The sequence below is a fragment of the Amblyomma americanum genome, chromosome 8, assembly GCF_052857255.1.
Source record: "Amblyomma americanum isolate KBUSLIRL-KWMA chromosome 8, ASM5285725v1, whole genome shotgun sequence".
Lineage (NCBI taxonomy): Eukaryota > Metazoa > Arthropoda > Arachnida > Ixodida > Ixodidae > Amblyomma > Amblyomma americanum.
The window spans coordinates 42,792,925-42,865,013 of record NC_135504.1 but is presented as its reverse complement, the minus strand read 5'-3'; the positions used below and the strand labels follow the sequence as shown (position 1 = coordinate 42,865,013).

The 72,089-nt window shown below is 45.9% G+C and overlaps 2 protein-coding genes across 2 annotated transcripts; both read left to right on the top strand.

Moving 5' to 3' along the window:
• The first annotated feature begins 29,075 nt into the window (after positions 1 to 29,075).
• Positions 29,076 to 38,419, top strand: LOC144102342 (uncharacterized). Its single transcript, XM_077635636.1, has 4 exons — positions 29,076 to 29,280; positions 33,984 to 34,092; positions 36,488 to 36,594; positions 38,337 to 38,419. The coding sequence occupies exons 1-4, from the start codon at positions 29,241 to 29,243 to the stop codon at positions 38,417 to 38,419; spliced, it is 339 nt and encodes a 112-aa protein (XP_077491762.1). The 5' UTR covers positions 29,076 to 29,240.
• A 5,732-nt stretch (positions 38,420 to 44,151) lies between these two features.
• Positions 44,152 to 50,574, top strand: LOC144100256 (uncharacterized). The gene is made up of 3 exons (XM_077633262.1): positions 44,152 to 44,230; positions 49,142 to 49,278; positions 50,148 to 50,574. The coding sequence occupies exons 1-3, from the start codon at positions 44,164 to 44,166 to the stop codon at positions 50,337 to 50,339; spliced, it is 396 nt and encodes a 131-aa protein (XP_077489388.1). The 5' UTR covers positions 44,152 to 44,163; the 3' UTR covers positions 50,340 to 50,574.
• Positions 50,575 to 72,089: the final 21,515 nt, after the last annotated feature.

Here is a 72,089-nt window from a genome sequence, read left to right as displayed (position 1 = left end):
TGCCCCAACTCAGGTGCTTCAGTACCGATGGCAGATGCCAGGGCTAGCAAGAATCTTTTCCTTACTTTTTACTATTATTTTTAATAAAACCACTACCACCACCACCTCGCAGTCCCGCCTTTATCTCTTCCCTTACGGCGTGGTTCACGTTCCCAAAAAACCAATTAGTATTATTATGTTCGGGTGTCCACCAAGATTTTTGAGAGAGTTACTGCGTCATTTCCTTTCCTCAAAACCAATTTTTAAATTTTCCTCTATTCTAAGCTAATGGAAATTTCCCTGTGCTTTCGCTGCCAACACAGAAGCGCACGTGCGAGAGATCACGAGACAGCTAAGAGGAAGTTGTAGAGCACGTGAGCACGATCTTATCTGCTGCCGTGGCATTCCACCGAATCGCACGGGCCTACGATATCAGTGTAGGATGACGCCGCTGCTCAGATCATGTCGCAGGCGAGTGCTCCTGGTAAGCCTTCTTTGGAATGCACAGAAGAGGGCCTTTGAGGGTGCCGGCAGCAATCCGGATGATTTTGGCAATTACGTGCAGGGATATCTAACGGCACAATCTTTCCACGACATCTGCTTCGGCGCTGGATCTGCACTTCGTCGTACAAGGTGAGGACTACCGTGCCTTTCTTGCAACGCGAAGACATGCCATGTTGTGAAACAGCGAGCGCGGGCAGGCAGATTCTTGACTATTTAGGATATCTGTCAGGGAATCTAAAAGAATAATTTGCCTGGTAACTGGTCTCCAGGCCATCACCGCGTAATCTGCCCCATTTTCTCGTTTTCATCGGCGATCGAAGCGTATACTGTGCACTCGACGCGCGTCGCAGCTGGCTTCCTCGACGTGCTCTTTGTGTTCAAAAGCTTCACGTTACATAACGAGTGGGGAAGCCGGTCATTGCGTGTTCGGCTTCCTTTGTGCTACGCGCGTCGGCTCCGACATATTTCATCGAGTGTCCCCGACTATCATATAGCGCAACGGCTTTTTTCGTTCCATGTGCTGAAGCAACATTCGAACGATGGAACGGTGTGCATTCGAACGATGCTGTCCACCTGATAGCCACTCCAGCCTCATGGACTAGCATCCGTGACTAGGCCTAGTACTGAAATCTGTTTAGTCTACCTTGAAAAATTTTAAAAACTTCACATTTTTACAATGAACCCAGGGTCGGCAGGCCGTTTGTGGCGCGATTCCTTGCGGCTGTTCGAGTGCAGGTGGTCTGAATTTCCGTAGCCCTTCACTTCCACGTCCCTTATAGCCTGAGTCGCTTTGGCACGCTTAACCCCCATAAACCATACAGCTTTGTACCTTTTCGAAGAAGACGTTCGCATTCATGTGAAAGAACAATGAAACGTCCGCAGCATCGCGTCAGGAAACCGGCGACGCCGACGTGCGAATATTCTCAACATCATTGAAGCGTATAGTTTGGAAAGTTTGTATCGTATCTGTAAATTCAATATTACTAGGAGAACACGAGACCACAAGAAATAAAACTAGGAGAACACGAGACCACTACAATGAAAACTTGAGAACACACCAGAGGTTTAGCTTTACCGTGTCGGCGTCTTTTATTTCGCTCATGTGCTGGACGACAGCGTATACACCTCGTTCGGTGGAAAAGCCGTAGGCGTCGTAGTAGGTGTGCGCAGTGCGCGTCAGAAATATTCAGGGGCTACGTAAAAATCCGCGCACACTCAGAAAAAAGAAAGCGTCTAGCCAGAAATAGAACCAGTGCCTTTGGCGTTCGCAACAGGGACGATTCCAATGTGTCACGAGGGCTGAACGTTCCACGTGAACGGCTGTCTAGTGAATGTACGGGTTTCATAAAAACGTATCTTCGTGATCTGTAGTGAGGCGTACATGAGTAATTATGAGAATGTAAATTACAGATCCTGGAATTAAGCGTGTGTTATGCGTTTCCGGCGGATTGCCTCAGTGCTTGGCAAGCAGCCGTAGCGCCATTGTATGGCAACCACTGAAACCCCCCTTCGCCATGCATGAGTAGGAGACCTCTCTATGTTGTAGTAGTGTCATTCTGAGCAGCTCTGATGGAACCTCAGAGTGCCGCAGCGTCCGTGTTGTTTTCGGACGCCTCCCAGATACTCCGAACGATTTGCCGAACGGTCAAGGCGATGGGGTTCCTTGGACTCCCTGGCAGCACTGCAGCCTGGTGTCACGTTTCACTGTTAAAGGCGAAACATAAGTGTTCTCCAATTTTCGAAATGATCTCGACATCGCCTGTTTTTAAGCGGAAAGCTTCAACACACTATGTGAAGCAGTCGTCATCGCGTAGGCTGGGGAATGACCTTCAACGATCTTCAGACCAACCTTCTGCCCAGATTTAACAGTAGTTGAACCGCAGCTATTTTTTTTTATTCGCTGCCGTTAAAATACTGTTGAACTTGGTTAGAGAGCGAAAGCTGTGGTCGATCGGCCAACTACACGCGGCTTGGCGTCTGCAACGTTGACTGCGTTCCGGACACTGGGTAGGAAGCGCGTTCACTGAGCCACCCGACAGGTGGCAGTTAAATTAATATTTAAGGGTTGGTTACGAGGGGTTGCATATTCAACGAATGCCGCGGCCTAATGATGCAGCTCCGCGTGTCTGCCACAAGGTTGCAGCGCTACCGCATGGAGTCCACATCTCTTACCACCGCCACGTGCTTCAAAGCGTGATTGAGACGTCCACTGAACTAGGGTGCTAGTTATACGCCCTTCCTTTCGTCAAAGTCATCGGAGCCTAGAACGTTGTCGACGTCAATGCCAATGAACACAATGAACGCCGATGGCCTATAGCTCAAGTGCCGCGTTTCTGCCACGTTATGAATGCAAACGCATGCAGCGCACATCTGTGACTACCTCCACGTAGCTTACCGCGAGACCGAGATGCCCGCGGTCCCATGGGGCCAGTTATGCGCCTTTCCTTTCATTTCAAACCTCCCGCTCGGTTTCGGTGCAGCTCCGAACCAGCTGAAGGTCGCTGAAGGTCAGGGCGACAGAGTCGGCGAAACTTCCTGAACATGGCGTAGTAAAGCTTCCGCTTTAAAAAGAACACCTGTGCCATCCGAGGCGGCAAGAACAATCACGAAGTTTGGTAACTTCTTTTTGGGACGTTCCTCTTATGCGCAAATTCGTGCCTTAATCAACTGCTCAAGCAGATCACCAAAGTAACTTCATCTAGAATGTTCCGCGAGCGACTGGCGCTGGTAAAGGTTTGCAACTTGATTTGCAGAGCCATTCGCATAGGACTGCCGCGCGAGCCTTTGAGTGCATGGGCAAAAGTCGCCGCATGAACCAGTCAAGGCCTCCGAATTCACGAGTTCACGCCGCTCGAAAAATAGGTGCTCGGCTGCTGACCCGAAAGCCTCGGGTTCCATCCCGGCCAAGGCGGTTGAATTTCTATGCAGGCGGAATTGTAGACGTTTGACGTTTAGTGGTTTGTGCGGGTTTAACGTCGCAAAGCGACTCAGGCTATGAGGGACGCTGTAGTGGAGGGCTCCGGAAATTTCGGCCACCTGGGGATCTTTAACGTGCACTGACATCGCACTGTACACGGGCGCCTTTTGCGTTTCGCATGCCATTGAAAGGCGACCTCTGCGCCAGGTTTCGAACCTGGGAATTCAACCTCAGCAGCCGAGTGCTCTGACCACTTATCCGCGGAATCAGGCGTACCAACGTAGCGGTCTAGCGGTTAAAAGTGAAATTTCAGTTTCAAGAAATCAGGGCCACAGAAATTGTCTCAATTCTCGGTATATACCTCAACCGCGCCAAGGGAAGTGGTTAAGCTGAGAGTTAAGTTTAGAGAAAGCTGCTTTCGTTGAGCGTTCGGAAAAATGTTGACCAACTTTGGTTTACGTGGGATGACATCGCCCAGACACTGGCGCGTTTTGCATGTCTTCTCCATCTAGCCGCTGCCATAAATCTGTGTCTTCTAGATTAGCAACAGTGTCCTTAACATTGCTACCGTGGAGGGTGCGTAATTCAGTCGATGAAGAATGAATACAAAATCAGCTGCGGTTCACCTAGTGCTAAACCTGGTTAGAGAGCAAGCTGTGGTGGATTGGGCAAGAAGACGCCGCTTGGCGTCAGTAACGTTGAGTGCGTTCAGCCCACTGGATAGGCAGCGCGCCTACCCTGCCTCCGTGACAAGTGGAAGTTCAATTAATGGTTGATGGTGGCCACCCAATGAGGGCTGCGGCCTATGGCTGCAGTGCCGCGTATCTGCCACAACGTTGGCAGCGCTAATGCATGCAGTCCACATCTCTCCCACCACCTTCACGTACCTCAAAGCGCAGTTGAGGCATCCACTCTCTTGCCCCCGCCGCGGTGGCTCAGTGTTTAGGGCGCTCGACTACTGATCCGGAGTTCCCGGGTTCGAACCCGACCGCGGCGGCTGCGTTTTTATGGAGGAAAAACGCTAAGGCGCCCGTGTGCTGTGCGATGTCAGTGCACGTTAAAGATCCCCAGGTGGTCGAAATTATTCCGGAGCCCTCAATTACGGCACCTCTCTCTTTCTTTCTTTCTTTTACTCCCTCCTTTACCCTTCCCTTAAGGCACGGTTCAGGTGTCCAACGATATATGAGACAGATACTGCGCCATTTCCTTTCACCATAAAACCAATTATTATTATTATTATTATTCATCCACTCTCAGGAAGCCAGTTATGCGCCTTCCTAACCTAAAAATTATCGGAGTCTAGAACATTGTCAACGTCAACGGCAACGAACACAATGAACGCCGACGGTCTATAACTTCAGTGCCGCGTTTCTGCTACAACGTTGAGAATGCTAACGCATGCAGCGCACGTCTGTCACTAATAATAATAATAATATTAATAATAATTGGTTTTTGGGGAAAGGAAATGGCGCAGTATATGTCTCATATATCGTTGGACACCTGAACCGCGCCGCAAGGGAAGCGATAAAGGAGGGAGTGAAAGAAGGATGAAAGAGGTGCCGTAGTGGAGGGCTCTGGAATAATTTTGACCACCTGGGGATCAATAACATGCACTGGCATCGCACAGCACACGGGCGTCTTAGCATTTTTCAGCTATAAAAACGCAGCCGCCGCGGTCGGGTTCGAACCCGGGAACTCCGGATCAGTAGTCGAATACCACAAAAGTACCTTAAAGCACGACTGAGTTGTTCACTGTCACAGGGGCCCAGTTATGCGCCACCTTTTCTTTGCTTGCGAAGAAAATTGGATTGGTTTTGAAAATTGATTTTTTTTAGCACAGGAAATGGCGCACTAATTGTCTCGCACGCATTGGTGGACACCGAACGGCGCCGTAAGGGAAGGGAGGAGAAATGGGAGTGGAAGAAGAAAGGAAGAAAGAGGTGCCGTAGTGGAGGGTTCCGGAATAATGTCCACCACCTGGGGATCTTTAACCTGCTCTGACATCGCACAGCACTCGGGCGCCTTTACGTTTTACCTCCATCGAAACGCGGCTGCCGCGGTCCGGATCGAACCCTGGTACTCCGGCTGAATTTTGAAAATTGGTTTTGAAGAAAGGAGATGGCGCAGTAACTGTTTCACATAAAATCGTGGACACCCGAACCGCGCCGTAAGCAAGGGGTAAATGTGGTTGGGGTGAAGGTTATTCAAGGTAATTCTCCGGCGTACCCTTCAAAGCTTTCCCTTCAAAATTTTATTATGGGCAAATCTAAGCTAATATAACGGGTCGAGAGGTTGCCCGGACAGCTTCAACGTTTTCTTCTTTGTCTCCTTATGGCGCCTTACAAAATTACGGCGTCTCGAGATTACGGTGTTCGCCCCTCCCCACTGCCCCAAGGTAGACTGGCTAGCGTTCCCGCCTTGTTTTAGCGTTACGCTCATTATGGTGCAGAAAAAAAGAAATTTTGCCGCATGTTCTAACCGGCTTCCCAATTTACGACGCACCCGCAGGTGTGTCAAAAGGACGCAGTTTCTTCGCTGTCATGGAAACACCCTGTTTCCTGGTCGTCCAGCTGTCTACGCGTGATTTGCGCGGCTCAGTGCGGTGAACATGTCCAGGCTGACGAGGAGCGAGAGCCAAGCTCCAGTAGATCAAATGACCGAAGGTAAGCACCTGAAACTTTCCTGACACACCAAGAGTAAGCGCTATATGGGTTTCTTGGTACAGAAGACATTCGTTGTCTGCGTAATGTGGCTGAGAATTATAATGGTCGCCCGAAGAAATAAGAATATATGAAAATTGGTTTGTGTGGAATGGAAATGACGGAGTAACTGTCTCATTTATCTCGGTGGACACCCGAACCGCGCCGTCAGGGAAGAGATACAGGAGGAAATGAGAGAATGAAGGGAGAACCATGCGCCTTAGTGGAGCTCTCTGGAATAATTTTGACCACCTGGGAGTCTAATAACAGGCACTGACTGCACGCACCACACGTTCGCGTTTCGCCTCCATCGAAATGCGGCCGCCGCAGTAGCGTTCGCACCCGGGTACACCGGCTCAGTAGACGAGGGCCTTAACCACTGAGCCACCGCGGTGGGCTAGGCGAAATAAGGCCGTGCTTGAATTGCACCTTAAGAAATGGATCAAAAAAAAAGACAGTTCATCACTATTGTCACCGTCAAAGAAAGCACGAGAGCTGAATCGCGAAAACAGTAACAAAAAAAAAACTGCCGATGATTAGCTGCAGCAAGCTGTGTTAACACTTGCTGATATCTTTTCGCGCCAAGAAATTTTGCGTAACTGCTCAAGAATTCCGTCTCCTCCTGCTAAGATTTTTTATGGTTCAATAGTACAGTTCACATTCCCTTTCATGGTGATAGGAATTTATCATTTTCTTGTTATTCCATGTTAATGGTGACGTACAACCTTTTAAATAGCGGCAGAACGTTTCCTGAAGCCTGTGAGAAGTATCCCGCTAGAATGAACGCAACTAAGTTCATACTATACTATACAACTGCGCATGGGAGCCATTTTTAAACTTTCATTGAAAATACAAGTGTGTTTAAAACTGATTTTAATGGTACGTTAACCGAAGCGCAGACCGTTGTAAACTCCAGACAACGTGCGAGGGGGTAGCACTCTTGCAGTTCGGGTGTCAGCACCGCGCTTGAAATAACAGCCGTATGAAAAAGAGCGTGTTTTTTCAGGGGGGTGTCAAAGGTACGTTCTCCGTACATTTCCCGTAAGTGAACTATTACCTAAGTGCTGGCCGCTTTGCGCATATTTATTGCTGACTTTTCGCATTCACTCATGCTTGCTGAATACCGCGTGTGTCAGGCCTCAAGCTACACAGGCAACGATGTCAGCTATAAAAGTCTGAAGCTCACAAAAGGAGGGAGCGTGGAGGGTGGGGGGAAGGGAGGGTGGGGGGTGGGGGGCAGATCAAAGCGCCACATGCCACGGCCAAAGCGGTGGGATGAAAAGTCTGAAGGTAGCTGCCACGGGAAGATCCCAAATGGTTTGAAATGTAAAATATACGTAGAGAGCTGGGCTTGAACTTCGCGTTACCCACCGCCGTATTGTTGTCAGTGGCTTTTTAATAATAAAATGACAATAGAAGGAAAATATATTGCTAGCCGCGGCATCTGCCATCGAAAGCTGAAGGACATGAGTGGCGACTAGCGGGAATAAAAGGACAGGGAGAGGAAAAGAAAAGGGGGAGCGATGGTAAGAATTGATGGGCGGGCGTAATCCAAGTTCCATGAAAATGTAAAAAAAATATGTGCAATTCTAAGAATGGTTTCTTTATTAGTTCCCACTCTTTATGTAATAACCCATTCATGGAGCCCTTTAGGGAAATAAAATGAAATGAAATTAATGAAATAAATATGCGGTGCTGTGCTGCGCATGATAGGAGTACTCGTTTGTCAATTTTTTTACTGCACCTATTCGGCGCGGCGTAAAGGAATGAAATCAAAGCTCCACAGCGCAGTGCGCCGGGATTTGCAGCTTAGCACTTTACACAAATTTAGGTGTTAACCAACGACGTTTACCACGGCCCTTTTTGAATGCTTGACTTCCTGATTAAAGCTCATCGTGCGCCTTTCAGGTGCAAGGTAACACAGACGGAAGCCAGGCAACTACGGGTGGTCCCAGCTTCGCTGCCGCTGGGTCTTCCAATTTCCCAGATAAGGCGACAACGAGGTAAGGAAGTGCCGTGTCTAACTGGCACGCCTCCTCCTTTTTTAAGTTTTTTTTCGGCGGAAAGGAAATGGCGCAGTATGTCTCATATATCGTTGAACACCTGAACTTCAACTTCGCGTTCGGGTTGTTTCACGGGGTTCGATATTTACGGCCATCCCTTTCGTGAAAAGATTCTCAGTGCACTTAGGTCTGCTTACGTGCTGGAATCCGAAAGCATGGAACTTCCCACAACGCAGGGTTCTTCCACGGTGCCTGCAGGCATTGCATTTTTCTGTTGTTTTTTATTTTCGTTAGTTTCTCCAATTTTTCATTTATCATTTAGTATTTATTACCTTTATATTTATTTTTTAGCTTTCTTGTTTAGGTTTCATTGTCCTTTTTCTTTGTTTCTTAATTGTTGTTTTGTTTTTAATAATTAGTCATTAATGAATAATTACCGAATCACATATCATAAATTACTTAGAAATTCCTAAGAGTATAGGGGTTATAGCATGTGTACCATTGATGACGTCTTAGTGTGACAGATTTCGTGGACGGACGGACGGACAACGATGAGCCATTAGAGGCTCTCGCCTGAACACAGGCCTCTCTGCTGTGGGTGGCAGTAACTCATCGGGACAAGGGACTGGGTTCTCTAAAAACATGAACGACGGTTGACACTTGTGGTTCGCACTGATGTAATATCGCGTATTTAGTTTAATGTTCACAAGGCTGATGCCATTGACACTTGATTGTGAACCCCATCTCGGCATCACCTGTTACTACCGTCGCCCGACTTCAGGTCGTGCTCAGCGACTTATATAAACTGGATACGAAAACGTGTGTTGTCTGTGAATTATTTTTTCTAAATACTGAACCACGCTTTTCACCTAACTTTTTACTCCTATCTCTCTCTCCTTCTCACGTGTATCTTGGTGAGGTTGGTGGTGAATCTTCTACAAATAATATTTGCTCTTAGTAAATCCGCCTCAATCGGAGCCAAGATAGCGAGTTTTCTCACTGCGCTCCCTAACCTCCGAGAGTGACAAATAGGTGGTCGCCTTCTGTAGTATCAATGCCTGTCGGATCACCGCAGGTTGGCAATTCAATCTGCTTCTTGCCCCTGTACCTGTATTTCCCCACTGCCTAGTTTCTCCGCCTATACTACTTTGGTCAAGCAGAGAGGCGCTGCACTGAGACCAGTTGTAGAGGTTGTGATACGCGCCTCCTGGTGCCGCAACCCGGGTGACATAACTTGGTGCTCAAACCAGAGCACGCCCTCCCGTAGATAACCGGGCAGCAAGGCATCTGCGCTCCTCCCAGTGGGAAGCTGATTATCTCAATGGCTGCAGCGCCACGTCGTGCTTTCTATGGACCCCGCCCCTGCAGCACGGCAACCTGAGTGCCCCAAGCAGCACAGGTAGTGAAGCCAAGATTGGAAAGGGATGGTTTCACATTGGTGTTTTGAAAGACTTTGGATACATTCCCAATAATGAGCCGATTACCTGTGCTGCTTGGGACCTACTGCGCTCCCACGCGGGACCTTGTCACATCCTTTGTATGACTTGACCGCGCAATTTGGTCGCATCGGAAAGTGGATAGTCTGACAGGCTTTTATAATGCAGGAAGCAATGCTTGCAGTAAACGTGCATTTGTGACTGGGCCGTAATGGGCCGCGCCCTCTTAAACTCTGCATAACGATGCAGGCGTGAGCACCACGGGGTTGTTCCCGCGGTCGATGCCCATTGGGTCGTGTGGAATACGTGCATCGCGTCCAAGGACGACTTTCCGGCGGCAGCGAGTCCTATAGTCTTTGTCACACTTCGCTGAACAGGTGAGTTCTTTCCCACATCCAGCTCTTTCCTTATTCCGACGAGACCCATGACGCGTCGGAATGTAACTTGCATACCGGGTTTGACTGCGATGGTGTGGGTGCGTGTAGGGGTCTGAAGCTAAGGCATTTTTGCGGGGCTGCACTTGCGTACACTCTCATTATCCACTTGTGCCCTCCATGTCGCATATCACGAAGAGAGTGAGCAAAAGAAGAGAGCGCGCCTTTTTGGTAGGCGCTGTTTTATCCAAGAACAGGTTCGCGTGTATCAGGGCATTTTTTCTCCTCTTAAAGTTTACAGAACGAACCACCAGCTTAAGTGTAACGTGTTCTTTATCAAACCCACCCTTGTAAGACGGAACCCTCCAACAGGTTGAGTGACAGCTTATCGGGTGTACAAACGGAACTGGCTAGAAATTTTGAAGCAATGCGGGGTATCTAAATGCAAGAAAATCGCCTAAAGTGACTGCACGGTACTGTTGATTGATCTCATATTTTAGATGACTCAGGCTGGACGGCGACGCCAGAGGCTCGCCTCAGCCATATAACAGCCTAGAAGCAATTGTGCACATTTATAGTTGACGAAAGCACAAACACTGCGTGACTGTGATAATAGAAAAAAATTCACGCCCTCTTCTGCATTGAAGGGGCCTTGAAACGCGCCAGACATCGATGCTTCTAGCTTGGCGAGCGTTGCAGAAATTTAGGGCAAGTTGGCACAAACTGAACAGCACAGGAGATACAATGGCAAGCAGCGATGGTAGGAATGGCCCCAGATGCAAAGCGTCTTAGTGTAACCGGGAACCATAGATCAGGGAAAAAAACCGCAATGCACATCAGAAAACTCTCAGTAGACAATACGATTTCGCCGTCAAAAAGCCCCGAGCATCATAATGGTGGTATTTACGCTGAAACTGACGCCTAGCAAAACTAGTCCCGTGTCGCACCGTGTCACCTCCCGCACACAAGGCAATTTCTTGGTGATAACTTTCGTTTTATCTTTTCTATGAAACACAGTTGTGTTGATTGTTCTTTTTTATTTTTTAGGGGTTCCAGGTAAAGTATTCACCGTCCTTCGATCATGAAACGAAGTGAACTTTCAGACACCCTTTGTTCGGTATATGCGCTATTTGCCAGCGCATTCTTCTCCCTACGGAACTTAACCTTGAAGTGAGATCGTCATACGATAACGTAGGCACGAGCTCATGGCAGATCAGTCATTCGGGTCTTAGGGAACTCTCATTCTTTCGGTATCAGTGTCTGGTGCTACACTACGAACTCAAAGGTACATATCATTTCGCCCTCTTGAAACGACCGCCAAGTTATTTCGATAGTGTCAAGTAATCTTAACATCTTATTGCCATAGCTCTTCCTTACTAGGCACAAGTTGTTAGCAACAAATGCAGTTTTCTGTTGTGGCGACGAAAACCTGGTTTCCCTTCCTGCAGATGGACCAGCCACTCGCCAGCCCAAGACTGCAGTCACACTGATGCATACTGGGTCGTCTGAAACGTGTGCGTCGCGTGTGCCACAGCAGCGGTCAAAATAAATGCAAGAATTTGGTGAGGGTGAGTTGTAGTGTCCTAGTTACAAATGAGCATTTAAAAAATGCGGAAAAGCGAAGAACGTGTGTGCCACAAAGCGCACAACCATCGTATGGCAGCTAAATTTTTATTACTTTTCACTGGTACACTTTTTTTTTCTAATACCCACACAGCTCACCTTGTGAAGATGTCTGGGTGGCTGGCTAAGCCCCAATGGCCAAGTTTAAGATTTTCTGAAGCAGGAGTTTGCTTTAATCCAGTTGGCGTGCTGGCCAAAAGTAAAATATTATGAAAATGCTTCATACGCGATGCGCTATCTCCCCTCAGATGGCATCGAAGATTGAATGTTAGTCAAGTTGTTGCGCTCAAACATCCACTATTTTGCTCGCCTCCTAGAGCGCGCTGTCTTCTAGTCAGTGCGACGTTTCATACGGAGCGCAAAACACCTCTAAAACGTCCGAACTGTGTGCTCTGCAGCGGTCAAAGCTTCTGCGGCCAGAAAGGCAAAATATGATGATGAAAACCTATTAGTTAACTGCGCCTGCTTGCATGCAGACAATTGTTAACCAAATGCTATCCCTAGTTGTCACGTGTTAAGCCCGAAACGTGCCCAGAACCTTTTCTAGACAAGCTTTTTTCTCTCTCTACTATAAACCTATCATTTTCAAAAACTTATGACCGGTAGTAGGTCTCAGTAGTGTATCTCCAATTCCGGTGGACACTTGTCAAGTTAAACAGTCTACTGAAGGGAAACCACGGTACCGGTTTAATCACGAAATAAATACCCAGTATACCAACGTACACAATTAAGAATTCAAATTGATCAAACTATTGAGCGCTGTTCTAGGCTATGCCCTCAATTATACCATTGATTTCCCTCCAAAAGGTCATGGTTTATCCATTATTATCTTATCAGTCAAGAAGCAGTATGTTTCTTCCAAAAAAAAAAAATGCCAAAGGGCTACCGAATAGACTTTACTTGTCATTTTCCCTCTCGCTGTCCGTAGTAAAATGAAATTGGGTCAAAGAGATGCCATATTTTCAAGCATGCAAGTTAAAAATATATGATCATTTATCATAACCTCAATGATTTGCACGTGTTTGAGCAAGGCATCAAACACATAATTTTGTTGTGCGGAGTTTCTGATAACTGTCGCACAATTTACTAATTGCATAGTTTTGCCACGTGGCCACTCGGACAAACACTGCATTTTCTAGTGCCTAGATAAAAACAACGGCTATTTTCAAAGGTTCAAAACATGTAAATTTTTCAGTAAACAATGCATAGTTTGTTAGTGTTAGAACTCAAAACTGCTTCCTAACTGCCCACGTCTGCGGAGTAAACCCGCCGGCGTCGTAGGCCTAGTTGTCAGCGGCGGGAGCAAAAATTCTCCAGAAACTGTGGGGCTTGTTAGGCCCAGGTTGCTCTTTCTGAGCAATCCAGCCAAGTAGGTCACGTGACTTTGCGACGTCAAAACATGCCCACCGCGGCAGACGGCAACATCCCCACTAGATTCCTAGCGATCTGCCCATCTGGGCAAGTGTAAATTACTTTCATCATTTGTCGCAAAACGCTGCTCGTGAAGTGAAAAACGGGATATCGCAAACTGCATTGGTGGCTGTGTTTGAAGCAGTCACCTGCCGTGGCTGTTAGGCATTACTTGACCACTGCACCACTCGCCACGGGTCATCTGAGAATCCGGGCCAGCTATGAAAGCAGGCAATGGCCAATGGTCCACCCCTCTTGTTGCCTCTCACAACTCCTGTTTTGGCGGCTATGGATGCCCTGCAGTCTGGCTATTTCTTTTTACGCGGTTTGATCGCTTCCACTGCTTACCAATAGCGCGAAATTGCTTGAAAAGTGCGTGGTGCAGGCTCATGATTCTCGCCTGAAATAGAGCACCATATGTTCACGCGATAGCGTTAAAGGCTCCGTTGCCCAGAAAATCCGACATTGGCGTTGTGAGCGGTAAATAGGTTAGCTTAGCGTGGCCCAGGAAGCCACCGCAGAGAAGCAACGTAAGTGGCTGTCTAGGTCACGTGATCTTGCAGGGTTATCACAACATACCCTCCGGATTGTGAGCATAAAACCAGACTGGCAGGTTGCAGTGAAATTAACTGTTGATTGCGAGAGGTTGCTCGAGAAGGGCATCTTTGGTCGCACAAGTCCCACCGGGGGCAGCACCTGCCATCGCATGGTAATGTCACGTCCGTCAACCGCTGCACGATTGCTCAAGAAATGGCATGACGATTCCTATGGACATGTGAGTGTTAAGTTGAGTATAACCAATTCTTCCTATATGGGCGTTAACTCATTAACGCCATATCGTCACACCCTTAACGCCGAGCTTGTGCGTCCCATCCAACTTATTGTTGTTGCTTAACCACTGTTTTTAGTGAAAGAAGGAAGATATTTGGCGAGGTAAATTTTTGACGTTTGCGCATTGTACTTTACTCACAGGAGTCGGACTCAAGCCAGGTCCCTGAAGGACGGGCAGTCGTGGCCAGCTACACTGCCTGAAGTGCATCTGTCTCGTGGGTGCCTGAAGTCTGCCTACCAGCCACACTCGATCAGCAGGGGTGAGGATGGATTTTATTCGAAATTATGTCGGAACATTGCCTCTAACCATATTTGTGCTTAAAAAAATTGCAGTAACCCTATGCAGGATATGGAGACAATGAGGGCAAAACTAGAGTCAACCTGTATTGATCGTTTACCTCATCTTAATTAGAATTAATTGATCATTGAAACTAATCTATTCGATCATTCACATTCAGTGCTACACTGCGACCACATGATCCTTTTCGGTCGTGATTTCATGAGTTCGTATCAGTAGTTCTAAAGATTGTTTGCCGGCAATAATTTTACATTCGATGCCACAACGAAAGAAAGCAAGAAAAATAAAGAAGAAAAAAAATGAAATAGAGTATTGCTTCTGCTGCAGTGTGCGTATCCTTATAGCTGACTCTGTGGGGTGCGACTTCGAGTATTCTCAATGTCTGAGCGTGCTCATGAATAACGATAGCCTACTAAACAGCAGTCATTTCAAAGGCATGTTCAGAGTGGTGAATTGCGAACACTGCCCGACCTGCGATAATAAGGCAGTATGTGAAATCCTGCAAGCCGCTTGAAAGCCAGCTGTCACTGGGGCATTAGCGCATTGAAATCTATAATGTTACATGGAGGTGGTTACCAGCAACTAATTGGACGAGCCTCGCACCACTTATGTAGCGTATTAAATGTCCGGTCATTCAGTGGCACTGCCCCAAGCGGAGAGCTATCACTTGTTTGCTGTTTTCCACCGTGCGACGATTTGGCAAAAGATGTCACGGGATAGGCATGACTGGACGGTGTTAGCGCGCATTTTGGGTTTTAAGTTCGGTTTTCGTTTTAGTTTGGGGCTCGGTTTTTAAGATCAAGCAGGCTTCAGACAAAGTGGGTGGGTTGCCACCTGTCAATCGTGGCAGGTGGTGCACCTTTCATACTCAAGTAAGCTTTAGACAAACATCACCGAAATCGGTAAGTAGGGGCCATATTCCGATTGTGCTCAACAAAAAACAAGCCACTTGCCCTCCGTTTACACAGAGCCGATTACAGAAATGATTTAACGCAATGCTGACGCCCCACGCAGCAGCTGCTGCGACTGAACACCGGAATGATTCGCCTCTGCCACTCGAATGCAGCTGAACAAACACAAATACCCCGGCAGCGCAGCTAATTGGCCCAATATTGGGAAAGTGTTGGCAAAGAACGGTCAAAGTACCGGAGTGAAAGCAGCCATTTCCGATATTTGGCCAATGTTTGCGTAATGTGCTACCATAACGCTTCCTTAAGAACGCAAACGAACACAGCATTCATATCAATACAGCGGCGGGGTGAGTTACTACAGCTAAGTAATGATAGCAGCGGGCTATTCGACAGGCAAAATCTCCGGTTTGCCAATGTTCTGCTCAATTCAGATTTAATTTCTCTCCTGGAAGAGTATTGAAACCATGTTTTGAGTGCTGTCAAAAGCGGCCCTAAAAAATTAATTTTCCGTCGCTTCAATACAGCGCATTTTTATTTCCAAGAAAGAACAGGATTGTCTCTTTGGCAAAAATCTGGAGATAAGCTTGACGGAGCCCAAAGGAACATTACAAGCAATGGCCCAGGAAAAAAAAAAGCAGTGGCAGTTTAAAAAGGAAAACAAAAGGAGAAAAAGTATTGACACAATTCACATTAATGCTAATAAATATACCATTACCAAGAAATAAAATGAAAAACACAAAAATAGAACCAAAACAGTATTCATACATCACAAACGCACCAACTATAAGCGCAGTTCTTTTCAGTAAAAGCCCTCAGTGTGTATTTATTTTTAAATACCTTTGGGACGTTGTGTGTGTCAATGAGGCATATTTTTTGCCTTCCCTTTCCTAGGTGGCCTGCCCTTTCCTTCTTCCTTTCTGTAATCCCTTTCCTCTCTCTCGTACCTTTCTATATGATCTTTTTTTTTCCTCTCTTCCTCGCCTGGAATCCACCGGCCCATCCTGCAATGAGTGTTGAAGAGAGCAGAAAAAAAGCGATAGTAGATGTTTCAGGTGCAGGTGGGTTTCGAAGGGAATATTTCTGTTATTGCGAAGTTAAGTAGGTACCCTAAATCGACTGGTAAACAACCAAAGGTAGCGGTGCTCTTTCTTTCTTCGAAAGTGCGTGATCCCGTGCGAACTTACGACTCAGTGTGACTGCATAACTGCAGTCGAGGTTCCTGCTTTACTAAAACTACACGTTCTTTTTTCACACGTAGCACCCCGTCAGCGGGTCTCGTCGCACACCCTATGGTGGCTTTTGCCCTGATGGCTTCTGCCGTGTACCGAGACAGAGGGCCTGGTCCCCAATCCAGTCAGCGGGTAAGTAGTTTTAAGCAAGCAGCAGCCTTATTTGGGTTGCCAGGAGAGTCGAGCATCAATTTTCTGTATTTCCGAATCAGTGGCTGCTCTAAATGCTTCTTAAATGCGAGGGCTCCATTCTGACTTAGTTATGGCGAACCACACTTGTCCCATCTGCATGCTTCTTTGAGCAAAATGTGCAGGCAATGCATAGAGAGCAATGTCATTATTTGTACAGATTTCCTAGGTTTTACCTCTGTTCATTCGTTGTGAAGCACAGCAAAATTACTGCGTTTAGAACAATACAATGAAAATTCCACCATGGCCTCAGTCTTTCGATACGTTCTCATCTCATATTTGGTTTTGGCTGTCCGAAACCTCCGGTGAGGAAGAGAGCAGAATTAAATTTTGTATTTTCAGTATGGTTATATACAAACGAAAGCCTTGCTTCTACTGCAGCTTTGCCCCATATATCGAAGCAAAAAGCATTGTGAAAATGGAACACATAACATGCATGACTATTCTTCATTAAATCGTTAAACTTATAGAATCAAACGGTGGCGTACACCTCTCGATGAACGTGCTGACTAGTGGATAGTGCTGTCACTAGAGGACACATCAAATGCACTCCTTAGGGGTGCGGTTGTGGTGTCCCCCGAGATGTCGTCATGAGAAGTTGAAGGCTAGCTTGCGGCACGGGTTGGGATCGACGACAAATGCACCTTCAGTTGCGTGCATTAAGGTTATGTTGAGGTGTCCATCGATATGTCTACATTTGAGAGCTAATGCGCCCGTTTCTTAACCTTTCTATGCCTGAAAACACATATTTCGTATTACTCCACGTTAGCAGATTTAAACGCCCTCAGAATTTTTTGTGCTTCATCATGCAAATAAGTGTTGCTTGACCTTCGCAGGGTACCTCTGGTGTCTTGGGATATGGTAACCCGCTGCGGGCGGTGAATGTCGCCTTGTCTACCCTGAGCTTGGCGATCTGCTCTATTGCTTCATCTCAAGTCGGCATGCTGTAAGTGAAAGAAGTGTCATCTTTCACTAACGTTGGAGTTTTTCATTCAGGCAGCTACATAAGAGGCAGTTGAGGATGGTGTGATTCAGTGCTCGTGAGAACTGACCACTTCATTCAGAAATAATGCGTCATCCGGATATCACAGGCTGCCGTAATACCATGCTGAAACAAGTGGCGTTAAATAATTTGCTCATTCAGTAAAGTAAAAACTGAAGTATTGTGTAAGTAGAAAATGCAGATGGGGGGGGGGGGGGGGGCACAGTGGGTGGGGTTCTCAAGTCTCAACTTAAGAACGACCTCGGTCACTGAAGGACACTAGAAATACCATCGCCATGTGCAGTATGATGTCGGTCCATAGGGATTCTGTTGCCGCCAGAAAGGTGGGGAGAAATTCAGGACAGTACTCCCCAGTTAAAAAAAATCCCGCTTCCCTACAACAACTCCGGAAGAAAACGAAAAATTTAATCTAAGCCACCTGGAGAGCACTGATCAGATATTGGACCAACTCACCTTTAATTATTATTTCGTAGGGACATTGTCGTTCGGACTGCTACAGGAAGTATATACGTGCTAAATGCACATTGGCGTGTGTGCAAAAAAAAACTTTTTGCGTGGTCGTACTATCTGAAAGGCGCGGGAAAGTGCAAATGTGTACCTATATTCCTAGAGCGGGGTCCACTACAGCGGTCTTTTAGCCTAAAACGAAAAATTAATGATAGAAATAACTGGCGCTAGCAATAGTCGAACTGATTTGTTCTTGGTGTGTTACTTCTCAGCTCTGATGCGTTTTGATTTATGTGGCAGCTAGAGCGTTTGCTGATCAACGAAATCCGAAACCGAGAAGGCAGTTTTTCTAACGCGTTTTCTGCCGAGAGTGTCAATGCCAGATAGGATCGTAAAATTTAACGGCATACGCACTAACTAACAGCTGAATTTCTCAGACGTCCGGTTTCTACCTTGGGATTTCCGACTCAGCAGCCGAGTAGGCTAACCACTTATCGGTCACGGCGGGTCCGCGGAATCAGGCGTAGCGACGTAGTGGTCTATCGGTAAAAAGTGAAAATTCAGTGCAGAAAGCAGTAGCGCAGAACTTGTCACAATTCTCGGTTTATACTTCAACTGCGCCGAGTTGAAGTGACAATGCTCTGAGTTAAATATAGAGAAAGCTGCTTCCGTTGAGCGTTCGGAGAAATTCTTCATCTAGCTGCTGCCAGAAACCTGTCTGAGTCTTCTAGCTTGACAACAGTATCCTTACCATTTAGCTACCGTGGAGGCTCCGTAAATCGGTCGATGAAGAATGGTAAAAAATTCCGCTGCGGTTCAACTACTGCTCAACCTGTATAGAGAGCGGAAACTGTGGTGTATCTGGCAACTAGACGCCGCTTGGCGTCTGTAACGTTGAGTGCGTTCCGCACGCTGGAAAGGCAGTGCGCCCACTCAGCCACCATGGCAGATGGCCGTTAATTGTAGATCGCGAGAGGTTGGTCATCCAATGAACGATGCGGCCTATTGGAGCTGTGCCGCGTGTCTGCCACAACCTTGTCAGCGCTCATGAATGCATCCCACATATCTCACACAACTGTCAAGTACCTCAAAGCGCAACTGAGGCATGCAGTGTCGCAGGGAGCTAGTTATGTTGCCTCCTTTCCTCAATATCACCGGAGTCAACTTAACGTCAACAACAATGACCGCAGTCAACGCGGACGGTCTATAGATTCATTGCCGCGTTTCCGCTGCAATTTTGTGACTGCGAACACATGCAGCGCACATCTGTCACTACGACAACGTTGGTTAATGCGCGACTGAGGTGTTCACTGTCTCAGGGGGCCAGTTATGGGCCTTTGGTTTGCTTTTGAAGAAATTTGGATTGGTTTTCAAAATTAATTTTCGAGGAAAGGAAATGGCGCAGTAATTGTCTCACATATCTAGGTGGACACTCGAACGGCGCCGTAAGGAAAGGGAACAATATGAGAGTGAACGAAAGAAGAGAGGTGCCGTATTGGAGGGCTAGGGAATAATTTTGACCACCTGGGGATATTAAACGTTTATTGACATCGCACAGCACACGGCCGCCTTAGCATTTCGCCTCCATCGAAACGCCGCCGCCGCGGTCGGGTTCAAACCCGCGTAAGCCGGCTAAGTTTGTAAAATAGTTTTGAAGAACAGCAATTGGCGCAGTAATTAAGTCTCACATATATCGGCAGACACCAGGACCGTGCCGTAAGGAAGTGGTAAACGGGGTTGGGCTGAAGGTTGTTCAAGGCCATTCTCCGGCCTACGCCGGCTGCTTTACTTACGATGGCTGTTTTACATACCGCAGTGAACCTTTTCGATTCAATTGGTTTTGAGGAAAGGAAATGGAGCCGTAGGTGTCTGACATATATCGGTGGACGCCTGAACCGCGCCGTAAGAAAGCAATAGACGTGGTCAGCTCAAGGCCAAACTCCGGTGTACGCGGAACGCGCCGCAGCTAGCCCAGTAAAGCCTTCGCTTCAAAAGTTTATGAGCAAATTAAAGTCGATACAACAGTTCGAGCGGTTGCCCAGGCAAATTCAGTCTCTTTTTTTGCCTCCTTACGGTGTCTTACGAAATTGCGGTTGTCTGCAGACTGGATTACGGTGTCTGCTCCTACCCATGCACTGTGTCAAGATCGATTGGCTAGGGTTCCCGCCTTTTTTAACTCAAAAGCTTTTAATGGCTCATACTTGCGACACAGACCTTGTCCAGTCTCCGGTCATGCCCGGTCGCAAGTCATGTCACACCGATGACTAAATTAACTCGATAAGAAAAAATCCTTATCGTAAGTTGGATGATGGAAACGTAGGCACGGCGCAAAACCGCGTCCACCAAAGCGCCGACGTTGATTTGCGGGACAGATAACGGAAGTGCACATCAAATCCCAGCGATATCATCACTGGTTGGCCTCAATGTGGTTGCAGTATTCCCGAATACATTCACCAAAATCTTTAGCAACCGTTAGTTTACTTTATTCTGAGTAGTGCCCTAGCATTTCTCTTTGCATATAGCTACGTGTTTTAGTCTAGTTGGAGGCTAGCATGCGACAGTTGTTCGGACTAATGACATATCCACCTTCGGATGCATGCTTTAAGGTGCGGTTCATGTGTCCACCAAGATATCGAGATCTTACAGCTACTGTGTCCTTTGCTTTACTGAAATCCTTTCCTTTCCTCAAAACACATGCTTTCGAATTTCTCCACGTAAGCAAATGCAGCTGCGCTTCAGACTACTTCACATGCGTGTGACGTCATGGAGTGGCGCCACCGTCGTTCGAAAACAACGCTCCCCAGGCAATCTTGCCAGACACCTGCTGAACTCCGATTAGGAAGGATGCCGCCTAAACGTTTTCCTGTGTCTCTAACAACGAAGCGTTGAATGATGAGTGAAATACAGCGATACAAGCAGCAACACCGCGCTAAAGGCTATCGTCTCACTGCACTTTAGGCCAACAAAGTGCGCCCCTGAATTTTGTTTAGGGTTACGCTCGCCATGGTACAGAAAAAAGAAATTTCGCCGCATGTTCTAACCGGCTTCCCAATTTCCGACGCACCCGCAGGTGTGTCAAAGTGGCGCAGTTTCTTCGCTGTCATGGAAACAACATGTTTCCTGGTCGTCCAGCTGTCTACGCGTGATCTGCGAGGCCCAGTAAGGTGACCGTTTCCTGACAGGCGAGGATCGAATGTCAAGCACAGTTAGATCAAATGACCGAAGGTAAGCACCTGAAACATTCCTGACAAACCCAATAGGCGGTGTGTACTGTATGGGTTTCTTGGCAAATAAGACATTCGTTGTCGGCGTAAGGTGGCTGATAAGGATAATGGTCCCCCGGCGAAATAAGAAAATTGGGAAAATTGGTTTTCGAGGAAAGGTGATGACGCAGCAACTGTCTCATTTATCTCGGTACACACACACCCGAACCGCACCGTGTGGGAAGGGATACAGGAGGGAATGAGAGAATGAAGGGAGAACTAGGTGCAGTAGTGGAGGTCTCTGGAATAATTTCGACCACCAGGGGTTCTTTAAATGGCACTGACATCTCACAGTACACGGGCGCGTTTTGCGTTTGGCGTCCATGGAAACGCGGGTACTCCGGCTCGGTATACGACCGCCTTAACCACTGAGCCACCGCGGCGGGCTGGGCGAAACCGACGTGATTGTATTGCGCCTTATGAAAGACATCAAAATTCATCAAGACTGGTCATCACTTCTGTCACCGTCAAAGAAAGCACGAGAACTTAATCGCGAAAACGGTAAAAAAAACTGCTGGCAAACAGCTGCAGCAAGGTGCGTTAAGCTATGCTTAATACATATTCGCGCCATGAAGGTTTGAGCAACTGCTCAAGAATTCCGTCTCCTCCTGCAAAGATTTTTATGGTGCAATAGTACAGTTCACATTTCCTTTCTTGGTGATAAGAATTTATAATTTTCTTGTTATTGCATGTTAGTGGTTGCGTACAACCTTTTAAGTCGCGGCAGAACGTGCCATGAAGCCTCTGAGAAGTTTTCCGCTAGAATGAACACTTCTAAATTAACATTACTACAGCTGGGCATGTGAGACATCTTTAAACTGTCATTTAAAATCCTAGTGTGTTTAAAACTGACTTTAATGGTACGTTAACCGAAGCGCAGACCGTTGTAAACTGCAGACACGGTGCGAGGGGGGTAGCACTCTTGCAGTTCGGGTGTCAGCACCGCCCTTGAAATAACAGCCGTATGAAAAACAGCGCGTGTTTTTCAGAGGGGTGTCAAAGGGACGTTCTCCGTACATTTCCCGTGAGTGAACTACTACCTAAGTACCGGCCGCATTCTGCATTTTTAATGCCGACTTTTCGCATTCCCTTATGCTTGATGAATACCACGTGTGTCAAGCCGCAAGATACACAGGCAACAATGTCAGCCATAAACGTCTCGGAAGCTCACAAAAAGAGGGAGCGAGGAGGACGGGGAGAAAGGGGGGGGCAGAGCTAAGCGCCACATGCCACAGCCAAAACGGTGGAATGAAATGTGTGAAGGTAGCTGCCACGGGAAGATCCCAAAGGGTTTGTAATGTAAAGAATACCTAGAGAGCTGCGCTTGAACTTCGCATTACCGACCGTCGTATTGTTTTTTTTGATAGCGTTGTTTATTGCCTCAGGGCATCGTCGTATTGTTGTCAGTGGCTATTTAACAAAATGACAATGAAAGGAAAATATATTGCCAGCCGCGAAATCTGCCATCGAAGGCTGAAGCACATGAGCGGCGACTTGCGGGAATAAAAGGACAGGGAGAGGAAAACAAAAGGGGGAGGGATGGTAAGAATGGATAGGCGTAGGGCATAATCCAAGTTCAATGAAAATGTAAACAAATATGTACAATTGTAAGAATGGCTTCTTTATTAGTTCCCACGTGCCTCGCGTTCCTTTCGGCGTCTTTAGGCGGGAGGGCCGCTACAGGAAGAGGTTGGGGAGGGGCGACCAGGGTGCGTAACCACACCCTCACTCAGCCTCCCTCTCACTTAATGCAGTCATTGCCGTCATCGGATGGGATGCATGGCTGTGAGAGGCCCAAACCCTTCGGCACGCCTCTCAGGTGCCACACGTCGCCGGGTTGTGAAAGCCCGTAGACATGCTGTGGGTCGAACTTAAATAACGTAAGCTTCTGACGCTACCCGGCAGCTCTGCGCCCCAAAAGCTCCGCAGATCTGCGCTCCACCGAATCTGTAGAATGGTTTCTTTATTAGTTCCCACGTGCCTCGCGTTGCTTTCGGCGTCTTTAGGCGGGAGGGCCGCTACAGGAAGAGGTGGGGGGGGGGGGGGGGGGCGACCAGGGTGCGTCCACACCCTCATTCAGCCTCCCTCTCACTGAATGCAGTCATTGCCGTTATCGGATGGGAAGCATGGCTGTGAGAGGCCCAAACCCTTCGGCACGCCTCTCAGGTGCCACATGTCGCCGGGTTGTGAAAGCCCGTAGACATGCTGTGGGTCGAACTTAAATAACGTAAGCTTCTGACGCTACCCAGCAGCTCTGTGCCCCAAAAGCTCCGCAGATCTGTGCTCTGCAGAATGTGTGAGCACAGATCTGTGGAGAGCGGGACACACGTTTACTGCAAGGGGCATAATTTGGGAGACTCTGAGGTACGTACATAGCTTGCATTTGGATTTTGCTACTTCCAAACGCCATTGTCCCAAAAATAGAGCATTTGCATAAAACTCACTGCCAGGGAAAGACATAGAGGCTTACTTTAGCTTTTTTTTTCTTTTAGGATATCAACTATTTCTCATTACGTTTGTTGTGCTTCGTTCATATCCGAGATTATTTTATGCCCAGAAATTCTGCACAAAATCGTTTTGCCAAGAGGAGAGTGGTCATGAACACATTTTTTAAGTTTTATTTGCAAGATTTCACTGTAACAATGATTGTATCCGCTGATATTCTGTCGGCATGGCTTTCATTTTTTGCTATTATGTTATTGTTACCGCAAGAAACCATTCTCTATTGGTTTACTAAGGTAGTATTAGCTACTCGATGCCAGCATTGGAAAAACGTTTAATTACTTTGCTAAATATGTTCGGCGTAAATATTTTCTCTCCACATTTTCTCTAAATAAGTTACTAATACATATGATTGCAACAATGTTTTCTACATTCATAATACAGCATGCAAAACAAGAAATTTCGAACAAGAGTGTATTGTGAAGGAAAATAAAACATTGCAAATCAGTGTTTAACAAATCGCGAGGATTAAAACAAAGAAACACAGGAACTGATAAAGGAAAGCTTCTGTGCACACTGAATGGCAGCAACAAGGAAGTTGGATCAATCTTTGAGGACTCAGATGGCATTTTCCTGCAAGTATATTTATTTTTAATATTATGGTGTTGTACGGAGCACAAAGTGGTTATCCTTTTCATCTCAATCAATCACTGATATATATTTTTTCCTCGCATCCTCACGTCTGAACTCCATCGCCCTTCCCTGCACTGACTGTTGGAAAAGAGTACAAAGATATGGCTAGGTAGATGTTTCAAGTGGAGGTTGGGTTTTGAAGGAAACATATCCATTCTTGCAAAGTTGATTAGGCACCCTATATCGACAGGTAAACAAGCAATGATAGCGATGCCCTTTCTTACTTCGAAAGCGCGTGAATGCGTGAGAACATAGGACTCAGTGTGATTGCATAACTGCAGTATAGGTTCCTGTTATCCTAAATCTACTCCTTTTCTTTTCACAGTCAGCACCTCTTCGGCAGGTCTCGTCGCACGCGCTGTGATGGCTTTTGCGCTCATGGCTACAGCCGCGTACAGAGACAGAGGGCCTGGTCCCCAATCCAGTCTCCAGGTGAGTAGATTTAAGTAAGCAGCAGGCTTATTTGGGTTGCCGGGAGAGTCTAGAATCAAATTTCTGTCTCCGATTCACTGGCTGCTCTAAATTCTCCCTAAATGTGAGGGTTTCATTTTGGCTCAGTTCTGGCGACCCTCACTTGTTCCATCTGCACGTTTCTTGGCCAATGTGGCGCTGTTTCCTATGAGCAAAATTTTCTGGCAATGCATAGATGGCTATGACAATATTTCTAGAGATTTCCTGGGTTCCACCCCAGTTCCCTCGTTATGGAGAACTGCGAGCTTACGGAGTTTAGTACAATATATTAGAGGTTCCAGCAAGACTTCCGCCTTTCGATACACTCTCGACTCGTTTTCTGTTGTGGTTGCCCGGCATTTTCTGCAGGCAAGAGAGCAAAGGTATTTTTGGTGTTTCAGCAGGGGGATACATAAACGAAAGTCTTACTCGTAATGCAGCTTTTCCCCATATATCTAAACTCCAAGCGTTATGAAAATGAAACATCTGACATGCATATTCCTTCTTCGTTAAACTGATAGGAGGATTACCATGGTGACTAATGCATAGCGCTGTTGGCATCAAACGCGCCACTTGTGAAGCGTGGTTACGTGGTTACCACCACCACGGCGCTAGGATTCGCATTTGTGTTCTCAATACTGCATGAATGGTTAGCGAAAATACATCTAAGTTCAAACCAGCGTAGCACGCAGTCAGCTTATTATGCAAAAAAAGCCGTCGCCTCCCCCACTGGGTGTGAAATGGGGCTATGCACATCAAGCCGCATCACTGGCTTTTTGCCGGCGCACCCAACATCCTGATGATGTTGAATAAAGTATTGAAGTATTGAAGTAACTACTTTACTCAGGCACAACTACTCGCATACGATTTTGGAGCAGCCAGTCTTACACAGACTCGTGGAGGCAATTCGAAAACTGTTACGCCACTGGCGTAGAGCATGCTGGCGGGTTCACTGCAATGCAGAGCCCGCATTGGATGGAGCAGAAATTACCTGGCACTAGTGGGCGGACAGCTTCTCAGCGTGTCAGAAAGGCCTAGTCGATGAGAGGCGTGCACGGCTAACTACTATGCAGAGCTAGTGAACGCGAAGTGTCTCAAATAAATGTCACTGGACACTCGAGAACAAACTTCTTATCCGAAAAGACGCTTATAATGCTATCTGGGAGTAGCTAGAAAGAGTAGCTCACGTTCACTTTTTCATCAGCTTGATTTTAGAAAGTTCGGCAAATGTTGTCGGGCCCAGTTTGGTCTTGTACGCCGGCTACCCAACCATTGATACAATGGGTACAAAGTTTCCCCTGCCTGGTGCTCGGCTTGTTTAGGACAAAATACTTGGCAAAAGAAAAGCCTTGTTCCCGAGAGGCCTTTGGCCACAGATGCTCTTGCGCAATGAAAATTCATTATCGCTATAAATACAAAGTACAGCTTTCATGCGCAACGCCCACTTGTGTGGTATGTCGGCGTCAGCAGCAAATGCCCCGTCACTCAGCAGCTATTAATGAGCTTACATATGCGGTGCAATATCAACTAGTTTCTACCGTGCTCGCTGCAGCTAACCCTTTTTTTCATATAAATTCAGTGAAACGAACCCAGCATTCTAAATCACCGCACAAATATCGATAGGATGCGTTGGCAGCCTCTGCTATTAAATGGTTTTTCTGAATTTTTACGCTTCTGTGCGCACACTGTACAAACATACTTTCCGTGTGTAAATGCCTATGCGCCACTCAATGCAGAACTTTGTGCGTCTCGTACATTTAGACATCAAGCTCCAATCATACGTAACCTTCGAGACCCGGAGACTTGGTGGAATCAAAAGATGCTTGTGCTGCGCAGGCGGCCACGACCCTCTGTGCCTGACGCTGCATGCAGCCATCGAGCACAGGCATCTCATCGCCCACAGAAGGAGCAGGTGGATGCTGCTACTAGCAACATCGCGAACGAGCCTTGTACGCCGCCATCGACCTGCGCGACCGCCTCGTCATCGACGGCATCGATCGCACCTGCCGGTGAGCTCACCAAGCCTGCACTCTGGAGCTTTGCTCAGATTCAGAGAGTGGGACAGCCTATATTTGTCCACGTGATAGTAGCCTGTGACAACAGTAAAGAAAAACCAAGATGCAGCTTTTCCAGCTGGCGTGCTCTTTTTAAGCCAGCTCGTCTTAATCCTGGTACGCATGGAGCGTTTTTTGCAAAGGGAAATGCGCCGAATAGTCAAACGCGATCGTGCCGCCGAATTTTCACAGTCACGGGCGTTTATCGCGCCCGCTTCTTACACACGTGATGGTGCAGGTGTGGCAGCACAACCGCAAGCGGTCCGAGTGCGGCGCAATTTTCCGTGCAAAAAGTGCTTCATGCGAGCCAGCGAGTCCTTGTGCATTTCATTCTTCGCTTCTTCAAACGCACTATGAGCAAACCAGATTGAATGGCGCTCTGCAAGAAACCGTAACCCTTATTTTCATGGGGAATCCACGCTGCATTATTGGGTAGAAAATAAAAGCTGAGCGGCTCTTGCATGTAGAGATATGCATCGCTCAGATATCCAGCTTCTCAGCAATCTTTTCTATCGTGTGCAGTTTGGCAAATGAAAGACGAATAAAAATTCCTTGACACTTAAGCTACCTCTGGAAAGGTCTGTATGGAATTATTAATTGCGATCAGCTACTATCTGCACAGCAGATATTTGCTTTACGAAAAAAATAAAGCAAGCATCAGCCTCCAGCAAAAAATGAATTTCTTCAAGACAGTGCTAATAATAAACATGGTAGTTCCCACTGAAAGCTCTCGGTAAGTGTTTTAGGTGCCATTGCTTCTCTTGGCGCCAGTCTCGTACACTCCTCTGAAGTTCCGCGCACAGGTCCGCGCTTATGTCTTACTAGTGCGCTTGTTACGGCTCTAGAGACGTATTGAATTAACAGTAAATTATCTTCGATTATGGTACATATCGAGCAATAACCAGGTCAAAACCAATTCAATTTTTTTGTCAATATTTGATGCCCAGAACATAGCACTATTTTGCTGTTTGTTTATATTGTGAAAACTTGAAGACGTTTGCATTGGAGTAAATTCTAGACATTTTGGTAAAGAGAAAGCATTAGACTAAGTCGAAACTTCTGCTGTTATGCTGGCAATGAGGAATCGGGGTGTAGGACAGCCTGATGTAAAAATACTTGAAGATAGTTATAACGGATGGAGCAAATAATAGCGCAAAAACTACACAGACAAAAATGCCGATAAAGATGCAGGATGAGCGCTCTTTCTCTGCCTTTTCGTGTATGTCTTTTTGCGCTAATATTTGTTCCAAAAGCTGCGCGCATTCTTGTCTCGCTATAAGCTCTGTTAAAATATCTATAATGGCTGCACACCCACGGTCGTCCTCTGTGGGTCAGCGTATAAGCATCTTCGTGCGAAAGCCAAAAATCATAACGCGGCATTGTCATTATAATTATACACAGTCTTCGGAAGCCGCAATTGGCACTCTGCGCGATTAGAAATATGCAAAAGCTATGACCATGAAAGTGGCTGAGCGAACTACACGATAAAGAAGTCTGCTGAACCGTCTCATGTATCAGTATTGTTAGATTAAAAAGGAGATGCGGTAATCTAATCATTAAGGCGATGTGATTATTGCAAAACATTACGAGCTCTGAAGCGTTGGTAACAACTAAGTGAATCCAGAATAGTAAAGAGTCAACGGGATAGCTCTCTGAAGTACAGCGGAGTTTCTTCACTGTACAGTGGTACTTCTCGTGCGAGAAAGAGTTCTTGTGCCTGAGGAGCGGTCGGCTGCTTGCATTACAGCGTGGTCAGATCGCCGGACGATTTTTTTGCAGGATGTTCAGCAGCGCGGAAGGTTACCTGTTCAGTATGGACCAGCGGTTGCTTACCCAGCCAATGGCGATGGTGCTCATGGGGACGGCTGCCGACACAATCGACACGCGCATCGACAAGATGGGCGGCATCTCCTGCGGTCCCGACGGGGCCGCCCTCCACGGCCCCCTCTACGCCTTCGACCGCAGCAGAGAATCATAAGTACCCACTGCACGCCGTAGAAAGGTCTTACAGAGAAGTTATAACTCTATATTTATTTTTCAATGCGTACGTGCCTGCGTGCGTGTGTGTCAGTGTACAGAGGGTGGGGGGGCATAACTCGTCAAATAAAAATAAAGGCATAAAATTCAGCACAAAAAACCCCACGATTGCATAAAAGGGGGCCCCACTAAGACCTTTAAGCGTCATTTCAAAGAAAACTTGGTGAGTACACGACCATTCGTTTTCTTATCGCCGCTATGGGAACCGCAGTTGAGAATCAGTGGCAGACGGGCGCTTCTCTGCGCTCAGGAAAGGCAGACCTCCCGTGTTTTGTAGATGCGCCGAGCTACCGGAGTTGACGGAGAAGAGGGCCTTTTTCCCGGCCGTGTCCGTACAGCGCCACCTGTGGCCAGTAGGGGGCGTCGTGGAGCTCAAGCCCGAGGTCAAGTGCACCACGCGCATAGACCTGCCCGCCTGGCCTCGTCCACATTGGAGCGACGATCTGACATGCCATCGCCCAGGCACTCTGTTCACGTGGCAAAGACAGGTGAGTGGGCAGCCGCTGACAAGCACATTCCGCCACCAGAGTGCTGCAGAGTAACCCTGTTTTAGTCCGGTCGAAACTGTCGCATGACCTGATAAAAAGCACTGGAGCGGTTGATTCGAAGGAACCGCTCGTGAATTGGTAGCCTGCTCGGTCCGGCATTGCTCACAACGTTCGCTTATAGCTCACCTGTGGGTACTGTATCCCCATCACACTTATCTCGAGGAACTCCGCAACGAACTAAACGCATCCGGAGAGGAAACGATCAGGATTGGCATTTTTGGCCCGGTTTGGTGTGTGCTGTAGGGTCGTTTTTAATGCGAGAATATTAAAAACCGCTTTTACATCACGCTTTTCATAAACAGGCATGGAGGTGCAACCTAATCATTTTATATTGCCAGATACCTAATTGTTAGGTGAAAATTATGCAAGACGAGAAAAAAAATAGACTGAAGGCTGCTAGCCGGTTACACTTAGCCGCATAAATCTCCTTTATAAAATAAGGTGGCGCTCGCTTTGCAAGATGCAATGCAAGCGGACAGCGTGATGATATGGAATGAGAAAAGCCGGGGCATAAATAGTATTCATCGACTACCTCGGCTCATTTCGTAGGGACGTGTGAATAGTATTTTTTTCCAAAACGAGTCGAATACGAAAAGCCTAGCTTCGCTTCCGAATCAAATACGAACATTGTAGCTAAAAACCGAATCAAATACGAATGGAATAGTAGGGCTAATACTCGCTGCCTGTGCGAATATTCGTACAGAACGAGCAATCATTTGAAACATTAAAGTGGCACTTGTCCCACTGCTCTTGTACGGTGCCATTAGTTTAAAATTAAGTTGATCTGTAGCTGCTAAAAGAGGCAACACTCATCTCAACTAATTGGTCGGAACACAGTCATTACAATATTAACTCTAAAGCCATCACGTTATAAATAAGAAAACTGCCATTTGCTAGGTTTGGTCAAATACACTTAAACCTTTCACCCCAGAAAACCCGAGCACCAGGCCGCAGGAAGCCTTGTACCCATTTGAAAACCGGTGGTTGCCTGGCCACACTAGAACTGCACCGCAGGAAATGAGACTGCAACCAGCTTACATATGAGCCGCGGCTTCGGAGATCGAGTTTCAAGACAAGGTTTTACTGAATCGGCCTGAGTCTTGGAGGCCATATACAAGAATTATGAATGCCACAAAACAGATGGACCGCGTACTGGCTCTCTGTCATGGTTTTCGCAGAAGGATGTCCCTCACGAGTCGATGTAGGCCATTTCGTCGAACACATGTACGTTATTTGAACCTCCTGCCATTATTCGAAAATTATTCGAAGGGTTTTGAACATATTCGATTTATTTGGAATAATTTTCAAAACACACTGATTTGTTTTTACAATCGAATCGAAGGATATTCTACTGGCTATTCGAAATTTCTGAATATTCGCACACCCCTACTCATTTTTGTTATTTGGAAAGAGGTTTGCCAGCACACAGTGAGATATATATTGCACCGGGAGAATTAAGGCCTAAAAGGGTAAATCACCTCTCACCAAGTCCGCGAAAGAAGCAACTCTGTTCCGCTAAATTAAGCGAATACTTGCTGTTACTGACTGTCAATTCGGTGTCTTCCCACGGCTTTCAATTATCGGGTGGAACCAATCCAAAGAAGCTGATGAACATCGCCTTCTGTGGCGTGTGTTCTCGTCGTACAGCAAACTGAGCGCAACATCGTTAAGGTCATCGAGAGCAACACTGTTCCATTCAGAACAGCTGTCGAAGGCATCGCTTACTTAGATACTCGGCGTCAGGGCAGCCTCTTAGGTATATCAACTTCATTTTTCTTTCTGTCTAGTTGTTCTTCTTATTCATCGTCGTGAGCTGCTTATATTCAAGGTTGAGAGCGTAAACGAAAACGCTCGCCACCACGCGCAGGCTACGAAATGTACCTGGTTGGGGGCCAAGATGAGAACAACCGCCCACTCGACGACGTGAGTGTGTTCGACCACGTCCATCGCAGTTCCATGCAGTATGGACCGCAGCCGAGGGTCTTGGCGGGCGCAGCCATCGCCATGACGCCCGCGGATCGTTTGAATTGGTTACGCCTTCGTAGCAGATGGGTGAGTCCGGCCACGGGGCGCCTCATCATCGTCACGTCTTGCTCCACGTGGCTTCTACTGCAACGATCCATCGAAACAAGCGTCCATGATTATCAGTGGTCACTCGCGCCTTCATTTTCTTACTGACATAGAGGAACATTTTTCTCCAATGTGGCATGTCCCAGACGAGAGTGCAATCGTGCAGTTCCCATTAGCGGTTCATCGGACAAGCACCAGACAGAAAGCTGCAGTAGCCATGGCTCATAACGGCAGAATAAAAAAAACAACAAAACATGTCACGTCGACATGTACTACAGGTCGTCCCAGCAAAGCTAAATGCAACTGGCAAAAAAACAAACACGGAGACGAAATTAAGACTGCCATGTTGTCCTAGGATAAAATTGAAGTAGAGCTGTCGAAGGCTGTTCTGCTTCAGCAGTGTTTTTGCTTGTAGTTATCCGAATAATTATTATCACATAATGAATGATGTGAACTTGAAGTACTCTGTGAATTAAGGAGTATGCACACCCAACGGAGAGAGTACCTGGTCACGGGAGCACAACAGCGCCGCCGCTTTACGCCACTTCATCTACGGGAGTGCTGGGATATGTCAGCTAATCCTCTCAGATGAGCAAGACGAAGCAAAAGGGAGCAGCGATGCGTGTTGCAGTAAGAAACGGAAGCTAAGCTTAATGGCGCAAAAACAATAATTCGTTCGGGATGGGTTGCTCGAAATGGACCCTGACGATTCCAAGAACTTTCTCGTTATCAAGAACGAGACGTCTTGTAGGCTCTTAAATTTAAATAAGCAAGTTCCAAATCAATTTGGTCGACACACCTTATATTCTGAACGGCGAAAAAGTATTGCTTTTTTGTGCAAATTCTTTCCCCGCCCTTCACAGAGTGGAAGAAACGATCGGATTGCCTGAAATAATGGTCCCTGGCATTCTCTATGTTCAGTCTTATTGGATGCTGCCGTTTATTTCTCATCTTAGAGCCGTCCGATGGCCGACATCTTAGAGCCGTCCAGTCCTGCCGCATGAGCAGCAAGTACATATTCGTGGCCTTCATAGATTGCTTTATTTTTCTAACATGAACACCATCCGCAGCATCAGACTCTTCTCTCTGTTGCCTTGTTTGCCTGCAACAAACGGCCTTATTTTCTTCTACTTTTAACTTTAACGTGGTCTGCAGCCGGGAAAAAAATGCGATGCCAGAGGTTCGTGAGAGGGCGGCGACAGTCATCCAAAACGCATACCTGAATTACCACAGACTGGAGAGATTTCAGCCGCGCCTGAAAAACGCGAGTGACATTCAGAACTGTGAGTAGGACAGTCGCGTCGCCACTGGTAGCAGCAGCCTTTTGCTGCCACAACATCCTTGTGGCTTGCAAATAAAGTGTTTGATTTGACAAGCGCCGGCATGCGCATAACACCCACAACTTCGTTCCGCGAGGACGTCATGGGTGTTTAATGTGCTCGATGCGGCCTCGACTGCGCGAGAACCAGGGCTTGGTGCCCATGTCGCCGGCGCCTCTCCATATTGAGGTGAGCACATGTGCACGCACAAGGCAGAACACCAGTGTGCTCTCAGACACCCCTTCCTTTTTTTCATACTCCTCCTCTTACACATATTAAAGCCACGAACAGGTTTTAGGCTAATCAAAAATTCACACGGCCCTTCGTTGACTGTTTTTAGCCTTAGCACAACAGTCCATTACAATTCAAGAATGCCTTGGAGAATGACCCTCAAAGAAGGCCCTCCAGCCGATGGCGTCGACTGGTTTTCATCAGGCAGAGACTACACACGAAAGGCAAGAAGAAAGGCCGTGGGGAGTGGGTCGTTCGTGCTAGAGTGTGAGAATTTAATAGGCGTATAAGTAGGTTCTCCCCATTTAGTGGCGGCTGACACCGTTCAAAACCACCCGGATACCACCCCATGATCGCGTACGCTATCGAGATTACGCCGACCACTGCGGGCCTTGCTCTGATGGGAACAAAGAAACATCACTGGCTGGCACAGAGAAGGCATTTATTGCGACAACAACAATGTCAGCTCAGCAACAAAATGCGTTAAGGAATCGAGGTCATCCGACTCACCATCACGGTTACGAGCGAATGTTCGCCCACGCTGTGGCTGGGGAGACACTCCGCAGCTGGATGGGACGAGATGTGGGAGACCGTAATCTCCCACGAGGCTTCGCCCCTCTGGCAAAGAACGGAGAACTCCGCCGACACGTCCGCATGCGACGAGCTCTCCCCGTCCGTAAAGAGAGTGCTCTCCCGCGCGCGTTTCGCAGTCATGTCGTCATGGCGCTCATGTCCCTGCAACGCAGGCGCCCACTCTTGTTAAGGCAAGTAACTAGGGAGGTTGACGGTGCCCCCCCCCCCCCCGCCCCTCGGGACCGGTCGTGGGAGGGTGCATTGTGGGAAAGCAAACCAAAAGGGAAGACTTGGGGCAAAGTACCCATGTGTATCCCGTGGATAATTTCGAAAAATATGATCAGTTGCCGCTACGCAATTCGCCTACAATGTTTAAACGTGGATGAATTGTGCTATTCGTAAAGTTTCTTGCGCTTCGTCTTGCAAGTGAGTATCCCTTCGCTTTCGCAGGAAGCCTCTGGCGTCTCGGAAGGGCAAACCCGCTTCGGGTTCTGGATGTCGCCTTGTCTGCCCTGAGCTTGGCGGGCCGCTGTATCGGTTCATCTTTGAGTCAGCGAGCGTAAGTGAAAGGGGAGACTTATCTCCGAATAAAGTTGAATTTTTGGCTTTCGGGCAGCTATATGAGAGGCAGTTGAGAATGGTGGGATTCAGTGCTCGTGAGAAGTGACCATTTCATTGAGAAGAATGCGTCGCCAGGCTTCACCGACTGCCGTGGTATCATGCTGGAACTAGGTTAGTTGCTCGTCCAGAAAATTAAAAAGTGAAGTATTGTGGTTTTAAAAGCAGGAAATCCTGGGCAATTCGGGGCTCTGAAGTCTCACCTTAAGTACGACGTGAGTCACTGAAGGCCACCACAAATACCATCGCCATGTGCTGTTGAATGTCGCTCCTTACAGGATTGTGTTGACGCCAGATAGTTGAGGAGAAATTCGAGGCTGTACTCCCCAGGACCAAGAAGCGCACTTCCCTACAACATCACCAGAAGTAGAAGAAATATTACATCTAAGCCGCCTGGACAGCACTGATCAGATATTTGAAAAAAAAGTTCCCTTAATTATTATTTGTTAGGGACATTGTCTTTCAGACTACGTCAGGAAGAAGCGCATATGTGCTGCATGGATGTAGAAGTCGGTGCTAAAAGGAGGTTTTTTGCTCGGAAGTACTATCTGAAAGACGCTGGAAAGTGGAATTTGTCCCTGTATGTCCATAGCAGGGTATACAAGAGCGGTCTTTTAGCCAACAACGAAAAAACAATAATAAAAGAAATAACTGGTGCTAGAAATAATCTAACTACTTTGTCCTTGGTCTGTTACTTTGCTCCACCGATGCGTTTCGATTTATATGGCAACCACAACGTTTGCTGATCAACGAAACACGGCACCGAGCAGGCAATTTTTTCTTCGTTGTTTTTTTGGGGGGAGTACCAATACCAGAAAGGACGATAAAGCTGAATGACAGACGCACTGACTAAAAAATGAAGAGCTTAAACCTTCGTCTTCCTGCGTCCACGTTATTCTATTCTGTTCTGTCAAACAAACTGTCCCGCAAACGTCTACTTGCATGTATTGCCCATTTTGAGTGTTAAATGGTGTCTTTTGTATAGTCAATTTCCCGCTGTTCTTAAGTCCTCCAAGTGAAAATTATCTGAAAGCGTTTCTCATCTCTCACTACGATGAAATGTAATGGAAATAAATTTTCATAAGTGCTTTTCCTGACTTTTGTATTGTCGAAAAGAAATTTTCCTGTAGCACGGTTGCATGTGAGCTCCTGATTTTCCAGCTTTGTGACTTTTTTCCTGTGCCGTGCAAAATCCGACTCAATCGTCACATTTCAGAAAAAGTCACTTTGCAAAATTAACTGTTTGCGCTCGATCATGATTTAGTCTTGCAGTGAAAGCTCTTAATGCGAAATAATTTGGCTCGGTAACGTTTTAGTATAATGTCCATAGAGAAGGGGAAGAGGCGACGAAAGGCACACCAGGAAAGGAGACCAGGAGAGAGTCGGTATAAGCCTTTTACTAAAACCCTTAGCCGCTCTGTTGGCTAAGGGACTAAGCCAAAGTCTTCCTCCTAATGCAACTTTGTACCATATACCGAAGGGCGTATTCGACACGCAAAATTTGCGGTTTGGCCATTTTTCTGCACTGCTCAGGCTTAATTTCAGTCTGGGAAGAGGATTGAAACCGTGTGCTTGGATGCTGCCAAAAGTAGCTCGTAAAAACTACTTTCCTGTCCCTTCGAAACACTACAATAACTACATCTTTATTTTCCCGGAACAACCCGATAATTTTTTCGACTAAAACAGATAAGCTTAAGACGGGAGACAGAAGACAATTGCACGGCAGACACCCAGGAAAAAAAAAAGCAGTGGAAGGTTTAAAAAGACCACATTAAAGACAAGAAGGAGAAAACAATAGCCAAATTGACAGAAATCCTAATAAAAATACAAGTACCAAGCAATAGACTCGAAAAAATTTTAAACGAAGAACATTGCGCATTGTGAAAGCTCACCTCTTGTCGGTTAAAGCCCCCAGTGTGTATATATTCGTTTAGTATTTTTGGGAGTATATGGGTTAACGGCTGGCATTTTTATCGCCTCCCCTGTTCTGTTTCCGTTCTGTAATCCCTTTCCTCTCTCTCAATCTTTGATATAATTTTTTTCTGCTCATCCTCACTTCTCAACTCCTCTCGCCCCTTCCCGCACTCAGTGCTGGAAAAGAGTAGAAAGAAAGGTCTAGGTAGATGTTTCAGGTGGAGGTAGGTTTCGAAGTTAACTCTTCTATTGCTCTTGCGAAGTTGAGTAGGCACCCTATATCGACAGGTAAGCAAGCAACGAGAGCGGTGCCCTTTCTTCTTTGGAAACCGCTTGAAATCGTGTGAACTTACGATTCAGTGGATTGCGTTACTGCAGTACAGGTGCCTGTAATCATAAAACTGCACCTTGTCTTTTCACAGGCAGCCCCCCTTCGGCGGGTATCATCGCACGCGCTGTGATGGCTTTTACTCTCATGGCTACAGCTGCGAACAGATACAGAGGCCAAGGTCCGCAATCCAGCCAGCAGGTGAGCAGTTTTAAGTAAGCAGCAATCTTATATGGGTTGCCCAGAGAGTTGAGATTCAAATTTCCTGAATCAGTGGCTGATTTATGTTTCAGAAATGTGAGGGCTGCGTTCTGGCTCAGTTCTAGCGATCCTCACTTGTTTCATCTGCACGCATCTTGGCCAACGCGGCACTGTTCCTTTGAGCGGAATTTTCGCCAAATGCACGAAGGCAATGACATTCTTTCTAGATATTTGTTGCGTTTACCCTTGTTCACTCTTTGCGAAGAACTGCAAGCTTACTGCGTTTAGTACAACATAGTGAAAGTTACAGCACGGCTTCGGCCTTTAGAGGCCTTTTAGTTAGCCGCTTAGACGCAGTGTTGGCTAAGGGGTTATGCGAATTCACAATAGCAATAGTGACATTGCCTTTCAATATGGCCCCCTAAATTATTTGGATTCCAGCAGCGGACGCTTTTAAAGAGCAACGCCACATCGAATTCTTGAATGATTTTAAAAAATTTGTAGCTACAATAGAATGACAGCACTTTCTGTGAACGCAGATGATGTTTTGGCAGATTTCAGACTTATACAAAAGGTGGAATATGACCCTGTGACAAGATTTGCAAAATCAGCAGAAAACCCCATTCGAACATCCCGGTGCGCCGAGAGCCGTGCTTTACTCTCTTTTCCCTTTTCTATCGCTCTCCAAATTCGTTGTCTTTTCTACTCCTTTACTATTTCCACCTCCCCATTTTTCTTTGCAGTTTCTGTGTTTGTTTTATTTAGCCGCGGCCCCTGTGAGAGCTGTTGCACGGTCTATTATACGGTCCCTTTCCCTTATTCTCAAAACTGCTTTGAGGGCGGAGATTATACCTCCTCGCTCTCTATGTGTCCTTATACTGACTAAAGTGTTTCATTGTAAGCAAGGAACCGCGACGGCTTCCTTCCACTCTATACACAGCTTCCAACGCTTCTTGTGGTCTTGGAAAGAGTTGCACAACGCACCTTTTGGCAGGGTTGTCAGCTCCTTTGTCGTGGCATCTTGAATGGCCTCCGCGCTCCCCATCCAGCGATTTTAGGGCTCTTTTAGGGCACGAGGAAAAAGGAAAAAAGTCGCATGGGGAGAGGTCAGGCGAGTATGGCGGTTGTTGTAAGTACAGTAATGCTGTGCTTGGCGAGAAATTTTGACACGCAGTGCGCCCTTGCGTTATCTTGGAAAAGGTTCCATTGTCCAGATGCCAATAAGTCAGGGCGATGGCGTCGCATTGCATCACTCATGTGTTGGAGCATGCGAATATAAAACTCCTTATTCATTGTCTGTCCTTTTGGGATGAACTCTTGGCGTGTGACACCTATGGCATCGAAAAAAAACTATCAGCATCATCTTTGTTGCGGTCTTCTGTCGCTGCACATTTCTCGACCCCGGACAGATTACAGATGTCGGACAGATCTTTTCAGATATTTTAGAGGCTTGTGTGCGGAGATTGCACAAACATAATTTCCCTGCATAAATGTGCCACTCAATGCACACATCTTGTGTGTCACGAGCATTGAGGCGTCAATAATCAATCATGCATTAGTTTCGATACCTGGGGATTCGTGGGATCACTGTATGTTTTTTCTTATCTTGAGGACGTTTTGGGAAAACAACCAACCAGTGGCCGCTAGACGACCAGTCTACAATGTTTGAACGTGAACGAATCGTGCTATTACAACGTTATTTGCGCTGCATCATGCCAATGAGTGTTGCTTGACCTTCGCAGAGTACCTCTGGTCTCTCGGATGTGCCAACCCGCTGCGGGCTGTGAATGTCGCCTTGCCTGTCCTGAGCTTGGCGGGCTGCTGAAGCTGAAATGAAAGGTTGGTGAGGGTTCTCAAGCCTCAGCTTAGACACCCTCCCCCCCATGTAATACCCTCTTCTGGAGGGCCTTTAAGGGTAACGTTAGTAAATTAATAAATACATACATTTGCCAAATGCTGTCCAATGTCGGTCCTTACGGAGTTTTGTTTTCAGAAATTTGAGGAAAAATTTGGTGCAGTACTCCCCCGGACAAAAGCCCACTTCCTTGCAGCATCCGAAGAATCAAAACAAATTGCATTCAAACCACCTGGACATCACTGATTAGATGTTATGAAAAATTCACGTTTAAATAATTATAAATATTTACCGGCTGCATGGATACTGGCGTAAGTGCCTAAGGCAGGTTTTTGCGCGGAAGTACTACCGGAAAGGCAGGGAAAACTGGAATTTGTGCCCGTATTCTCAGAGCGGGCTTTACTTGAGTGGCTTTTAGGCAAAAACAAAAAAAACTAAACAAACAGCAGTTTTCTAACTGCTTTGTATTTGGTCTGTTAGTTTCCTGCACCGATGCGTTCTGATTTATGGGACAGCTGTAGAGCGTTTGCTGCTCAACGAAACCCGGCACCGAGCAGGCAATTTTTTCTTCGTTCTTTTTTGCCGACAGTATCAGTGCTAGAAAGGACGATAACGGTGAACGACACAGGCAGTAAGAACTGAAGTTGTTGGACCTGCTGCATCCTGCCTCTACGGTATTACTCTATGTCCTGTCAAACTAACCATGCTGCAACAGTCCTCTTCCATCTATTGCCCATTTTGAATCGAAAAGCTTCACTACGCTAGGTAAAGCAGTCATCGTGTAGGCCTGAAAATTATCCTTGAACGACCATCAGCCTAACCACGTTAGCAGTGTATGACCGTGACCCCTGGCCTTGACCCATGATCTTCAGTTGACATTTGACCGCTGACCTGGATTGTACCTCGTACCTTAGATCTTACACCTTTGACATTGGGTGACCTCTTATCTTATAAGCATCCGTTGGGTTGAGGTGAAGCCCCGAGATGACATCCGACGGGGGTGCAGTAAGGCCCTGTGGTACCACGCCATAGCCACGTGCTTGCTTTTCGCTTAATTGCAGGATTAGTGAAGTTAAGCCGCTGCCAATGTTTAGTGTTTCAATGCTTTCTTTGTCGCTTCAATTTCCCGCTGTTCTGTTCTTCTTCATTGAAAGTTCTCAGAAGGATGCGACCTCTTACTGTGATGAAATGAAATGAAAAGAAATTTTCCGGGGTACGTATTTAATAAAAGCATTTGCTGACAAGTGCTCCTCCTGATTTTCGTATCGTCGAGTGAATATTTTCTGCTAGTGCGGTTGTATTTAAACTGCTGTTTCCTCAGCTATATCACTTTTTTCCCACTCCGTATGAGAGCCGACTCATTTTTCAGATTTCAAGAAAACGCACTGTGCAAAAATAACTATTTCCGACCACGATGTAGTTTTGCAGCGAAAGCTCTTTTGGGAAATCACTTGTTTTGGTAACGTTGTAGTATGGCGTTGTTAGACAGGACCAAGAAACACCTGGAGTGAGTCGGCATGAGCTGCTGTGCTGGCTAAGTGGTTATGCAAAATCACAATAGGGATTATGAATTCGCCTTTTAATACGGCCAGCTAAATTGTGCTGGTGCCAACAATAAGGAACAGTGCATTATGTCCAGTTACGTCCAGTGGATATTCATATAATATCCTCCACAAGATATCAGATGTCCATATGATGTTCACAAATGCTCATATTACATCCATGTAATGTCCATACAATGTTCATTTTGATCATAGTGGATGTCCATATAATGCTCATATTATGCCCACATGCGACGATTCCTAGACATTCAGAGGATGTTAACCAGATATTCTGCCAATCTATTTTCAGGCTGGGGGCTGGATGCTGTACCATTTACTTTGTGCGCTGTACAGCTTACAACAAAACAAATATGATGCAAGATATGACAGAGAGATACAAAGCAAAGAGCAACAGTTGCTCATTACACAGGAAACTTCAATATTTTGTACAAGATCTGGGAATAACATTTCTAATAACAGGTGCATTATGAGAAGATCACACACTGGGCTCTGATCAATGCAATAACATAAACATGTCACAAAGAAGTGTCATTTTCTGATATGCAAGTTACTTGAAATGTCATTTCCGGTAAGTGCAAGATAAAACATTCATATGTAGTGAAGTCATTAGTTTGTCCTCTTTGTGACTTTGTGATCTTTCATCATACTCATTCTATTCTTGTAAGCTGTACAGCGCATAAAGTAACAAAGGGGAATCAAACAGCTGCAGTTCTCGTTTCTTCAGAATATTGCACCTCGAGGCAGTACGCGGGCAAGGAATATGCACAGCACAGGCTACGAGTACAGAAGAACGTCAAGGAATTCAATCACTTGTTTTGCCCTCAGCCATATTTTATTGCCCAGTAGCCATAATGATCAGCGTCTGTTGCTGTGCATTCTTTCACTCCAGGACCTCGGAGGCCTGTGAATATAACAGTGCATTGTGTTGAACAGTAGTAATGACACAGCAGGCCCTCCATCCACTAGCAACAACAGAGTCTCATGACATGGGTGTTACCCCATTTGCACCAGCTAGTGTGACGTCGTAGATGAAAGGGGATTAACCACTATGGCATGATAATCGATCCCCGCCTTTAGATGGAGGAACATCTGTCGCTTTGTTCTTAATCCATATCCAAAAATACTGCAGTGGGACAGTGGTGCCAATCACAGCATGCTTTCAGCAGGAATGAGCATGCGTATATCACCATATTGGGGACGTATGCTGACTTCACGAGTGTGGTTGGTGCATGCAAGTATGAAGTAGCAGGTATAACAAAGTGCGATCAGAGCCAGTTGTTGTGTATTGAAAAAGACAAGACACCTTATGGCAAAGAGTGAGGGAGGATATTTGTTTTTTTTTTCATGTCTATGATGTTTGCAGTAAGCAGGCAGGATGAAATGCATTGAGCAGGTGTGCACATTCTTGAGGGAATTTATAAAGAGACCAGCCATGGCCCACATAGGACAAGGATATCGTATATTAAGCCAGATATAGGTAGGCCTTTTCAGTTTCACTGGAAAAATTGTGTAATAAATGGAGCAGCATGCAGCTAGGTTTTCATGTTAGGTAGTCAATATTAGACTTCCATGAATTTTTGTTAAAGGTTGTAATATCTATGTCAGAGTACTTGTATGCTAGGGAGAAGTCAAGGTGACTATATTTTGAAAATAATAGGGACAGGGTGACTGGTTATGAGAAATGCTCAAATTTATAAAGTAAAGCTCCACACTCTAGCGAAACCATTACACAGTGTTATTGAATTTAGTCCGAAGTGATGCAATGTTAGAACTATCAGAACAATTAGCAGCAAAAATAGTAGAACTAGAAACAACACTGAATGAACTGCTAATGCAGGTCAGAAACTATAAACATGCTAAAGCACATTATTGATGCATGCCTGAAAGGGTGGGAAAACCATGAGCTGGTTGCATTAGCAGTCATATGTTGTGTAGTTAGAAAGTCTGTGATCCTGTAGAGAGCCAAGTAGTCATTGCTGCGGTGCCTTAGTTTTATTACAGAAACCTGGAGCTTAACAGTGAGAAATGTCTTGAAGACATCTAAGAACAAAGCTCTTTCCAAACCCAGAAGCTCCAAATGTATGTTAATCATTGTTGAACATTATAAATTGTTTTTCACGAAAGAATTTATGGAATCGAAGTTGGGACAAGTGGGAAAACAGGTTTAAATGAAGCGAGTCAATGAGGCCAAAGAAAAGTGATTGATTGAATTTTTTGTGTTATGTGAGGAAGAAAGACGCGGCAGTAGTTGGTAATTGGCCTGTAATTAATGAAGAACTAGAAAATATTCGGTGAAAGCTATTTGCTTTCCGTAGTCATGACTATAAGTACCTAAAAATGAAGTATGAAAAACAGTTTCATACCGGCTGTTTGTCTTCATGACGCAAAATGCATCTACTGAGTGGCAAGATGCATGAGGCTATTGTTTCTCTGAACATGTTCTCCAAAATATCTGAAATGGAACAGCAAAGATAAATAGTCATGCCCTGCTGCATTATACGAGGTTTACAACCAGCAACACTCATTGTATACATAAGATGTAAACCCTTGCTGGGGCACACAATCAGTAGGAAGAATTTTGACAGCACAACTTTCATTCTACGCTCTGTAATAAAATAGAAAATTTCAGAAAAAGCAGTCAAAGCCACGAGCTGAAACAAGAAGTATTCAGTAGCCAATTATCTTGAAATGTGCTACTGAAATAAAAGGAAATTACAAGAAGCGAGAATAGACCAAGTTCCCACAAAAATTTAAAAGCACAAAGATGAAAAAAAAACAATTCCGGGTACAAAAAATGCAGAGTTAGACACAAGGCCTTGACTAAACGAAGGCAGATAACAGTGTATTTAGCGCTGTTAGCAAATTTTAAAGCAACACAAGATCTGCAAAAACTCTGTCTTCTTGAGCCGCCGGAGAAAGGAAACTGTCCTCTCCCCACCCCTTCCCCTGTAGTAAAAGCCATAGCATGCCGGACGGCCGGAATATGCAGTGGAATGTGCGCCATCAAAGTGCAGGCTATTCCAACAATTGTTAGAGGGCACAGCTAACTGCCAACAACTTTGCCTTACAACTGAGCACTGAAGTATCATGCGTGCAGGCTGTTAAGGCAGAGAAGTGGCACAGAGCGCAGCCATTCCCGCGAAACTACTTCGGGGACAAATCGAGCCCCAACTAAACACCACAGATTTTAAATCCATGCCTGCACTCCATGAACTAATAAACCGGATGATGAAATTGCCAGCATGAAAATTGCACAATGCCACAAACGAACACTAACACTTTGTTTGACAGAACAGTGTCATAAACACTCACCATTATTGCTGTTATCCGCGTAATCCTCCAGTACTTCCACCAGTGAGGGCTCAGGACTGTGTACAACATGCACAACAAGCTTGCCGCCACAACGAAAAAAATGTGGACTCGCGAAATAACAAATAAAAACTTGCGAAGAAACGCTGAAAAAAATCACGAAAACGGTGCGGCCGTCGCAACAAAACTGGTAATGGGGCTTAGATTGGATTGGATGTGAAGCTAGCGTCGCGGCTAATGACGGTGCCCATGGCCGTTAGGCTGCCCAGTGTCAAGAGAGTTCTAATTATTGTTCTGGTTTTGAAATTGCGGCGTTTGTGGCTGTCGGTCTAACTTGAGCAATTTCTTTAAATAATCATACCGTACATACATTCGCACGCATAAAATAAAATCAGGGCGTGCAATAGTCGACTTCTTGAAATAATTAGTTCCTGAAAATGTAAGACTGCGAAAGCAGGAATGATTAAAATCTAAAGGTAGCATAATTTCAGCATGTTCATGCCTTCCAATACAATAATATCTAGTTCTGGTAAGTTTTTAGCACATTTCCAAAATTTTCAATGTGCTGAAAGAACATCATGCATATTCGAATATCCTCTGAATATCCACTAACTGATATCTGAATCCAATAGTCCCCTCAACATGCAGAGGATATCGATACATGGCAATCGGACGTTAGGCCCAATTGTAATTATCCTCTGCATATGCATGGTTTACTGGGTGATTTGGTAAACAAAATCGAATTAAAATGAGAGCACTGCTTGGGAACACAGATGAAGTGCCTGTAATTCTAAAACTGCACCTTGTCTTTTCGCAGGCCGCACCCTTGTCGCAGGCGCTTTGATGGCTTTTGCGCTCTTGCTGGTGGCCGCGATTCCAGATGAAGACAAGTCCACAGTCCAGACAGCGGGTGAGTAGATTTAAGTAAGCAGTAGCCTTATATTGGCTGCAGGGAGAGGCGAGAATCACATCTCTGTATCTTCGAATCAGTGGCTGATATAAAAGTTTTTGAAATGTGAAGGCTCTCTTCTTGCTCACTGCCGGCGAGCCTCACTTGTTCCATCAGCACGCATATTGCTCAGTGCGGCGCTGTTCCTTCAGAGCGAAATTTTCAGGCAGGGCGTGAGGAGGAATGGCATTATTTCTACAGATTTGAGTGCAGTGCAGTGAAGGTTGCTGCATGACTTCGGCGTTTCGATACCTACCTTCCCGGCTCGTTTTCGCGAATGCTTTCCGGCGTATTCTGGGGGAAACAGAGCAAAGTAATTTCATATTTCCAGCAGGGGGATACACAAACCAAAGTCTTTCTCATAATGCAGCTTTGCCACATTTATCGGAACACCAATTGTTCTGAAAATGGAACCCCATATATGCGCGACCCTTCTTCGTTAAACAGTTAAACTTATAAAATATTCGCACTTACCACCACCACGGCACTCGCATTGGGATTTGTCCTTTTAGGGCCACATAAATGGTTAGTGAAATTACGCAGGAATTTCAGGTCTGCGTAGCAGGCAGTCAGCTTACGCAAACCAAATGGCTGTCGCCTGAACGACTAGGTGCGTAATGCGGACACACACATACACTATTTCGTTGCTTACTCAGGCAAAACGAGGCACGAATTTCCCGCACCCATATCTTACACATTTTTACATCTCGCTTTCAATCATTTGTGTGACCCGCTGTGCTTATAAGCCATGCCGAAGACAAATTTCAGGACTGCAACGGCGGACTAGTGGTTTGTGCATCCGCCTCGAATGCGGGAAGTGCGTGGTTCGATACCAGTGCCGCTGGGTAGCCAACCGGAGATACAATGGACGCAAGCTTTGTCCTTCATAGTGGTCGGCTTCTTTATCGTAAATTCTTGGGAAAAGAAATACCCTGTGCCATGTTGCTCTTTGGCCACAGATACCCTTGCGCCATTGCAATTCATCGTCACCATAATCAAGGAAAAGTTTAGCTTTCCTGCAAAACGCTCACTTGTGTCACTTGTCTACGTCAGCAGCAAACACCGTTTAACTCAACAGCGATGGACGATTTTTCATCCGCGGCACAGAATGAGATAGTTCCTGCTGTACCCGCAACGGCTCCGCCCTTTTACCATATAAATTCACAGGAGCGTACCCAGTTTTCAAAATACCCGTACGAATTTCGATAGGACATGCTGGCAGCGGCTGAAATTAAATGTTCTTGAGACTTTCTAGGCTTCTGAGTGCACGTTGTACAGACGTCACTTTCCGTGTGTAACACTTATGTGCTGCTCGCTGGACACATTTTGTGCGTCGCGTGCATTTAGGTGTAGAAGAACGGCAGATTGTGTGAGTTCAGCGCCTGTATGTGTGTTCCCTTCTTTCTTCGTCCTTGTTGCTTAGCGCTGCTTTAATATTATGGTGCATTTAGGTGTCAAGCTTCAATCATACATTTGTTTAAGACATGGGGATTTGTGGGATCACCACATGTTTCTGTTTGTATCCTCAAGTTGGTTTATTGGAGTAGCATGCCAGGCCAACAGACACAGACCTCTCTTGTTTCATTACCGTGTCTCCTCTTCCTCCTCCTCCTCTTTCTGATGATATTTTGAAAAAAAAACGCAGTGGCCGCAAGGCAACCCGTCTATAATGTTTACAGTTGGACGATTGGGGCTATTCCTAGGGTTTCTTTTTGTGCTGCATCATGCAAATGAGCGTTCCTTCACTTTCGAAGGGTACCTCTGGCATCTGGGATGTGCCTCCTTCTGAGGGCTGTGGATGTCGCCGTGACTGCCCTGAGCTTGGTTGGGCTGCTCTATTGCTTCATCTTTGAGTCGGCATGGCGTGACCGAAAGGGGAGACATCTCCAACTAAAGTTGAAGCTTGTCCTTCAGGCAGCAACATGAGAGGCAGTTGAGAATGGTTCGATTATTTTAGTGATCATGAGAAGTGACCACTGCATTTGGATAGAATGCGTCGCCCGAGTTTCACCGGCTGCCACAATATCGTGTTGAAACAAGTAGCGCTGAATAAGTTGCTCGTCGTAAAAACCCAACTATTGCATTTTGAAAGTTAGGATACGCAGGTTTGGTGCGGGCTCTCAGGTCTCAACTTAAAGGGACACTGAGGAGAACTCTATCATTTTTTTTTTGTTAGCAAAATCTGATAGTTTGGCATTTCATAGCTTTGTTGCCGCTTGTCCGGGCGCGAAAGATGCATTTATTTCAAAGAAATTTGGATTCGAAGAGGAAAAAGTTTTTCCCACCGCTCTGATTCAAACTCAGGGAACTCTTATGACGACATGGCAACTCTTATGACGTCTCAGAGCGGAGTGACGTGACACGTGACGTAAACGCAGACTCCGTGATTTCTGCAGCTAGCGGTTCGGTGCGCAACCTTCCTTTGCCAGCCTCAGAGATACGTGGTTTCCATGAAGTAAGGAAAATTCCTCCAAGGTGGCGCTTCTTGTCCTAGGAAGTCATCACGCTTGTACTTGCGAGATTGGCCTGTGGCGGCGACACCTGTATTTTGGTTCTTGCTATTTTCTGCATTAGAAGAGCTTTGTTTTCAGTAAGAGTGGCGTTTTTGTTATCAGGAGCTGCTATTCTATCGATACAAGCCAACTTCAACTTCTCCTCAGTGTCCCTTTAAGTACAACCTCAATAACTTATGGACGCTAGAAATGCCATCTCCATATGCTGCTCAATGTCGGTCCTTACGGGATTCTGCTGCTTCAAGAATGTTGAGGAGGCATTCAGCGCAGTACTCCCCAGCACCAAAAAGCCCTCATCCCTCAATTTCAAGATTCCTTCGAACAAGCGATAGTAAAAGAAAAATTGCATCTAAACTACCTGGAGAGTGCAGATCAGATCTTAGGAACAGAGAGTCACGTATAGTTAATATTTCTTATGGACATTGTCATACGGACTGCTTCAGGAAGAGTTATTTACGTGCAGCCGAGATATTGGAGTCAGTGCTAAAAGGAACTTTCTGCACGAAAGTACTACCTGAAAGGCATGGGAAAGTAGAATTTGTGCCTGTATGCCGAGAGCAGGACCACTAGAGAGGTGTTTTAGCCAAAGAAGGAAATAATAATGAAAGAAATAACTGGCCCTAGCAATGGTCCAACTACCTTGACCTTGGTCAGTTACCTCGCTGCACCGATGTGTCTAGATTTACATGGCAGCAAGAGCGTTTGCTTATCAACGAAACCCCGGCATCGAGCAGGAAATTTTTTCTTCGTTGTTTTTTGCTAAGAGCATCAATGCCAGACAGGGCGATAAAGGTGAACAACACAGGCACTGACTAACAGATGAAGTTTTAAGACCTTCATCGTCCTGCTTCCATGCCATCCTTTTCTGCTGTGTCGGACCAACTCTCACGCAAAAATCCACTTGCATCTATTGCACATTTTGAGTACTTCAAGGGCTCCTTTTGTATAGCCAATTTTCAGCTTTTCTGCTCTCCTTCAATCAAAGTTATCTGAATGTGTTTGTCATCCCTGCCTATGATGAAATTTAATGAAAATAAATTTACCTGGGTTCGAACTTTGGAAATCAATAGCTGAGAATTGGTTATCCTGATTTTTGTATCGTCGAATAGATAATATTTTCAGGTAGTGCGATTGCATGTCAAGTGCTGTTTCGCCAGCTCTGTGACTTTTTTTCCGCGCCGTATGAAAGCCGACTCATTCGCCACATTTGAAGGAGAGTCACCTCGCAAAATTAACTATTTCTTCTTGAGCACTATGTACTTTTGCATCGAGAGCTCTTAATGCAAAGACACTTTGTTCGTTAATTTTGTAGTATGGCGTCCAGAGAGAGAAGGGAAGGAGACCAGGAGCGAGTCGACATGAGCTTTTTAGTTACCCTTAAAAAAGTTCTTTAGACAGTCTATAGACTTCCATAAAATTCTCTCTATAAAGTCTATAGACTCTCTATAGACGAACCCTAGAGAGCAGTCAATAGGCAAAACAAATCCGATAGACTGTCTATAGACAATTACAGATTTACGCTCATACACTTTTAGTAGTCTTAGTCTATAGACGGTCTATTGTCTACGAGTAGATATATATTAGGTTGGGGCAACCTGAAAACATTGAAAAATAATAAGCCCTGGCCAGCACCACTGACTATGAGTAGACAAAATTAAATGTCTATATAAGGGCATTAGATTCTATAACAAGTCTATAGACTGTCTTTAGACCATTTATATAAGGGTAACCCTTTAGCTGCTGTGTTGCCCTTTATTTTTAGTGGTGACCTGACAATCATTCCTATGAACGCACTATACATTCCGCCGCACAGCTAAAGCACCACGCAAACATGCTGCGAATAAAATGCAGGATGAACTTGCTCGTCATGCTTCCCGCAAGCGCTCTCGCAGACAAGGTTTGTTTATACTTGCAGATGGTGCAAACCATAGCCCATAAATTCGAACCCTTCCTTAGCACGGAAGCGACCGTCGCAACCTTATTTCCTGGCGTCATTATTGGATTACACATATCGCAAACCAGCTAGCGAAGGCACTACTCTTTCGAAAACGCGGCCAAGTTTTTAACGGGATTAGGCAACTGTACTCCGGCCACATTGCCAGTGCCTTATCATGGAACGGTTTGGCGAAACAATGGCGCCTTATCCCGCCGCTGCGCATTAGTCTTAAAATATTGGCCATGCGTACATTTGCCGCATGCGCTCTTTAATTTTTCCACTCTGCGATGTCTGCGCATGTTGCTGAGTAGAGATTGCCTAAATTACTCCGGAGCCTACCATGGCAGTTTCTTTCATAGCACATGTGTCGCTTCAGAGCGTTAAACCACACAATTTACAATGAAGAATTATATTTTTTTATAGCGGCCAGTCTTGCCACCATTCTTGAGGAAGTCTGCCCTTGGAGTGATTTGGGTCGTGTGAAATACGTGCATCGCAGTACCATCGAAGCGTGCCACACTGGGGACAGCGTCACAGCCTTCAGCACACTTCGATGCCTGGTGAGCGATTCTTGAGAATCGGGCCCCATGTGTTCTATTCGAGATGTAATTTCCTACGGTACTAAGCAAAGAGCTCATGTCACGGAGAAATATAGTGGGTATTTTACTGATCCGCTTGGGGGTACGCCTTGAGGTAATTATGGCGCCGGGATTCCGAATTTTTGAAATTATTTTCTTCAGCGCTCGTTATGCACTGCTTTGGCAATATTGTTGACATTTGTTTATTGGAGAATATATTTGTATAATTAGAGAATATCAGATTTGCACAATTTTATTTGCATGTGCCATGTACTGCATCATGTTAAAGACACAGTTCAGACCGCTTTAGGCCACTTTGTAACCTGTCGCTTAGACATGTAATGACGCTGTAAATGCAACAGTCTTCGGCGAACAATCTCACCAGACTCGAAACTTTCTAAACTATATATTTCACAAATATTATTAAAAGAGGGCACAAAACTGTTCGCCGGGACACAATGAGTTTACTCATTATAGAATAACACGCTGGCTTCTACCGACAAGTTACTCTGCGAGCCATTTCAACGGGGCATGTAGAATTTCGAAGGGGGGCAGCTTCACTATCAAAAAATTGTGCGCGGCCAAAGCAAAGCCTTTTGGAAGCCAGAAAGTGTACAGTCAACCGGGGTACCTTTCTTAATTGAGAGGGCGAATTTGAAAGCAAGTCCTGTCAGTTTCGCATCGCAGGAAGATCCCGTTCTGAAAGCATATTGCATTTGGCAAAAGTTTTCTTGGAGAAGGGTAAAGAACTCATATAAGTGATGTGTTACAATGATTTTCGTAAGACACATGTGAGAGAGATAGGTCCGCAGTTAATAGTTTTTCTTTTTGTTCTGCTTTTATGTTGTAAGGGTGAAGACGACGGTGGAGCGCGCCGCAAAAAATGCGAAGAGGCGCGGGAGAGCCCGAGCAAGAAGGAACAGGAAGAATGGCTGCCTGCCGGACCTTTTCCCCAGTGTTTTTCTCCGTACCATTTTGGTGGTAGTGCTGCAATATGCACTCACTCGTGCCCAGATTCAACACGAGTTCCAACCGTTCGCTGATATAGCAATGGCACCGTCCATTCTGACGGTTGCGACCTCTCCCGAACGCTGGACGCTGTCTTCCAGCGCATCGCGGACCATGTTGGCCAGCGGATGGACCTGTTGGAAGGAAGCTCAAGTGGCTGCACACAATGGGGCGGCGGAGCTGAACTGCCGTGCGCCGTGATGCCGCGGCCCTGTGGCATCTGAGGCGCAGCGCCACCGCCGTTCCGAAAAATATGGAACAATATACCCTGCGCAATAAAACATGCTCCAATGTTTTCAAATGAACTAAGAACGCTATTTGCAGTTGCTTTCCCTCGAGTGACTTTCTTTCCCTTCAACCATATATTATATAGCTAAATTTTAATTTTGTTTACTTCGTCGCATGACAATGTGTTCTCAAAGCCACGGAAAATGTTGTTTGCAGTTTAGGTCCTTTCTTATTCGCACTACTTTTTTCGCATTTCTTAACTATTTGGCTTTCTTTGATACGTGCTTTCTTTTCGGACACCAAAGCAAAGTTGAATGTCGCATTGACGTTTGGTACGCTTTAGTTGAAAAAATAAAATAAGCTATTGGAAGTACAACAGCCTTAACGTACTTGGTGAATGCATCTTTTAGAAGCGCTTTTCGTTACCGTTTATGATTTTGCCGAACTGAACTGCGAGGAAAGATTTCAGGAACTACGCTAAAACTGACTGCACTAAAACAGAGTTGAATTTGTGTAGAAACGCTCCCTCCTCAAGCTTCCCTTGTGCCCTTCAAAAGCGCCAAGAGCCCTTCATGCTTATTCCCGCAGCGGTGCTGCAGTTGTACCCAGGCTCGAAGCCGATCTCGGCGGCCTCGTCTCGATGGAGGCGAAAAGCAAATGCTCCCGCATGCTTTGTAATGGCAAGTGCACGTTAAAGATCCCCAGGAGGTCAAAATTATTCAGAAGCCCTCCACTATGGCACCTCTTCCTTTCTATCACACCCTCCTCTATCCTTTCCCTTGCAGCGCGGTTTAGGTTTCCTGCCGAGATAAATGAGACAGATACTGTACTATTTCCTTTCAAGAAAAACCTTTTTCTTCCCAGTGTTCCAGCTTCCCCGACTCCCACCGTTTGCACACACTTATCATAAACAAGAGATAGAACAAATTGAAATACAGCACTATGTGTTGCAAAGTAATGAAAATGAAAGATAACCGAAGACTCTTTCGGGTACAGGAGAGGATTTAAATTAACAGAAAGCGAAGGCAGCAGGGACCATTTACAGGATACGGCTAGTGACGTAAACTTGAGCGAGACTGAGCGCATTGCGTCCCCTCAAGCCACCGCGCCGATCAGACACGTGTCGTAGCATACGACTTACCATTCCCCCCACGTGCTTGATTTTGGCAATGGTGATGTCGGCTTTCAGCCAGCGATGGACGTGTAAGCCCAAATCTTCTCAACCTCATGGACAGGACCCTCGCAGAGGGTAACGCACATTGGGGTTGGAGCCGGTCTTGCGTGCACGAATGTGCACTAGCTCGGATTTGGCTGAGGCAAGAGCGAGCCCGCATGAGTTCGTGTGAGTCTCGACCATGGTAGCGGCTTGCTGGAGGTTGTCCTCCATTTCGCAGACGCTGCCTTGGTTAGCTAATAGTGTTACGTCTTCTGCATACACTGCGTGGTGCACTTTCCCCCCTCGCTGCAGGAGGGAAGGTAGCTCCACCATTGCGATGTTGAACACCAAAGGCTTGATTGAGCACAGTGCCCTGAGGAGTGCCCCTGGTTCCCATGCGGCAAGGTCCGTACTCCTGATCATCGATCCGGAGCAGGGCCTGCCGTTGGGAGAGCAAGTCCATGACGTAGCTGAACGCCTTTGCAACACAATTTGGGCGGCTGAGGTTGAACAGTATGCTGCCGTGCTTGACACTATCGAAAGCGCAATTCAGGTCTAATGCCATAATAGCACGGTCTCTGCATGTGGACGTCCAATAAGCGATGAAGTCCTCGCGGAGTTGTAGGAGTAGGTCTTGGGTCGACACGTGTGGGTGGAACCCGTACTTTGTGTCTGTAAACATACCACTGGATTCGAAATAGAACAACCGCTCTCGAACCATCGTCTCTATGAGATTCCCTACGCCGGAGGTTAGCGCATGAGTCTCATGTTGTCAAAGTGCACTGTTTTTTCGGGCTTAGGAATGAAATTTACGAGGTAGGTTTTTCATTCGCTAGGGAGGGAAAATCTGTCCCAAATAGGATTGATGTAGTCGGAGAGTTGAAAATACATCTGGTCGGGCAGGTTCGCAAGCAGCGTAACTGTAATGCGATCGCGACCGGGAGCCGTACCCCTTCTCATTTTGGCTATGCCTGCTTTAAAATCATACAGCGCGAAAGGAGCGTCGAGGCCCGTGTTGGTTTGTCCTGCATACTGGAACTCGGGACCTTGTGGGTCCTCTGTGTGGTGTAGGTACCGATCACACAGATCCTTAGCTAGCTGTGCATTATTGCCCGAGTAGCGGTGTAGAGCCCGCTTAAGGTTGCGTTGTGTTTCACCTCGCATGTTGGACCGGTCGAGGAGAGCGCGAAAGAGCTGCCAGGTCTTCTTGGAGCTCATCTGTCTTGCAGCTCGGTTGCAGCTGCGGTCCAATTAGAGTCAACCAAACGGACGGTGGAACTGTGGTTTTGAAATGGAAAAGGGTTAGTGTAATTTTGAGAGACACGGATTGAGCAGGGAGGGCCAGGAAGCAAATACGAGTTGGTGCTATCCTACCCGAAATCGAAAAGGAATAATAGGAATGTGTTCTCCGAGTAATGGGATTGAAAGATAATGTATGACACTGAGGGTACCGGAGAAGATTTTAATCAACAGAAAGCGAACGCAGCAGGGACTTCAAATTAAAGTCAGCGAAAAAGATCAGGTAGATAAAGAGGCTATGACGGCCGCTGCTTGAGAAGAATAGGGCTGCTTGAAGATCTATGTGAAATGTTTTTTCCTTCTTTATTTGCCTTTCATGGTTTATAGAAACTCATATAAAAATAGAGTAATTACAGGAGATGAAAAAGGCATTTGGATGAATTCGGGCGCTGCCTCTTTATCGTCTGCGACTATCTGCACTGTTTTCAAGTTTTGCTGCGAGCCAAGTCGCCCTGAGAACTATTTTAGGTACGTACTACATATTTTTTTACGCAAAATTACATAGCCTTCTAGGTTTTTTTTCTTTGTTAGCAGAGTAAGCTCGTGTAATAAAATAGAAGACAGGGCTACGGGGATTTCTTCATCAATCTCCCCGCCGTGCAGGGTTGCCATTCGGAGACTTGCGCATCTGCCATGTTGGCACCTTCACCTCTTCCTCCGTTGTCACAGACACCTCTTCCGTTGCATCCATGTCAGTTGGTTTTCTGGCCGTCTGGGAACGTCCAGTGGCTGCCCTGGCTTTTGGAGTTTTTCCGGTTGGCGTCTACGAGCAATAAAGTCTGAATTTCGAACGGTATTTAACGGCGTACTTTTAACGCGAGAGCGTTAAAGGCCCTGTTATGCAGACGATCCGGCGTAGGCGTTGCGAGTGATAAATACGGTGGCGTATGCAACTATATAAATTTAATGATTGCCGATCATCAAAACGTTTTGAGTCACTTTCTGACGTTAAATTCTCTAAAGGCTAACTCAAGCAAAAAGAATTATTTGGCTGTAGTCTTTTTAAACAGCGTTAGTGTCTGTAATCACATGCCTAAAACCGAGATCTGGCAACTGATTGCTTGCTGTATTTCGTTTCTATAGTTATAAACTGGCCCTCAGGTGTCTGTATCCAAAGCACACACTTCATTAGTATAAAGTGACTTACCGTTGCAAAAGTGCTGGTGCCTCAGGGAGACCGACTACTTCTTTCTGGGAACTGCCCTTCACATTCTCTCCACTTGGCTGAGGAGAAAAACGACAGGTCAAACAACTTCCCAAGAAAGGCTGCAGAACGTACAAGGCGTGAGACACTCATAAAGCGCACTTATTCTCCGGAAATATGATCATAAGGAATTTATTTACAGAAGTATCACGGGAAGTTCCGGGTGTAAAATATTCATACTTATTACGGCTTACCTGTCCCTGCCAATTCATGACCACTATTCAGTGGTTTCATACAGAGTATACTGCAGACATACCCAGCATCCTTGATAGGGATCCTTCCGCCGCTACAAATGTTACCTCTGGAGTCCCTCAGGGATCAGTTCTTGGCCCTCTTCTGTTTTTAATCTTTATTAATGACCTTCCCGCTGGAATTTCGTCATCCATTCGTCTGTTCGCAGATGATTGTGTTCACTGCCGTCGTATTTGTTCTAATAGTGATCAGTCTCTGCTGCAGGATGACTTAAACTTAATCCAAAACTGGTGCTCTACCTGGCTCATGAAGTTGACTGTGACTAAATGTAAGTTTATGCACGTGTCCCGGAAACAATCTAACTTGCTCTACTTATATTCGCTAAACTCGACCGTGCTATCGCAAGTTGAATCTTACAGGTATCTTGGCATCGAAATAAGTAATCTGAACTGGTCAAAGCACATCAAGTCACTTGCTGCACGCGTTTCCAAATCACTAGGCTTCATTAGACGATCTCTCACATTTTCTCCACCCACGGTGAGACTAATTGCATATGAAACATTTATCAGTACCAAGCTTGAATATTGTCACGGAGTTCTCACGGAGAGACGCTTCAACAGCTGGAGTCGGCAAGAGGAGACGATAATGGCGGCCCATCCGCGAAAAGCACGATCGCAACCTCATCGTCTTCGCGGACAGCTTGCGCCACCTGGCTACACTAGGTGGCAATATGCATCGACTATTTGGAACCCCCATCAAGAATACCTAATTCAGGCGTTAGAAGCAGTCTAAAACCGAGCTGCTCGTTTCATAACATCCAAATATGATTCTCGGCTGAGCGTTACTAATATCAAATCTTCCATTGGTCTAACCCCCCTGTCATCACGACGTAAGATAGCAGGACTTTGCCTATTTCACAAACTTTATAATAATTTCCCGCAATTACGTGAGAGCCTTATTCTGCCCCCCTTGAGATCCTCCGGGCGTTTGTTTAATTGCAATAGTGTTCAGCGTATTCAAGGTACCATTAAAGCTTTCAATTATTAATTTTGGCAACTGTTATATTCGAGTGGAATGTACTTCCTGACGATATTGTCAATGAAACCAACTCAGTAAAATTTAAACACTTATTGACTGTTTATTTCTCTCCTCAATTCCTGTAGAATGCCTTTTATTTACCTATTTATTATATTGGTAATTTCAATGCGTCTACTGTGTTTATTTGTGCTTGCCATTTATATTTGTGTTCTATCTCTGTGACCCGTTATTACCATTTGTTCCCCCCACCCCCTTATGTAATGCCCCATTGGGGCCTTTAAGGGAAAATAAATGATGATGATGACGATGATGATGAATGTAAAATTTCATTATAACAATCAACATATCTGCAGATCACCCGAGTGCAGTCTTGAATTTTTTTGTATGAAACTGACAGCTTCATTACGCTAGGCAAAGCAGTCGTCGCATGGGCCGGAGAATGACTCTGAATGACCTTCAGCCCAACCACGTTAGCCCTGTATGACCATATGCGATACAGTTAAGGTGTCACACCCCTGACACCTGACCTTGATACATGACTTTTAGTTGACCTCTGACATTGAGTTGACCTCTGATCTTTGACCTTTGACATTGGGTGGCCTTTGGGTTGACCTCTGACCTTAAGAACATCTGATGGGGTGATGTGAGGCCAATTAATGGCATGCGATGGGGGTGTCGTAAGACCGTGTGGTACCCGCCATAGCCACGTGTTCTTGCGGCTATATATGCAACGGCGGTCGCGAGCGTGTAGCGCAGCTGCCATGAACGAGCCTCAGACGCATAGCAAGTGTGCTTGCTTTTCACTCAGTTCCAGGGTAAGCCAAGTTAAGGCACTGGTAATTTTATCTATTACCATTGTTGTTAACGTCAAAGGCGTTCCCAATTGGTTTTCTATACGAACCTTAAATATTCGATGCGACCGATGGAAGCAGTTTACAAAAAAAATTTGCTACACATAAGTAGAATGTACCATTACTTTCAATATTAATGTAAAGAACCTTACATTTTTTGAATTTTCAATTCTTTTTTTGAAATTGCTAGACATGGAGACGCGACGTATACTTTTTGTCTCTCTGTCAAGCTCAGTGCGCAGCTTTAGATTCGGCGCCGCGTCACTTGTGTGGTAAAAGTCTAAGGAAGCCTTTCTCGGAAACAAAGTAAGCACACGGCGAGACGCCCAAAGCGTGGCTGTGGCAAAGCGTTCAATTTGCAACCTGCGCGTTATATATTAGGCAGATTACGCGGAGATCTCAATTCTGCGATTTCTTAATGAAACAAGAAAAGTAACACTTGACAAAGCGTGTTTGCTCACGGTTATTCTTGTATTTGTTGCAAAGCGCACAAGCTATAAAGATTTTACCCTATACAGTGAACTGATTTTACACACTGCAGTACAGGCTCTTGAGCAGCACTGTCCGCAAGAGATTGGCATGACAGATGACTTCGTGAACAAGATGCTGTTCCGTTGATTTACACACTTGAGTGCAGTGTAGTCATGCGGAGACCCAGGGGCGTGCCCCGACTTCCTCTCCAACAATAAAGTTTTTCTCTCTCTCTCTCTTGATTTACACAAGTTTCAAGTGCCATAGACCTCGACATTGGCTCACGCTGATATTGAAGGGGACGTGTCTTTCCCAGTCCGCAAAAATTGCGGGAAAATGCATAACAAAACTTTATAGTGTACTTGATGGTAGAGGGTATAGGCGTAAACAATAAATGCGTAGCTGGAAAATCTCGGAAACACACAGCGCGTTCTAAGGCGCCTCATAAATGGTGGCAGGCCCATCCGAGGGTTGGCCATGTCATTTGCACCCGTTCAAGCCACTGCCTTCTCATGCTCGCGTTCTTCGACGTGAGCAGCACAAGTGGCCTTCCTGGATGCGTTCGCAGCGTGAATAACCGTCACTTTTAGCCCCTTATTTTCGACAGGAACAGCGCTTTCAGTGTTCATCGCTGCTTGTTTCTTTTTTTTGCGCCCAGTCACGCTCGCCTGCACCTCTTCCGTGTTAGGCCACCTGGACCACCTGCTCACTTTTTGTGTGTGCGGCTACATAAACCTGTTCTAAGCGAAATAGGTCAGCCTCTCTATTTCTTTGCAGAGCCAGCGTAGCACCAATACTGTCACATAGAGTTAAGAACCACACAGGTCACTGGTGAAAATTGAGGAAGCCTACGATTTGAAGCACTAGCGCTAGGGACGTCCGTAGCCCGAAAGGGAGTGGCAACGGCCGAGTAATCTAAGTCATCGGGAAATGGAGCTGCCCTGTTGGCACCAGCACAGTTTAGAATGTCTCTCGGTGCTTAAGCTTTCTTCGCCCGGATACCATTCGGACGGAATTTTCGGCATGGTTCGGACATGTTTGATTTCATGTTAAGTCTCAAGGTTGGCTCAGAGTCCACCCTTAGGTCGGGATTGATATTGAGCCTCAGCTTTGCGGTAGTTGGCCGATGATGATGTCCAGATTTTGCTAACAGTGCTCGCTACAAAGCATTTATTTCTTTCAAAACTCCTGGTACATCAGCCTGTATGTAAAGCTTTCGTTGTATCGGACGTCTTGCTTCTATGCCAGCTGCGCTCCGTGTGCTTAATCGCTGCACTGCTTGATCACTGAGCAAAATCACAGTGCGTAAAAAAGTCTGCTTGAGTACAACGTTTTTGTAGAGTTAGTACAGAACGAACAAAAGTGTCGCTAAGCCTAGACAGTACACGCTAGTAAAAATTCTTAAACACCAAGAAACGACTTGAGATGATTTTCGTGTCAGCGTTCAGCGTACTTTGTCTGGCAGGTACGGTAGCGACCGAGATGAGCAATGAAGGTCATTTTTTTTTGCAGTCATGAGGCTATGGTCAAGTAGACGGCAAAGAGCGGTCTATGTGTTGTAGGGAGCGTTCAGGATTACACTTATAGCACTGTGGTTACAGGAAATGAGCACTGCACTAAAGGACCTTTGTAACCGTTCCCAATCAGTCGTCATTAATAATCAAATGTCTAACTTATTACCAGTTTCCTCAGAATGCCCCAAGGATCCGTCCTAGGGCCTCTTTTGTTTCTAATTTATATTAACGACCTACCTCAGAATTTAGATTGCCATATTTGGATGTTTGCCGACGATTGCGTTATTTACAAAACAGTTACTGACTCCGTTAACCAGCAATCCCTACAAGATAACCTAAATCTGGTACAAAACTGGTGCAACGACTGGCTAATGACACTTAATATAAACAAATGCAAGTATATATCTTTCCACCGTCGCAGTAATCCTCTCCTATTCCCCTACTCTATCTCTAACGTTCCTATCGACCCTGTCCAATCATATAAATATCTCGGTGTTCATCTTAGTCATGACTTCACGTGGAATAGCCATATCGCGAACATTATTTCATCTGCTAACAGAACGCTTGGCTTCTTAAAGTGTCATCTCCACTCTGCCCCCCCCCCCCCCCCCCCCAGCATGCTAAGCTACTCGCATACAAATCACAAGTTCGATCAGAATTAGAATACGCATCGCCCATCTGGTCTCCCAAACAAGTATACCTTACTAACTCACTTGAATCAGTTCAAAATAGGGCAACTAGATTCATTCATTCCTCATACTCTTTTGATATCAGCATATCAGCTCTGAAATCGCAGTCCAATCTACCTACTCTTGCACTTCGTCGCCACATTGCTAGTTTATCCCTATTTCAAAAATTCTTTTATTCCGAGCTATCACAGGAACCCTATATCTGCCCTCCCCCACAACGCTTTTCTCTACGCACCGGACATCAGCAGCAGGTATCTCGGCCACGAGCACGCACAACAACTTTTTCTTCATCATTCTTTCTCCGGACTGCTAGCGACTGGAACGGCCTTCCCCATGAACTTGCAGCCATCACATGCCAAACTACGTTTCTAAACCAAATTACGCGTTTGCTTGCATCACGATAATCATTTTTCTTTGTATAAATCGTTCAATTTTTGTGTACTTTTTCTGTTGTTAATCTATATGTGTCCCATCCCTTATGTAATACCCTCATACGAGGGTCTTTAAGGAAATAAAGTGAAGTGAAGGTAACCGGGCGGGCACATATTCAAAGGAAAATTTTCGTTGTCAATGATAAACTAGTTAAATTCTGCTGACATTCTTTTTGTGTACTGTATCTAACTTGTATTTTTATATTGACAAATTAGAGGCGATCGTGTCTCTAGATTAAAGCATCAGATACAATTCTCTTCTCCGGCTCATATATGTTTCTTTCTTTCCTTCGAATTCAAGACGCAAGAAAGTGACGATGACTGCAAAAAAAAAAAAAAAATCCGTGATTACACGACAACACGATGACAATACTATCGATTCCAAGATCATGAGGTTAGGATCGCAGCTATGTTTCCCATATAAACATATAAATTTCCATATAAATTCCTGCTGCCAAAGCGTTTAGTAATTCGTTTCAGCTAAAAGATATTTACGAAGACATCCATCAGTTTGTGGCTGCTTGTTCCCATAAGCAAAGTGCACAAATCGTAATCGTTCAGAGTTCACTGATCACAGTTCACGCAAGAAAGTGAGGATCAGCGCAAAGGATCGCCGTGATTACTCGCAGCTTTCAACTAGAGAGTCGTCTTTTCGATTTCGCTGGCCGAAAGTGAGGAGCAATAATAATAATAATTGGCTTTTGGGGAAAGGAAATGGCGCAGTATCTGTCTCATATATCGTTGGACACCTGAACCGCGCCGTAAGGGAAGGGATAAAGGAGGGAGTGAAAGAAGAAAGGAAGAGAAAGGTGCCGTAGTGGAGGGCCCCAGAATAATTTCGACCACCTGGGGATCTTTAACGTGCAATGACATCGCACAGCACATGGGCGTCTTAGCGTTTTTCCTCCATAAAAACGCAGCCGCCGCGGTCGAGTGAAGAGAGCTCCTACCAGTTTCAGCCATTTCTCTACGTTGGTGGCACAAAATTAAACGCCATAAGCAGGACCTGCTTGAAACCACGAGGAGCTTTACTCCAATAACAACTTATTCTCATGCGCTGTGACGTGGTTGTAGTTGAAAATTCACAAGCTACTAACTGCGAACACGAGAATACAACGAGAATCTATCGAATCAAAAGTTCATATGATTAGGATCGCCACTGAGTTTTTCATGTAACTATGAAAAAAAAAATTCCAGCGGTCAAAGCGTCTAATAATTTATTCCAGATAATTAGATAACTACGAAGGCATTTAATCAATCATTTTGTGTCTGCTTGTTCTCTTAAGTAAAGTGCACGACTAACTTTTCGATACCCTGTTTGTGCGAAAATTAGTGCCATTTAAAAATTTCAGAAGGTAGGAATGCACGTGGTATAGTGGTTCTCATTAGGGCGAACACCACCAAGGCCGAGATGATGAAGCCGAGGAGGACGAAGGCCGAGATTTCCTGACGGTACTGCATAGTCGGGTTGGGCTGCTGCAGGTTCCTCGGCTGGTAGATTTTGTTCTGCGGAGCACTGGGTGAACCAAAATTACAGTATGGGATGAAAAGACTTAGAGCTAGATGTAATAAGGGATTAATTGCTGATTGGCATGAATAATTACTACCTTATTACATATCTACTCCACCTTGGGGAATTCCTCTAGAACATTTCACCATTAGAGCTAGATGAATCGGCTGACACATGACACCAAACAAGGTGATGGTACAGTAGAGTATGGTACGGTGTGGTATGGTATGGTACGGCATGTTACTGCATGGTAAAGTGTGGTATAGTGTCGTTTGGTTAGGTATTGTAGGTACATTACGGTATGGACGTTTATGGTATGGTATGGTACGGCACGGTATGGTGTGGTATTGAGCGGTGTGGTGGGGTATGGTACGGTATGATATGGTATGGTATTGCATGGTGCAGTGTGATATGGTGTGGTTTAGTATGGTAGGTATGCTATGGTATGGTATTGTGTGGTATGGTATCGTATGGTATCGTATGGTATGGTATGGTATGGTATCGTATCGTATTTGTATGGTATGGTATGGTATGGTACGGTGGATAACTTTGTGACTGCTGCACACGGGCTATCACAGGGGGCGTTGTGGCGGGCTGGGGATTATAATTTCCCCTTTGGATTTTCTAACGTGCTCTGACATCGCACAGCACATGGAGGAGGTCAACCGGGCACATGTAAGCGGTGTCCGTACGATACAACATAGGCTTTAAGCACAATTCATACAAGGCCCGGTTCCTGAGCTATACTGTCTGATGACTTTCAGGAAAAAGTGTGAAATGCTGCAAAATATGCAGACACTCCGAAACCTCGTAATCATTGTCATAATTATTACCATTACCCCACCTACGCCCACTTCGGGATCTGTGCCAGATGGAGTCCCAGCTCCCCCCCCCCTCTTATCTCCGAGAACTTCCTACTCTCTTTCTTCATTCGCCCAGCAGACTTTCGCCGCCCTCTACTGCACCCTAAAGTCCTATGTACGGATTATTTAAGATTGCAGTTTTGTAGTCCTTAGGCACACTGATGCGAATTTTACTGAGCCATTATGAGAGGTGGTATACGTTTAAGGATACCATCTTTTTTAATTACTCCGTGAAATAAACATGGTCGTTTCACAAAAAACCATCGACAACTGCACTGGTGTCTACCCATACCACTATGTGAACGAGCGAATATAAATGAGCGGATGCGCGAAATAGCACGCACAGCATGCGGCAAACTTCGAGGTGGCCCAGCATGCGCTGCTGGGAACGTTGCGCCGTATAGGGCACAGAGTATTGTTAATGTGCCTGGCTTCTCGAGAGCTAGACCCCACAGCCTTCAATACCATATGAAGCCTCGAGCATTACGACGGCCGAAAGGGCAGACTAAAGCACCTCTGACTTAAACAGTGACTCCTGGTCCATGCGGCGGACCCTCGTCAAACATACTAATAGCACCGTTTTAGTACCAACTGTTTTTTTTTTCTTCATTTTTATTTCCTTAAAGACCCCCTGTAGGGGGTTTTACATAAGGGGTGGGGTTGACATGCGGAAGCAAAACATTTTTTCATGATGGCAGGTGGGATTTAATTTTTTCTAGGAAGGCTGATGGACAGGTGATGGCTGCAGTTTCTTGGGGAAGGTCGTTCCAGTCGCTTGCTGTTCGGAGGAAGAATGACTTGGAAAATGTAGTCGTACGGGCACGTTGGCGTAAAACTTTCAGCGGATAACCAATGCGGTGAGACGTGCGTGATGGCGGTGCGCAGATGTATGGCTGCTGTTACTCTTGGCGGGACCGGTACACTTGCTGTGGAGTCTTTATGTGACAACCCCCCTTTTTATGGGAAAAGTGAGCATGGCGGTCCCGCTCTAGCCATGAAAATGGTAGCAATTAGATGTGATATTTCTTTTTTATATTTGTTAATAATAGAAACTCACGGAACGGTTAACGCTGTGTATATCGAGATTAAGCGACACATGATCAGGTATTTCCATTGGCGATATATTGCGGTAAGGAATTTGAGAGCGACACATCTAAATCGGCAGTTAGAGGTCACTCTTTTTGGTTTTGGGCACATACTAGTTAGCACCCGAAATGATTGCCATGGCCACCACACCACTCTCCCGCCTTACTCCGCTCTCGACGCGTACCCTCCACCTCCTACCATAACCCTCAGTCTCCTTTCCCATGAAAACCACCTTCCGGTTACGCCGACTGATACTACTAATACTAATCCTACGATGGCCCTGCAGACAGGAGCGAGCCTTTAAAAGCGGACGCTATAAAAAAAAAAAGGCCGCCACCGTCCGGAAGACGTTGAAGTAACGAGTGTTAGCTGTTTGGTTTACGAGATGAAGAGAAGAAAGAAGGGTGAAACCTAGTGAACTACGAGCGGTGAACGTGAACTGTGCAAAGTACTATCGTTTTCCCCACTTGGCCCTAGTTAAATACGCCGACGTTAAAAGTAGACAAACGTTTTTTATCAGTTGGCTATTTGCGTGAGTAATTAGATACCTTGCTAGGAAGACAGTGCGTTTTTTCTTGCAGCTGGCAGGAAAAAAAAACGGCTGGCGGTTTAGAATTGCTAAGCACGAAATATTCAGCGAAGGCCCATGCAAGCGTCCTGGGCCGGTTCCGAACCTCGGTCACCACTATATTGAAATTTTCTGGGGTGGTGCACCCAAATTTAGGGCGTTGGCCGAGACCATTTTGGCGGCTGTCCCTTGTCAGTTCTCAATACGGCTGAACTGAACTTTCAAACTTTCGGGGGGCAGGGCCAAGCCAATTTTTGTGTGACCCAGATTGGTTTCGAACGTCGTTAAACCAAGTTTTAACATTTTTCAGGGGTGTGCAGCCAAATTTCGGCGGTAGGCAAGCCGTACTTTTGAGGTGGACCACTTTCATTTTGACACTAGCCCATGCCTGTCTTCCACCTGAGCACGCCTAGATTCATTGGCAGTCAAATTCGGTCAAATGTTTGGAGTTTCATGTCTTATATGGGCATAGCCCACATTAGGGTTTTTCTGCAATAATTAGGTTTTTCGGCAACAGTGCGTGTTGCGACTGCACACGTGTTTGTGCCGGGATATGAGAGTGTGCGGAGCCGTTCTAAGCAGCCGTGTGTGGTGTATCTGCAATGAGACCTGATGTGTGTGCAAGACATATTCCGCATGTGGAAGACATGTGATGCATGTGATTCACGTCGTCTACGCGAGATCAGTGTACCCGGGGTGTGCATGGCCTCCTCTATAACCGAGGCAACCCCAAAAAACTCATTGTATTAAGGCATCATCACCCTCCATTCGCACCCAACTCTCCTTTTACTTTCCATTTCCCCCTTCTCCAGTGTGGAGTAGCAGGCCAGGGTTATCTTACCGCCGGCCGACCTACCTACCTTTCGATCCTTTCACGAAATTGCACTATCTAAATACTGGCGCGCACAGTACGTCACAAGGGCGTATTCTGCATTTCGCCTCTATCGAAAAGATTGTGCCTTCACTCTTCCCTCGCGGCACGGTTGAGGTGTTCACTGAGAAACAAACAATTAATGCGCATTTCTTTTCCTGAATAAACGAGTATCTTTTGTGTCCTTATGCTGCGTTGTTAGTAAGCACAATATTTCCTATCGCGTGAATTCGCCAAAGAAGAAGTGCAGCTAAGCACCACGAGCCTCGACCTATGCGCGCTCTGTTCTTCAACGAGGCCTACGTCCTTCGCGGTACTCCTTTGTGCTCCTACTTCGAGTGATCGCTTCTCTGCTGCGAGCTCGTCTGTCCACCGGCTCGTCTCGGTGAGTGAGTTTGCCGTTCCATGCTTTTGGCGCAATATTGCTGTGTCTAATCCTGGCAGAAGCAGCGGCTCCTCGGATGCGTGCGCAGTCAGCGCACGGTAACAAACCTCAGGTGGTCGAGCAATCTTCTACGGCATCCTTCACAGGTCACGCGTTGGGCATGGAAGGTTGGCCCCGTACCGCACACCATAACCAATTTCTTGCATGGCTTCTGCAAAAAGCGACCAGTATGAATTGGACCTCCCCTTCAGCAGAGTTAACTGATGATGTACCTGGTTTTCCGGCATATTACCGAGATTTTCCCGGTAATACGACCTCTTCTTTACAGAAGATGACAATTTCTGTGCTCAAGATATGTTTAACGATCAAGCTCTTGATCCCTTCGCCGATTGAAGAGCACAATAGCTGCGCGTTGATAAAAGGCAATTCAGGAAAGTTCTCCTATAGATAAGTCTGTAACAGATGGCGCAAAGTTGCTCATGTTAAGGTTCATCTCCTATCAAGCGTAATTCTTCACATTACATTACGCTGTCGCTGAACATTGCGTATTATAATGACCTTCAAAGTCGGTCCTTAACGTGGTGTATGCTTTATAAGTCGAGATAATCTCAAGAGACCGTAAGCCAAGGTCATTGCTGTCCCTGAACAACAGTACCCGTTGTCTCCACGAGAATGGCTCTGTAAACTTGAATTCTTGCAGTTCCAGTTTTCTACTATGAATTGGCATATGCTGTTATAGTTACATAGGCTAACCTATCATACATCGCGATGACGGACGGCATGTACGGTTTGGCTTGGTTAGCTTAGCTAGCGCTCCAGATGGTTTGAAGGCCCACATGCCGTAACCAACTAAACGACACGGATATGAGAAATATTTAATCACGAAACACTGATGTGAAATGTAACTGAGCAGCAGTGAGGCAGGTGCTTTTAAGAAAGCCCTGCCGCTCGGTGAAAATATGCAGTTTTTCTCTCTCATTGAACTCTCAAAGCAGAGTGCTACTCAACCTTTTCTGCAATTCCATGAGAGCGCCTAGGCCCGTCGCATCAGTCATTGTGCCACGAAATTTCCTATGGCACCCAACCAAGAAGCTACATAGCGTGTGCACACGAAAGCGAGTGTGGAGCAGGGAAAGCTGCCCATTACTCGCAAAAAGGAACCCTCTCAAGAACACTAAGACATTTGTCCAGGGATGTCTTTCATAATCCTTCGATTTGCGCCCCGTCAGCCTAGTCCCCAATTTCAGCAGCCCGAAGTGATCCTTAGTGGAGAGTCACCGGGCGACGTCTCTGTATGTAAGCTATTTCCGTTTGTGGTGACGTAAAAAGCCATGGGAATATAAAATTCAGTGTGTTGAATAGACAAGAATATCTGTAATCATGAAGTAAACACAAATAAAGAGGAGGGAAGGGGGTCCATGGATGCTGGAATGGTATTTTTCATACCGTGGTAAGAACGAAAAGGGAAGCATTGCGGCATTACCATGACTGCCTTCGTTAGGGAAAAGATACGAAGGAAATCAAGGGCGGTTCGGGAGGAAACAGAGGTAAATAAAGATCCCTCTGGGAAAGGAGCGGTTTGTAGAATCATAAACGAAGTTCTAAGAAGGTGCGGCAGCAAAAGCCACATTGATTCCCAACTTCCCAATGAATCTGGTCACTTTAGCCCTTGATTTAAAAGTGGGCTTCATGTGCGCGAAAAAGAGTGCAATGCGACGAGCCGGCGCAGCGAGAACTGCCGTCGTTCGCTCTGCTGCTCAGTAGGCAAAGTATCGCAATCGTCAGCTACATGATACCTGGCTGAGAAGATCCGCTTTCTTTAGCTGTCTTCTTGCGCACTCCACGTCAGTAAACACGTCCGTAATCTGCCACCTCGATCTGATTGTAAATGAGAAAACCATGCAACTCAACATGAGCGTTGCAACGGCATATTTAGCCCGCCGTTGATGCACAGTGGCCGAGGAGATCGAGCGCCCGTACCCGACCTGTCCGACACACCTCGCCTTGCAGTGAGCCCGTCTGTAGATGTTCCATGTCCTTTAAGCTATCTGTTACTGACAAGCAGATTGTTCTCTTCTTTTTCTTTTGCGACTCTGCCTCACAGCCACTGCAAGTGGAATATTTTCTTTAAGGCGGCCGTGCAGCAGCAGCGGCAATGGCTAAGCTGGTAAGATTGTTGGGGGAAGACAGTGAGGAACATACAAACCGGAAGCCCAGTAGCGGGTACGGCAGGGTCTGATCAGCCATTGTCCCGTAGACGTTTGTGCTACGGGCAAAACTTTTCTGTGGATGCAGATTCACGTGAGGAGCAAAGTGACACAGGCAGAACACGTCGCTTGAGGGCACCGCTTGTCGCATGCCGCCGTCGCTTGGGTCTTGCCCAAAATTTTGCGTACACAGAGCTAAGCCTTAATCTCATTGTGGTCGCGGGCGCTGTCACGAAGTTACAACAATCCTGCGGCGCTATCCTGACACGACGAATGAGGTCTGAGCGCTCCTATAGACTGCGTCAACTTTCATCTGTGCGCATAAAGGTATATTTGGCACAAAATTTTGTAGCCTTACGCTATGTGCAGCCTTCGTTCCTGGGTCGATGCGCCCCTCTCACTTCAGAGGAATGTTTACCTGAGAAATGACGCGTCCACGTAAAAAAACTCACAAGCTCAACATTGCCGTATTTCGAAGCCACCATAGCTGTCAACACTATACCGAGGAAAACTAATGACACACCGTTTGACGTACTCCATAGTGCAGTGTCAGAATCGCAGTGACGAAGGCTTTCATATACAGAATTTCTGTAGTTGTATTTGTTCACTGAAACAGATTTTGTAGTTCAATTTCTATTAGCAGTGCCTGGGGACGGCCTTTATCATTTCACCATCGTTGAAAACAAGTTTCCAAACTCCTGCCAAGATGTCTATATTGAATTTTTAGTCGGCGCTATTTTTCTGATTACTGGCAGATTTTCAACATCACTAAACTGAACTTCTGTGCATCTGCCGCGGTGGCTGAGTGGTTAAGGGGTCGTCTACAGAGTCGGAGTACCCGGTTGCGAACCTGACCGCGGCGGCCGCGTTTCGATGGAGGCAAAACGCAAAAGGCGCCCGTGTGCTGTACGATGTCAGTGCACGTTAAAGCTCCCAAAGAGGTCGAAGTTACTCCAGAGACCTGCACTGCGGCGCATCTTACTTACTTTGTTCTTTTACTGACTCCTTTATCCCTTCCCTTACGGAGCGGTTCAGATGTCCACCGATATCTGTGACGCAGTTACTGCGCCATTTCCTTTCCTGAAAAAAAAATTTCTTTTTTTACTTCTGTGTAAACATCAAAACACTGGAAACACCTTGCCAGTGATTCTTCAATCCGTAGCCAATTCTGTCATATTCAAGCGCCTATTTTAATGAACCATGCACTTAACGGGAACACGTCCAGCTTAGGTGCAGAGAACTATCACTGAGGTAGCTTTGACATTTGAACAGAGACAACACAGATACACCTCCCTGTCATACATGCGGCCTATGTGCAGAAGTGACATGTTTCATATGCAGGTCATCTGCTTCTTAGTCAGCGTCATGTACAGCACTGCCTACAACGACCCAGCCGCTCAGACCCAGGTACACGTTCAGCATGGCTACGACCCTGCTTCGCACACAGAAGCGTCGTATGTACAGACGCACTTTGACCAGACTTCATTTGGAAATGCGCCGTCCGGACAGGCGACCACGGCTTTCCAGTCCACAACATCGGCAGGTAGGAAACTGCAACGACTGAGGTATCCCACTGCATCTATTCACCTTGTGCTTTCAAACTGCAGGTCTCCTACGCTTCGCCACCTTCGTTCATTAAGTGCCTCACAGATGATCCACATTGCTACTAATATCTTGCTTCATTTACCATCAGCCGCGAAAGTCCATTCAATGCTTGTTCACAGAAAAAAAGGTTGCAGCTCCTCCCTGCAACTCGGTCGCTTGATGTATTTCCAAGCTGTGAGAGCATGCAGGTCTCCGCATACCTTGAGACAGTTCACGGGACTTGATTATGTGAAAGCATTAAATTAATTTTTCCTCTGCTGTAGCATCCCGAATACTTTTTTCTGACGATAGCACATGTTGTTTTCGCGAAGGACGGTTTCTGGTTGGTCCGCCATCTTACAAATAAATGTGCGCCGTTAAAACGAAAATCCCAAACTTCCCAACCAACATTTGCAGCTGCCGCTTTGCGGAGAGTTGCTCGTATGCGATTAAATAATTGCACCCTTTTTACCGCTCTTTAACTTGTGGCGAAAAAGTACTGCTGTAGTAAGTGAGCGATATTCATTGTAGATGAACATTTGCTGTGCTCATGAGTTGAGTGACTGAAGAAGCTGGCGAAATTGATTACGTTACTGTAAAGCCTCGATGACACTCTGGATTTGCCGAGACGTTGACCGGAACGGAGATTCTTTTTTCAGCCACCAGATTAAAATTAGGCGCAAAGGGAAAAAAATCTCCAAAAAGGCCGACCGAGAACTACACTATAAATGCCACCCTAGCGAAAAAAAGCTGCATCTTGCAATGGCCTAATGCATCTAGCATTAGGGCGACGTTTGATATTCTTGACCTCTGTATTTATTCCTTGACCGTAAGGGAGGGTTACTTGCAAGTTATGGAAAAGCACGCAAATAGCAAGAGTTCTTTATCTCAATGAAATAAAGATATTACCGTTTTGTTTTTCATCACTGGACAAAAATATTATTCTTATGTAAACAGATTTCAATATTTCTTCCTCTTAAAGACCTTAACCTCACCTGCACAAATACCTTACGATAGTTACTACCGGTTCATGCGAAACTAGTCAGAGTACAATTTTCTCGCTCTCATGATAACGTTTTATTTGTTCATGTTCGGTAGAGTTTGTCGTCTGCATGTCGAGGCGCCTAAACTGTGTGTTCTTATTTTTGCTTTCTTCCAGTACTGAAGAACAAAGGGTAAGTAAAATCAAGAACAGCAGTTTTCTCAGTAAATCATGCTCAAACACACAGCAGACAGCATAAAATTTTGCTATTTATTTTTTTTCTGCAAGAACAACTGCATAAATAGATTGATTATCTCTTCCATGCAGGCAAGTATCTAATAGTGCAGTCAGTCTAGTGCTGAAAGCGACAAAATCAGTAGAATGCGCAACGTTTCGCTTAATAGACGCTGTGATAGACGCCGTTAGACGTTTCACGGACTGCAGATGTACATAGAAAAAAAAATCAAAGGTGTCATATGTGATTCATTACCAAGGAGAGTTGGCACGCAGTGGCCGTCTGTAATCGGAGCTGAATCACGCATAAAACTAATGGGCAGAATTGTTACCTACACGTAAAAGGAAAATGCCTATCGCAGTGGAAGCACTCCTGTCCTTTGTGCTATCACATGCGTTGCTATTTCGGAACATGAAAAAAATATAAATAGCATAAGACACGCAGCATGCCTTCGGATGCTCATACATATTAGTATCCGATTCCTTTGCTTCGACTATGAGAGTGATATAAGCAAAGTATTGGTTGGAACTGTGCACAATGCCTCAGCGTTATTTAGATACGTGATTTGCGAATAATTACTGACTGCACTGACAAGATCATTTGGAGTTCCATAATCACGCAGTACTCTGCCTATCACATCCAGCACAGCAGTAAAATACATTTGAAAGCAATACGACGCGTTCGAGACATGGGGCATTGTTAGACTGTTTTCAACCTGGGACGTAACATAATTTATCGATGCTGACCATGAAACAAGATTCAGCGTTGGCATAGAAGCTTAAAAAGAAAATTACAGAGAGCACTAAAGATTACTTACCCGCTTTTAATGGTTTGGTTTTTGGGGGTTTAACATCCCAAAGCGACGCAGGCTATGAGAGACGCCGTAGTGAAGGGCTCCAGAAATTTCGACCACCTGGGTTTCTTTAACGTGCACTGACATCGCACAGTACACGGGCCTCTAGGCGCTTTGAATGCGAAAGCATTGTTTTGTTTTAATTTTTGTTCCCTTCTTTTTTTATTGGCTTCTATTCCTTTATAATGACACACCTACTCATTGGCATAGTCATTACGCAACGTATAAGATAGGTTCGCCCTTTTTTCACCAAAAGTAAAGTGGTTTTGTGGCCTATAGTTTGCGAGCTCGCCTCGCTATTCCCCGTACTTTGCGAAGGCATTCATTTTCTTCGAAACCATGGTGACGTTATCTGCGCTTTTCGGGGCCATGCTACCTGTGTCTGTTTTCTTTGCCGACGAGCCGTATAACGCTGTCGCATTAAAACACCCCAGATGGAAAAGGTGCTGTTTGCGTCCTCCTAAGACGCTTTTATTTCATCGGTGCAGAGACAGCAGCGGCAAGCCCGTCGTGCTGTTGACGTGCGCGATGCTGTCTTTCTTGGTCGCCTCCATGGCCATCACGGCCTTCGTTCTGTGGGGAGGTAAGCCACCGGAGCGCCTAAACAGACTAGCACCAAGAGCCAACTAAAGCGCTGTACTGAGGCGAGAGGAATCTCCTGATACTTCCTCGAGTACTGTTTGATTGAAAAGGGCACGCCGATAATGGGGTCACCTGACACGCATAAAATGACATTTCGCTCTATCTTTGTTTCTTTTCATAGCCTTTAAGGTGCACAAGGAGGCGCCCGACAACCGGCGTGCGCTTTAATTGGCAACTTCGTGAAAACGGTGCTGCTACATGAGAGACAAACCATTGCATGCACGAGTGCCAATACGTTTTCATTTTCAACGAAAGCCATAAATGCCCTTACATCTTCGCGCATACTCCTACAACGCCGGCTGTGCCACCATTTGCCCAGGACAGCCTTTGTCTGATTCTACGTTAGAGACACTATCCAATAGATAGTGCATTTAGCCATTTATTTCTTGATTCATAAATAACAGGCGACAAACAGCTACTGACGTTGCACTGTGGATAACACTTATAACATCATGCGGAATTGTGTCACTTCCATAAGGGGAATTCTTATGACCGATATACGTTGACTTCATCTAAAGCCAGCTTTCGTGAACATTCCAAATTGACACCATTGGTCGGCTCTAAGTACGAAAGACTGCGTTATCGATGGAAATATTTTAATTTGCAATTGAGAGAGAGCAACAAAGGCACGGTTATGTAACGGGCAATGGACGTTCACATTGGTGAACTACTCTTCCTAGGGGCTGAAGAATCTCACTGATATAATTTTTCATCTTCTTGCACCAACTTGTTTGGCGACCATCGGAAATCATTGGGGTGTGCCAGAGATTAAAAACCATTGGTAATTTTTATGTTCATTGCAATTCAGCACTTCGTAGCAGCCGCCCAAACTAGAAGCATTTGTCAAGGATATTGGAACTTGGCAAACATTTTTATAAGAAGTAATGGGCATGGGCATGGCATGTAACGAGGGGTCAAAATAATGG

Coding starts and splice junctions, on each gene's coding strand:
- LOC144100256 (XM_077633262.1), top strand. CDS start 44,164: ATGGCTTTTGCGCTCTTGCTGGTGGCCGCGATTCCAGATGAAGACAAG. Junction 44,231..49,141: donor GTCCACAGTCCAGACAGCGG/GTGAGTAGATTT, acceptor ATTTTTTTATAG/CGGCCAGTCTTGCCACCATT. Junction 49,279..50,147: donor TCAGCACACTTCGATGCCTG/GTGAGCGATTCT, acceptor TTATGTTGTAAG/GGTGAAGACGACGGTGGAGC.
- LOC144102342 (XM_077635636.1), top strand. CDS start 29,241: ATGCCATCGCCCAGGCACTCTGTTCACGTGGCAAAGACAG. Junction 29,281..33,983: donor TGTTCACGTGGCAAAGACAG/GTGAGTGGGCAG, acceptor TCGCTTTCGCAG/GAAGCCTCTGGCGTCTCGGA. Junction 36,595..38,336: donor GTCCGCAATCCAGCCAGCAG/GTGAGCAGTTTT, acceptor TGACCTTCGCAG/AGTACCTCTGGTCTCTCGGA.